The sequence below is a fragment of the Myotis yumanensis genome, unplaced genomic scaffold (genome assembly GCF_028538775.1).
Source record: "Myotis yumanensis isolate MYYU_CA2020_CCGP unplaced genomic scaffold, mMyoYum1.0.hap1 SCAF_18, whole genome shotgun sequence".
Lineage (NCBI taxonomy): Eukaryota > Metazoa > Chordata > Mammalia > Chiroptera > Vespertilionidae > Myotis > Myotis yumanensis.
This window is the reverse complement of record NW_027223769.1, coordinates 28,335,112-28,391,961: the sequence shown is the minus strand read 5'-3', so window position 1 is coordinate 28,391,961 and position 56,850 is coordinate 28,335,112. Positions and strand designations below refer to the sequence as shown.

Below are 56,850 nucleotides of genomic sequence, written 5' to 3'. Positions count from 1 at the left end.
CTCCAGCCCCGGATCTTCAGCCTATCCACACCCCCAGTCCCACACCTGTGCCAAACTGGCATCAGTCAGCTTGCTGCAGGCTGTGAGGTCCAACTCCTGCAGGGCCTGCAGCATGAGCAGGGAGGGGCCCTGTGGCTGGGGAGAAGGGTCCATGGGGCCTGAGGCCTGATGCTCCAGCTCTCCGTGTGGCTGTGGGAAGAGACCCCTGCTTCTCAGTTCCTCCTGAGTTTGGCCCTCAAATACTCCTAGAGAGAGACTCAGGAGGGCAGGCGAGCCCAGGGACCACCCACCCTTCATGACCTTGAGGGTCCCACACCTGGGCTTTCTGTGCTGGCTCCTCACTGGGTTCCCCCAGCCCCAGAAGCCCCCAGTCACGAAGCTCCTTGCACCAGGCCAGGCGCAGGACTGAGAGGGGAGTGAGGTAGGTGCAGATGGCCTGCAGGGTCCGGTTGGTGAGGGCCACACAAGAGGATAAGTCTAGCACTCTGAGACTCGGTCCCAGCGCTGGGATCAGGGAGAGCACTGAGGTGTCCTAGGAGGAAAGTGGAGAAGGGAGAGAGTAATGGAAAGATGGCAAGGGTCACTTAGAAGGTTCTGTCCAAGGTTCTGGCCCGACAGGCAATAAGGAGCTAGCAGAGGGCCCACGGAGGGAGGCGATGATGTCCCTGTGCTGGTAAAGGTTGGAGTGGACATGGGAGCCACGGGGCTAGGACACCAGGAGGAGTTTGCTGGAGGATAGCGCTTGGCTGGGGCAGGAAAGATGCTGGTAGAAATGTCTCAGGTTTCTGCCCTGACTGTGCTCCCAGTCCCTGCTGAAGGGCTGGGCTGAGGCTGCCCTCTGACCACAGCTTATTGGACTAGTGGTGGGCATCTGGCCCAATCAGATATGCTCCCTCTAGATTGTGAAGCAGAACTGTGGGGTCACAGTGGGCACAGGGCTGCTACCTGGCAGAAGCAGTCATGGTGGAGGGAGTGGGAGCTAAGGGCGGAGTAGAATAAACTGGTTTGTAGAGAGATACAGAGACACAAGAATGTGAGGCTCCAGTGTCCAGCTAAGAGACAACAGTGGTAAAAGGAAGATGGAGGGGGGCAGGGGAAGAGAGGTGCTGTGGGGAAAAGGTTAAGAGGCGGTTTTCAGGTTGGGAATACCCTGGTCACATGGATAGATCGAAGGAATAACCCACTAAACAAGGCTGCCATTGCCAAGTCAGGGACGCCACCCAGAGGGACAGGGCTGAGCCCTATTGAAGAGACTGGCTTCGGATAGAAAGTGACTCTGCTGCCCCCACATCACATTACCCCCCTCAGGCCCTGCCTGAGAAGCCTCTTCTGTGTAACCTCGGTGCCCCTCCCCACAGGGCTCAGTTCTGTCACCTCCTCCTCCAGCCTTCCTAGCCTCTGGAACACCTGCTTTTAGTGCCTCCGACTGCAGTGGTCACTGAGCACTTGGCATGCCCAGTGGGTGCCACCTCCTGGGCTGGGCCTCCATTTACCTGAGCCCACAGTGGGAGCTGCCAGGAGGGTGCTGGTGGCCACACAGCCACACTGTCTTGTCTAGGCCCCTTTCCCCTTCCAGAATGTGTTCCAAGTTCAGTTCTAACTACTTGGACACAAACACCGGGCAGTTTCTCCCTCGTGCCACACCTCTGCTTCTCCCAGCCCTGGCCCTGGGGAGGAAGGAAGGGGTGGTGGCTCACCTTGAGTGAGGAGCAGTAGGCCAGGCTGAGAAAGGCCAGTGGCGGTGGAGCTCTGCGCACTGAGCCCAGAGCCTGGGCCAATACCCGCCCGCTCACTAGGCAGCACTCAGCCATGTCCAGGCTCTGCAGCTTCCGCAGGCCCCCAAGGGCTGTGCATCCCGCATCCGTCAGCCGCTGCAGCTTCCTCAGGCTCAGGCGCTGCAGGTGCCGCAGGCCCCGGCTCACAGCCAACAGTGCCCCGTCAGCCAATTCTGAGCAGCCGCTGAGGTCCAGGGAGGTAAGGCCTGGCTGCTGGCGGCAAAGGGCAGCCACAGCCTCTGTGGAGAGGTCCCGGCAGCTGTGCAGGCTCAGCTCCTGCAGCTGTAGCCCAGCCACCTGGCCCAGGGCCTGCAGGGCCTCAGGTGGCAAGCCAGTGCCACTCAGGTCCAGGGCGCGCAGCCTAGCAGCCCGCTCCTTCACGAACCGCAGCAGGTTGAGGAAGGAAAGTTGGGATGGGGAGGAGTCCTGGGGGTTGATGGAGCCCCAGGCTGGGCCTAGCTCGAAGGTGAGGTGACAGTAGGCCAAGGAGAGGCGCTCTAGGCTGGGGGTGCAGCTGCTTAGCCTGTTGAAGCTGAGGTCGGCCAGGTCTCGCAGGCCAGCCAGGTTTAGCTCTCGGAGGCCGCTCAGTGCCTGCCGGACCTGCTGTGCTGTTTCGGGTTGAGCTAGCAGTGTGCCCGATGCAAAGAGGTTGTTGCAGCCACTGAGGTCAAGGCTACGCAGGGCCGGACAGCCCAGGATCAGGGCCACAAAGGAGGCCTCTGTGGGGCTGCCCCCACCGAGGCACAAGCTCTGCAGGTGAGGGCCCAGGTGGTAGGCAATAGACTGCAGCACCTGGTGTGAAGCTGGTGAGCCATCCAGGTTGGTCAGGCCGATGCAGGAGACGCCCCTGAGGCCCAGGCTCTTGATGATTGGGAGAGAGGCCGAGGACACAGGGATATTGTACCGCACATTTCTCTAAAGGGCAGCAGCAGACTTGGTTAGCCCTCTGACCTCAGAGGGTGCTGGGCATCAGATCTGGTGGCAAGTTGCTGGTTAGAGGTTCAGGTCAGGGAAGGACCCTTCTACACAGGGGGCCCACTATGGAATGAAATGTCATGTGTGGTTGAGGGGTGCTGGTGGGAAGTGAGAGCTGGAGGACAAGTCATACTGGGGCCCAAGGGGATTGATGACTAAGGGGAGGACAGGAGATTAGTGATAGATGGGTCTAGATGCCTATGGAGTCCTGTGAGGAGTGGGGAGTTGGCATGCAGGGTACAGGAGGGGTAGGGGATGGCTTGGAGGAGGTCCAGGGAGCAGGAGGACCCCAACCTTTGGGACTTGCAGAAGGTGGCCCTGAGACCCATGGACTCAGCTGCTGGTATTAGCTAATAAGCAACCAGCCTCCGCTACTTTCTTAAGAGCATATAAATGGCCCTCAGATCAGCTGAAGGCGGGAAGAAGCGAGGCAGGTGTCACTCACCACAACCCGCTGTGGCCCAGATGCCAGAGATCTGGGGCAGGCAGTGAGGCTGAGGCCCCCTGGTGGCTTCAGTATCTCAGCCACATGTTTGCAAAAATGGGTTTTGTGTGTAAGTGAAAATGTGTGCATGCATGCATGTGTGTACGTGCACACACTAACTCGTGTGAGCTCCACAGGCTCCAGAGTTTGAGAGTGCTTGTGATTCCCGAGGATCTTCTCTGGAGGGTCCGTCTTATCCAGGTAAGGAAGGAGAGCCTCCATTTCTGGGGGCAGGAACCAAGAGAATGAATCTTTGCCCAGCCGGTGTGGCTCAGTGGTTGAGCATCAACCTATGAATTCCCGGTCAGGGCACATGCCCCGGTTGCCGGCTTGGACCCCAGTGTAGGGCGAGCAGGAGGCAGCCAATCAATGAGTCTTTCTCATCATTGATGTTTCTACCTCCCTCTCCCTCTCCCTTCCTCTCTGAAATGAATGAATGAATCTCAGGGGCGCTGAGGCAGTTGAGCTGGCCCTGCCTTGGAGGAACAGGTGAGCGAGAGTGGGGAGCAGACAGCTGAAGCCGGGGAGGCAGGAGGCCAGCTCAGGGCTAAGTCATTGTGGCCATAAGCTGGCTTGTGTAGGAGCTTGGGGAGCCCCCAGCTAACGAGGTGTTTCACAAAACCTTCCCTGACCTTGTGCCAGAGGGAGCGAAAGTGCAGTGGATACAGATCTTTGTGGAACAGGTCTGTGGCAGAGGGAGAAGGTTTGGCTTCTAAAATCCTGGCTCTGTTCCTCTACCTGAGGATGCCCAGGTTGCGGGCAAGTGGTACTCAGAGAGGCTCTTGTCTTAATGTATCAACAGGATCCTGATGCAGGAAAGCAAGCTCCCTGGAAAACTGCCCTGTCAGCAACTGTAGAACTCACATTCCCTGCGGTGCCCCACAGAACAGCAGAGAGAGCAGAAAGGTAGACATGGCATATAACGTGCACTCCTGTAAGATATCTGTCCACAGGCTCCTCCCAGGAAGACACATGGAACTCAGCCCCAGGTGCGGAGAAACCAGCCTGACTTCTGCCAGAGAGAAGCAGTCATCTATGGCTACCGTGGTGTCATCATGGGGAGGAATGGGTGGTAAGTGATGGGGACCAGCTCCTGGCTGGTCCCACAGGGATTGGGGGGGTCAAACCAGGTTTCCTTTCCACACCCCCTCCCCTGAGCGAGGTACAGCAGGCCTCCCGCCATCTCCGCGCCCTGCGTGCCAGATGAGCCAGTCTGATGATGCATGGAGTGAACTGTGGCTGGGGGAGTGCAGAGCCTGCTGGTTACCCAAGGCAGCACCCGCCCCCTCGGCCACCCCCGCAGGCCCCAGCTCCTTCTGCCTTCAGTTTTCCTTCTTTCCCTTCCGTCCTGAGCCCGGGGCTGTGGGGTGTGTATGTGTGTGTGTGGAGGGGGTGGGGGTGGGGAGGTGTGGAATGTTCTCCTCTCTCCCACTGCCTCCCTATAAACAAGGTAGACAAACAGTGAAGGAAGGCACTGGCAGTCAGCCCGGGGTCCAAGTTCAAGGCTGGTAACAGTGAAAGCCACTGGATAAAGGGGCAGGGCCTGGCCTAAAGGACTTCCAGCTCAACTGCCTCCCTGCTCTCCACCATTTTTCTTGGTGGGGAGGGGGCAGCCTCTAAGTCATCACCTGGTGGTGTAGCCTGGATTCCAAGTGCAGGAGCCCGGGAGCAGCCTTTTAGGGATATGTATCAGCTGTGGGGGGCAGAGCAGCAGGCTCCTAGGTCCCTGTGTTTGGTCCTGGTATAGCAAAGCCCCCTCCCCAGGCCCTAGAGGAAGATGCTTCTAGAGCAGTGGTTCTCAACCTTCCTAATGCCGTGACCCTTTAATACAGTTCCTCATGTTGTGGTGACCCCCAATTTCATTGTTACAAATTGAACATAATTAAAGCATAGTGATTAATCACAAAACAATATGTAATTATATATGTGTTTTCCGATGGTCTTAGGCGACCCCTGTGAAAGGGTTGTTCAACCCCCAAAGGGGTCACGACCCACAGGTTGAGAACCACTGTTCTAGAGGCTCAAGGAAGGACTATAAGGGTACCTACTCCAGATTTAGCCGCCCTATCCACAGAGGGGCCAGCTAGCCCATGGTCTCCTCCTTTCAAAATGCTGGTGTCTTCAGAGTAAATGCAAAGTCCTTTGGGAAATGCCCTACACCTGCTAAAAGTGACACATGTCCTTTGACTGTGAGAGGCCAGGATTTCGTTGTACCTACTGAAGCCCGAGCTGAGGCTCCAGGCCTCTGTGTGCAGACTTGGAGAGCCACCTGATGGAGGAACGGCCCTCTGTCTGCTGGTACAGAAGCCCAAAGCAAACACACCTGTTCTCTAGGAGGCCTTGGGGGAAACAGGCTCTGGAACTCAGGGGTTTTGGTGTTTAGAGAGGAGTTAGATCTCCAGGTGAAGGCAGAGGTGAAGGCAGAGGAGGGCAGAAGCTGAAATGTCCTAAGTTCTTCACAGTGACCAACCCAGCAGCAGGCAACTAGCCTCCAGCCCCCACCCCTGGGAACAGGCAGAGCCTGGGTGTATGTCGGGGCGCTGCTTTGTCTACTTTCTTATTTGAGAAAAATTGGGAGTAAATGGGGCAGGTCAGGGAAAATAAGAAGCCACTGAGTCCAGCATCCTAGCCTGGCCTGGTAAGCCATGGGCCCTACTGTGGCCTTGGGGAGCTGGAACCTTCCATAGCATCTACTAGCTGGGCACTGCCTCCTTATCATCCTGCCCGGAAATCCAACTACCAACTAGATTTTTCCATCCAGATGTCTCAGACTTCAAGTTTTAAACAGGTCCAAATCAAATTCCTTCAGACAGTAAGCTCAATGACACTGGATAGGTAACTCGGCAACAGGCCCTCCACATTTAATATGTGACAAAAGCGGATTCTAATCCAGCAGGGAAGGGGAAGGGAGGATTATACATAAATGGTATTTGGGCTAATTGAAAACTAATCAGTTTAGCTTCTATCTCATAGCATAAATCAAAATAATTTCACTGATAGAAACAATATAAAGATTCACGCTGTAAAACAGAAGAAGCAATTTTGCTGTGAGCAAAAAGAAAGTCTAATAAAAAAACAAGAAAACACGAGTGTATATTTACCAAATCTCTGAAGAGGCAAGGGATCCCTAAGTTTAAAAAGCAATGGAAGAGCCACCGGTGTGGCTCAGTTGGTTGAGCATTGTTCCATGCACCAAAAGGTTGCCGGTTCTATTCCCAGTCAGGGCACATACCCTGGTTGCGGGTTTAACAGGAGGCAACAGATCAATATTTCTCTCTCTCTCTTTTCCTCCTCTCCCTCCCCCTCTCTCTATAAAAATCACTAAAAACATGTTAAAATAAAAAGCAATGGAAGAAATAAAAAAAGGATGTTCAAAATCAACAACATAGAAATTTAATCTCTGTATCTCATAAATATACACATATCTACAAATAAAATTAAAAGGCAAACATACTAGGAATATATTTCAATAAATATGTAAAAGATTAAGCTCTTTAATATATAAAAATTTTATACAAATAGATAAGAAGGATACTGAGACCCCAATAGTTAAATGGATAAAGAACATGAATAAACAAAAGAGGGAAATATAAATGGTCAACTAATGAGAAAACTATTCAACCTCAGTAATAAGTAAAAATTAAAAAAAGGAGTTACCATTGGTTGCCTTTCAAACTCGGACCAATGTCTGCATTCACCTCCACGCTGGGCTGTCTCCCTATTCTCTGCCTCCCCCTCTACAGCCCACTCCGCACTGCAGAATTCTAAGAAACAAATCACCCTGTGTCACTCCCCAGCCTTAACATTCCTTTAAAGGCTCCAGGATGGTAACCAGGAGAAAACCCCAGCAATGCCACCTGGCACATCTACCAGCTTGTAGCCTGACCCCTTTCTAACCTTATCGCCTACCACTTGTCCTACACACATCTACGCTCGTCACTGGGAACTTGTACGGTTGTTTCCAGAACTATTTCACACCTTGGTGCCTTCACCTGTGTTGCTACCAGTCCTTGAAGGCCAACCTTCATCCTCATCCTATTCCTTCAGGAAGCCCTCCCGAAGCTGCTGGTCTCCTTTGGATGTCCTTCCTCATGTTTCCGGTGCACCCTTCATTCCAATGTCACAGCACTGAGCACAGGATGTTATGATCACTTGTCTTTCTCCTCCACTGGACTATGGGCTCCTCGGGGGAGGGGCTATGCCTTATTCATCTGTAGAGTCCCAGAGCCAAGTATGTACGCACATAATGTATGTATGAATATGTAGGATGAATACATGGATGGACGATGTATGAGCAGGGCCATGAGCAAGCTGACGTGAGAGACAACTGAGAAAGGGCCAGGTGAGGGTGGGCACCTTACCTCCCGAAGGGCATTCTGGGCTGCGTAGTACCAAGCCCGACTCACGAGGGAGGCCTCTTTCTGATCTGACAGAGGCAGGAAGCTCAGAATATATGTGAGCATCTGAGGGGAAAAGAGAGGGCATTGGGGCTGTTAGAGCTGGGGGCCTGGGGAACTTTCTCTGGCTGATAGCACAGCAGGGCTGAGGGGACGAGATCACTGGCTTCTACTTTATCTTGAATCCTAAGCTTCACAGAGTCCTCATGTCCCATCTCTACCTCCCAAGTATCTTTGCTGTGAATGAACCTTTACTTTGTCTGGATACAGGATTGTACAGACTGATAAAAATTAAACTTCCTGCTCAGTTCGGTCCTAAGAGCCTGGGCATTGGAACCAGATTAACCTAATTCAAATCCTTACTCTATCAACTGACCTCTCTGAGCCTTGTTGTTCTTATCTGCAAAATGGCAGTGGTATGAGGTTTAATATATATTGTGAGAATTAAATAACATATCTTGCATAGGATCTACAACATAGCAAGTCAGGTGCTCCTCTGATTTCCAGGGAGGTATACGCCTTCCTCCTGCCCTCGTAGATCAGGCTCTGGGAACACACTCTTTCCCTGTCTTCTCCACTGTCAACTTGCCTTCTCAGCTGCTAAGAAATGATCCCAGCAAGACCCAGCTCAGAAGGCTCAGGCCCTCGCTGCGCTTATGCTCTATGAGGCTGGTGGGAGGGGTGGCGGAGGTTGGAAGCCCTATTATAGGGAACTGTAAAGGGAGTCGGCTGTGAGGCCAGGAATGATCTGATGTTAACTCTTCTTGTCTTCTGGAATCTTCCTTCCTTGACTCCTATGACACTCTGTTTTCTAGGCTCCACTCACCACTCCAATTGCCCTGTCTCTGGATCTTCAGTGGTTCCCAGGGCTCAGACCTGGGTCTTTCCATCTGTTTACTTTCTAGTAAACACTTGCATGGCTTTGACAGTTACCTCTATAGGAATAACCCACAATTCAATATCCTCATGTTACCTTGTTCATGACCAGTGTTGCCAACTGTTCACAGAAGCCTTCACCCAAATATTTTTACTATCACCTTCATCTCAACCAGAATTCATATTCTGCCCTCAGTCCAAAGCAGTCCCATCTCCCAACTTTCCAGCACCTGAGCTGGAAATGCCAACCGTGCAACTCCTCTGAAGATCTTGATAATACTTTGTACTTGTCATACTCAGACACAGATGTCAAGCATAGGCTTTAGGCCAGGCTAACTCAGACTCATTTAAACCCCAATTCCACTACTTCCTAGAATGGGGATATTAGAAAACATATGTCATAGTCTGCCCTAGCCGGTTTGGCTCAGTGGGTAGAGTGTCGGCCTGCGGACTGAACGGTCCCAGATTCGATTCTGGTCAAGGGCACATGCCCAAGTTGCGGGCTCGATCCTCAGTGGGGGGGGGGGAGGGGTGCAGGAGGCAGCCAATTGATGATTCTCTCTCATCATTGATGTTTCTATCTCTCTTTCCCTCTCCCTTCCTCTCTGAAATCAATAAAACATATGTCAAGGAAGGGCATTCTTTTCTAGAATGCCCTTCCTTGAGCTTGACCTCATCAGCCCATTCTGATCTCTCATTCCTAGCATACAGAAGGTGCTCAGCCAACATTCACTGGATTGAATTAAGGATGGATAGTCCTCTATGTAAAACATATGTCATAGTCTTTATTTTTTATTTTTTAAAAATATATTTTATTGATTTTTTACAGAGAGGAAGGGAGAGGGATAGAGTTAGAAACATTAATCAGCTGCCTCCTGCATACCCCCTACTGGGGATGTGCCCGCAATCAAGATACATGCCCTTGACAGGAATTGAACCTGGGACCCTTCAGTCCGCAGGCTGACGCTCCATCCACTGAGCCAAACCGGTTAGGGCCATATGTCATAGTCTTATGGGGATTAAGATATAGTTATATTGGATATGATGTGCTTGACACCTAGTAGGTGTTCCATAAATGGTTGCTGGATTGCTGTTACTAATATTTTTACCTTTGAAACTTTACTTAGTAGCCTAGACTTTCATCATTCTAAACCTGGATTCCTTTTACAATCTTCCAACTGACTCTCCTGCCTCCAGGCTCATTCTTGCTAATCATTCTGCACACTACAGCAAGGTTAATTTCCCAAAAAATAGCTTTCGGTCTCAGCACACCCCTGATGAAAACTTCTAGGGTATCCCAGTACCCTCACAACACAATCTCCACTCTTGGGTCAGCACTGCCAGGCCTCCATGCCCAACTAGACCCCTGATCCCAGAGCTTCCCCAACCCAGTCTCCCCACCGTCCTACAAACACAGCTCATCTATTTCCTTAGTCCACGTGAGCCTCTTTCCTAGAATGCCCTTCCTTGAGCTTGACCTCATCAGCCCGTTCCGATCTCCTCTCATTCCTAGGACACAGAAGGTGCTCAGCCAACACTCACTGGATTGAATTAAGGATGGATAGTCCTCTACCTCTATTTTCACCAAATGTTTGCTCAGGGTGGGGTGATAAAGCAGATTAATTATTGAGAGAATGACTGGGGAGGAGGCTAGATGCGGGAAAGAAAACAGTGATGGGGACTGGGAATGACCAAGCCTCCAACCCTCAGAGAAGGCAGATATCTTATCTCCGAGCTGAGATAAGATAGTGGCCATTCCACCTTCTGGGGCTCAGCAGCCAACTCAAGGGTCAATGAATAGTAGAGGGCTAAACCCCCGTCCTCACGGAGGGGATTCTTTGAGCTGGGAAGGGGAGTGGCTTTCCTAGAGACCAGAGCAGGCAGTGATAAGGGTGGATGGCCATCCCAGGAACCCCATCCCAAGAGGCATGACTGGTCATTCCTGGGACCTATGTGGGTGAAATGGATAACCTCTGGGGCCAAAGGGAGACAAGAAGCCACGGCAGGGGGGCTCAGTGGGATGGGAGCAGTCCTATTTTTGCTAAGGGGAAGGAGAGCCATTCCAGGGCTGATGGGAAAAGGTGTCTAGTCTCCCGGAGGCATTGAAAGGGCGGCCAACTCTCAGGGCAAAAAGGACGGAGGAGTCATCCCAGAGTCCCCTGGGGACAAAAGCTGTGACCTGCTCTCGATAATGGCGGCAGAGGGGTCTTGCTTCAGGCTAAGGAGGAGGGGCAAACATCCCTTGGGGCCCAGGAGGTAGGGGCGGCGGCCATCGCTGGAGGCGGAGGGAAGGGGGAGCAGGCCGGTCTTCGGGGACGGAACTCAGCGACCCTGCCCGGAGTTGATGGGGAAGGCAGTCTCCCGCCGCCAGAGGCAGGGGACAGCCATCTCTCCGGGTGGAGGGAATGAGCCGATCATCCCAAGGGACCAATGGAATGAGATCGGTTACCCTTCGGGGACGATGGGATGGAGCAGATACCTTCCAGAACTGAGGGGGAGGGGCGGCCATCTCAAGAGAAGGTGGGCAGGCAGAGGCCCCGTTCTCTCTGAGGTGACAGAACAGCCATCTCCGGGGCAGATGGGGAAGAAGAGGATGTCCCCCAACTAAGGGGACAGAGTAGCCTAACGGTGGGGCCGTTACCCATCGCTTGCAAGTCCTCTCAGCTACCGGACGGGTCATTTCCGCCCGGCTAGCGGGACTCGGCGAGCGGTCTGACAGCCCCTCCCCACAGCCCGGGACCCTGAGGGCGGGGTCTGGCCCGAGCTGGACCTGAGGGCGGCCTCCTCTCACCTCCAGGGGCAGCGACTCCGCCATCGCATCCCCGCCGCCTCCGCCCCCGCGCAAGGCATCTGGGAAGTGTAGTCTCACGGGCTCTGGGGGGCGGGGCTAGGAAAGGAAGTGGCCCACTCACTTCCGTCCCAGTTGTGACGACTTGGGTCTGCACCGGAAGTGCCTGTGCTGCCGATGTGGGACTTGGTGATTGCGGTTTCATTCGCTATTCCTCGTTCCCCCGGCTGGGTGTTTGCGTCGCACCATGGCGGTAAGGAGAGCGGGTAGGGCGGGGTCCGCATCGGCAAAGCGCTCCCAGGGCCTGGGAGACTGAAAGCAGAGGAAGGACATCAAGAGAAGCGGGTCGGCCAGAGGGGGCGCCATTCAGTGGCCGGGCCGTACTAGATGCACGGGGGTGGAAGGGAGCGGCGCTGGACCGTACCAGAACGGGTGCCGGAGTGGGGGTGGGCGTTCGTATCACATAGTAACCGGAATTGGCTAAAGATCTGAGGGGCCAGCAGGGTGTGGGCGTCAGTCGAGATCTTGCCCACTCCAGCGGAGGCCGGAGAGGGGCGCTGTTCAGCGCCACTCAGGAATTCCCCGTGACGGGGTCATCAGCCCAAAGCCTTAGCTTACCAGGGAAGCCAGGCGATATCAGCCTAGTGTTGTATTGTCCGAGGGTGTGCAGGAGGCGATCATTGCTGAGGTTGTTGGAAGGGTGGTTTCCGCCTTAAGCAGGATTGCCTGGAGGAGGGGTAGGCACCCCAAGGATTGTGCCAGGTTTGAGCACCAACGGGAACTGGCTGAGGTGCACCTGGGACTCTGTAGCTAACCAGGCTGGTGGGGAGGGGGAAGAGGACCCTGCTGAGGAGGGCGCTGACAGGCCTCTCACCATTCTTCTGCAGCCCAAGGGCAAAGTGGGGACAAGAGGGAAGAAGCAGATATTCGAAGAGAACAGAGAGACCCTCAAGTTCTACCTGCGGATCATACTGGGGGCCAATGTGAGTGCCTGGCTCTTATTTCTGTGCCCGCCCAAGGTCCCAGAGACCTCAGTTCTGGGTGGTGGGGGCTGCGGCAGTGGTGGTGGTGGTGGTGGTATGTGAGTCAAGGCTTTAGAAGAAAATTCCAGAAATCAATCAATCAGTCAATCGGTCCTGTACAGAGGAAATGTTGAGTAGTCAAAACAAAACAACAAAATGAGATGGACTCGAGAGCCTTTACCACTCCAAATACAGAGGCTTCTTTCCTAGGCTGATGTGTCAGAGGGTAGTCTGGGTACTCAGACCTCTGTTTCCCCCATCCCATAAGAAACAACCTGTCTTCTTCCACAGCCTGGCCAAACTCTTGGTCAGAGTCAAGGGAGGTCCATGGTTTAGGGGTAGCTTTGATCCCAGCCTGATCCTGTGTCTGCTTGCAGGCCATTTACTGTCTTGTGACCTTGGTCTTCTTCTACTCATCTGCCTCATTTTGGGCCTGGGTAAGTGTTCCCCATCCTGGGAAGTGGGTACGCACATAGGGTTAGTGGCTGGCCTTTGATATTCCTACTCTTGTTCTGCAGATGGCCCTGGGCTTTAGTCTGGCAGTATATGGGGCCAGCTACCACTCAATGAGCTCAATGGCACGGGCGGCCTTTTCTGAGGATGGGGCCCTGATGGATGGTGGAATGGACCTCAACATGGAGCAGGGCATGGCAGAGTGAGTGTCCCCCGCCGCCAGCTCAGGTGAGCGGCCCCAGGGCTGTGGTGCTGGGCCCAGATAGCCCAAGACCCACAGCTGCCTGCAGCTTGAAGGGGTGGGAGGTGAATTGGGGCCCATCTACTATTTTTGGCCCCTGCAGTCTCCCTTCTATCCACAGGCACCTGAAGGATGTGATCCTACTGACAGCCATTGTGCAGGTGCTCAGCTGCTTTTCCCTCTACATCTGGTCCTTCTGGCTCCTGGTGCGTGGGTTGTTGGACTCCCAAGAAGGGGCTGGGGCATCTAACCATTCTCTTCTTTCATTTCCTGAACCTGGCTTCAAGTTACCTTTTCTCTCCTAGGCTCCAGGACGGGCCCTTTACCTCTTGTGGGTGAATGTGCTGGGCCCCTGGTTCACGGCAGACAGTGGTGCCCCAGCGCCGGAGCACAATGAGAAAAGGCAGCGCCGGCAGGAACGGCGGCAGATGAAACGATTATAGCCACTAACATTGTGACCACTGGTTGCTGGACCTTAGGTGGCTCTGTCAGGCTGTATGGCCCCATGCTAGGAGTAACGAGGGCCTAGTCCAGGGGCCAAAAGCAGTCTAAGGCATAGGATTGTTGAATAAATGGCTTAGAATGTGGCTAATGGCTGTGTGATGATGAGGCGTGAGGCAGGAAGAACCAATTCTTTGGTATTTCCCTACTGCTATAGACGTTGAAAGCAGGGGTCTATACCTTGAAAGAAAAAGGCTCTTGGATTGGCTAAGAAAACTTTATTATGCTCCACGTGTTCAGGGAGCTCATACATACACACACATACACAACACACACACACACACACACACACACACAACACACAAACACAGATAATACTGCTCAAGGCACTGGCCACTGGGTACAGAGTGACCCCAGGGTTGAGAAGATGCCCAGAATTCTGCTCTGGCCCCTCCTCACTCTATATAGTCTTTTGCCTGCAGGCTATGGCCCAGGTAGATATTCTGGAGGCAGCGGCTTCACACCTCCAGGCCAGGTCCCTTGCTCAGTCCCAGTGCCTGCACCAGGTCTTCTCCAAGTCCGCTCTTCAATGTCCGTCTCACTGCAGGGACAGAGCAGGGTTGGAGGGGATTGCTGGGGATAAAGTGGGCAGCGGGTATGTGGGGAGTACTCACAAGATTTGCGGTTGCCACGGGAACGCTTGCGTTCCCGAGCAGCTAAGGCACGAGGACTGCTCTTGGTCACTGACTGCACCAGCAGGTCCATGATCTCATCTGAAGTGTCACTGGGTGAACTGGAGCCTGGGGATTCTTCTGGGGGTGCATTGGAGGCCCCCACTGCTGTGGGCATTGGGGAGCTGCTCTGGACCAGGCCTGAGAGAGACCAGATAGGGAGGTCAGGCCAAGGTGGTTCCAAAGCAAAATCCGTTCCCCTAGCGGCCACAGGTCCCACCTCTGCTGCGGCGGCTGTGTGTGGCATCTTCAGGCTTACTGGTCAGCAGACTCTTCATGCTGGCGTGACTGTCTGCATCACCCTGGCCTGGCCCACTACCCACAGCCACTGGGACAGACGGGTTGCTGGGGGCTTCCCCAGCCACTCCTGAGAACTTCTCTGTCTGGAGAGGGGAGAATGATGAGCCGGGAGCCAGGGAAGGAAACCATGGGAACGGCAGTCAAAACCTGGAAGGGGCACGCACCTCAGTGATCATGCGTCCCCGGGTCTTGTTGCGCTCACGGTACGTGGCCCGCTTCTGCTGCTGTTGGAGCACCCGGTCTCGGCAAGTCCGGTACTCCAGCGAAAACTCCCGCAACGTGTGGCAGAACTGCATGATGCGCACTTCACGGGCTGCCTGTGCGGTGTACCCCAGGTACAGCAGGAAGGCGTGGAACCTGGCCAGGTCAGGATAGGAAGGGATGGTGAGTCCTACTTGGGGGTGAGGGACAGTGGTGGCGGTCCTGCCTCTCGGGCCCACAATCTCACCTGTTGCAGACGCGGCGGTGCACTACTCGCAGCATGGTAACGCGTCGGGAACAGTGGGCAAGGAACTGGGTGAGGCGGGTACGCAGGGCCGGGGCCAGCTCATGCTTGGCCAAGCTCCGCAGACTCTCCTCAGCTGCATGGCTCCGATGCTCCAGCTGCCCCAGGTTCTCAGCCAGCTGTTCAAAGTCCACCTGGAAAAGCAGGGGGGTACACAGGCTGTCCCCCCACAAGAAGGTACTGCCTGAGGCTGCCTCTGTGCCAGGCCGGTGAGCCAGGCCAGAGGAACACAGAGGAGATCCAACCATTGCCCTCCAAAAGTTCACGGTCTACCACAGGAAACGGACAAGTCCATTTGGTCCAATGGGGAACAGAGAAGGTTTCTTGGGGAAGCGGCAGCTAAACTGAGACCCAAAGACTGAGTAGGGATAGCCAGGCCAATAGAGGGAAGCATTTCTGGCACAAACATCTGTAGCCAAGCCAGCCCTGGCACAGCCGTTGAAATAGGAGGGGAGAAGCCAGCCCCAGGAAGCAGCACTCCCTCATGCCCTGGCCAATTTTATCCAAGCCCCTGACTGGTGCTAACCTTGGCACAGCGGGTCAGGGCGGGGATTTCTGAGTAGAGGTCGGAGGAATCAGGCCGCATCTGGAGCACCAAGGAGCAGAGATGGTGCAGCAGTGACTGCCTGCGCACGGTGTCCTTCACCTCTGACACTTTCTCCAGATAGCTCAGCTCAAAGCCACTGCTCTGAAAGGACTTTGTCTGAGCCTGGGCTGGGCTGGCTCCAGAGCCTGGCTCCTAGCCCTCATGTGCTGTCACTCACCTGGGAGCCATTGAGGAAGTTGCCCACAGCCAGAAGGGTGGCCAGGATGCAGCGGAAGGTGGCATTATGCACCAGCTGTTCCATGCCCACTTTCAGGTCATACAGAGGCTCTGCGATTTCCTGGTGTGGGAGGCCAGGGACTCAGACTACATGGTCACCATACTCATCTGCCCCCACTGCCTGTCCCACCCATGACCCAGGTACCCGTTCCATGCTGTCATAGTCCAGCTTGAAGGCCCAGAGTTGTAGGCGGGCAGCCAGGCCCCCGATGGAGGCAAGAGTCATCAGGAAAGTCTCAGCTGGGGCCAAAGGTATGTCAGGATTGGCCAGCTGGGCCTCCTGGATCTTCTGCCGCTCCTCTTCCGTGGGCATCATGGTCAGTAGTTTCTGAGGACACAACCACCACCCCATACAGGCCAGTAAGTGCTGGCCTGAGGCCTCAGGTGTTGGTCTTGACTCCCCCTAGGCCAGTGGTTCTCAACCTTCTGGCCCTTTAAATACAGTTCCTCATGTTGTGACCCAACCATAAAATTATTTTCGTTGCTACTTCATAACTTCATAATTATTTTTGTTGCTACTGTTATGAATTGTAATGTAAATATCTGATATGCAGGATGGTCTTAGGCGACCCCTGTGAAAGGGTCTTTCGACCTCCAAAGGGGTCTTGACCCACAAGTTGAGAACCGCTGCCCTAGGCTATCTGGGGGAGATCTGGGGGAGCCCCAGGGTCTGGGGACTGCTATGCCAAGCCCCTGCCCACTACTAGAGGGTCAGGAAATGCTCACTGACCAAAGGAGAGGGCTGGACCTCCCACTCCCTTCCACACCCCCAGCTGGCTATCCTACCTCAATGCCGTCCTTGCTGACAGCAAACTCATCGAAGTTGACCAGGGCAGCCTTAATGACATGCACCGGTGGCAGTGTGGTTAGACCAATGTTGATAGCATTGCTGCGCTTGGGGTCCAGCACTGTGGTCATTGTCCGGCGGCCCTCACCAGCTTTCTTTGAGGTTGAGGGAAGGAGAGTGTAAGTTTGGGAAAGGGACTAGCTGGGGCAACAACCTAAGAGGACACTTCAAGGGCCCCCTCCAAATGGTGTGGTCACCCCACAACTGGGGATGGACCTGGGATGTTTAAAGCCTTGGGATGAGCTTAGATACCAGTTAGGCCTCCGCTGATCCCTGTTGGGACCTCAGACAAGTCCCCGCTCCTCTCTTTGCCTCGCTTTCCCCACGTGGGAAATGAGCGGCAGCCCCAGTAGTTAGGACCCTTGAGCTCTGATTCCCTCCCCTCGCCACTGGGGTTACCTTGCAGATGAGGGTGCGTTTACCTTGGAAGGTAATACGTCCTTGGCACGGGACTCAAACAGGTGTTCCAGCCGGGCTGTGTCCACGGAGACAGGCTCCAGGGAGGCCCACAGGGTGGAGCAGGGCCCAAAGCGGCTCCCAGAGCTTCCATGGCCCCCAGCCAGCTTTAGCTCCCGCCAGAAGAGTTTGACTGTCTTCCTCTTGGTGGGGAGGGCTAGGCCATCAGGCGCTGATGGGGGAAGAGGGGCAGCTGGCAGTGGTGGAGGTGGTGGTAAGGGGCCTTTGATGGGTGGGGGAGGTGGGGGTGGAGGAGGTGGGGGGCCTTCGGAGAGCAAGGGCAGTGGGGGTGGTGGGGGCGGGACCCCTTTCCCAGCCTCCACAGTCTCTATGTTCAGTATGTCCTGGTCTTCATCCTCCTTCAGATCTGAGAAGTCCAGGTCCCCAATGCAGAGCTTGGGTACATGGATAGAGAACTTCTGGGTGGGCTCAGCCTTGGGGCTTGGTGGGGCCAGTGGCTCCTTGGGCTCTGGCTCAAGGCTCCTCTGGGACCTGAGCAGGACTCGGCGGGTAGGGCTCTGGGGTGTTTTGGGTGCAGAAATTGGGACCCGTTCAGGGGAACTCCACAGTTCTCGGGCATCTAAAAAAAGAGAAGCAGCTGTCAGTGTCATGCCCTCTGTGGGGCAACAAGGAGACATGGGCAGATTGTGCCCACCCACCGGCTCACCTGGGTGTCCGTCAGCCTCATCGGGCACTGCCCCAGCCAATGCCTCTGCCCGGCCCTGGGCCAGCGCAGCCTGCTTCTCTGTCTCTGCTGCTGCCACATTCTCCAGGAACCGGGCTCTGGGGGTAGGCACTTGTCAGTGAGGGTGTCTGACACACCCCAGCCCAGGGTGGTGCACATGCTGGTCCCCTGGGCACTGCCCCTAATTGCAGGCACACACAGACACACAGGAACAGACCATGCGCCAAGCAGACCCAGGACCCGACCCCCCAAGTCCAGCCCCTGTTCAATCCTCCACATCCTGGGGAGGGTCACTTCCAACCCAGCATTCCCAGGTCAACGTACAGAGAGAAGTTCTACTTAATGTCTAACTTGCAACCTTGCTATTCATGTTAATTGTCCTGATTCTAGACAAGGACCCTTAGAGCAGGGGAAGGGGATAGCTGTGCCAATGGGCACATCCCTCCCTTGGCATGTCTGCAGCTTCTGAGAACTATGACCTATGCCCAGAAAGAGGCCTGGTAGAGACAGGTACTCAGTTTATGCTGAAATAATGAGTGATCCAATGTCTCTTTCTGGACCCCTCTAGCCTGCATTGGCCCTCAGTCCCGGCCCTTATCTTAGCCCTAGGTTGTTCCTCTACCTCCACACTGCACAGCACCCTAATTCCCCTCCCTGCCCTATTCCTGGCCTATGCCTGGGAGAATGGGCTCCAGGTTGGGAGTCCATGTCCTCATCTCTGGTCAAAGCTATCAAGGTATCACTATTGAAGCACAGGATCCACTATGACCTCAGGGAACTAATCCTAATGCTTAGTCCTTAGGTAACCGAGGAGGCAGAAGTCTGGGGGAAAAGGGGTCCGAGAGTCCCCGAGCACTGGCTGCATCAGGCAAGTGGGACCCCGCTGGGAGAAGCAATGCTGAAGCCCTGAGCACATGGCATCCCTGGCAAGCTGGCCTCTACTTACTCCAGCCTGGCCTGCCCAGTAGGAGGCTGGGGGACTGGTGGGCTTTCAGGGGCCCTGGGTGGGGGTGGGGGGGAGATGAGAGAAGAAATAGTAACTGTGGTGTCTGCTCCACCTGGAAGCCCAGTTGCTCACACCTACTCAGACCTGGGCAGTGCTATCAGGGATTCCTTCCCAGCCACAGTGGGAAGAGGAGGGGGTTGGGGAGGACATGACAAGGGGAAACTGTAAGTGGAGGGGAGAGACTGACATGAAGCCGGACAGGGTGCAGCAAGAGACAAAGACAGAGCAGAACAAGAGTCAGAGACAGTGCCAGAGAAACAAAGACAGTAGGGGGTAGGGAGACAGATAACATTGGCCAAGACCAGACGTAATGCCAGAAGGAGATGAAGAGAAGCCCCAGGGGGAGGAGGTCCGGTCAGAGCCGAACCCCACCCCCCAGCAGTCACTTACCAAATAGGAGCAGTTTGGTGAAGTCTGGAAAGAAAGAGAGAGAAAGCACGAGTTTGGGCAGAGGAGGCCGAGGGTCCATGGAGGGGAGCAGAGCAGGAGGGACAGGTGGGGAGAGGATTCCAGGGGGGTAGCCTCTATCTCCCTACTTACTTGTAGATGCTCCTCTCACAGGAGCTGTCAGCTGAGGACGCCACGGAGAGGGCAGGAAAGAGGTTCGCAGAGGTACAGAGGCCAGAGGCAGGGCCCATGGGGCTGGGCACTGGGCTTGTGAGTGGGTCAGGGCCGGAGGAGGAGGAGGAGGAGGAGGAGGAGAGCCCTGTGGGGCTGGAGGCGGGGTCTGTCAGGAGACAGGTTACTCCTGGTGCATCCATCCCTCCTCCCCAAGTGCTGAGGCATGTTCTTACCCAGGCTCCGAGGTGCGCACATGGCAGCCCCCGCCTTCTAGAGATCGGCGGCTTCTCTTGCCTTCCTCTGAAGAGGGCTTTCTACGCTCCCGCCGCCCACCTGCAGCGGCTTCCTCTATGTCTCCATCCTCCATCCGCAGGGCACTCTAGCAGACATGGGTCCAGATGTGAGCAACTGAGGTAGGGTGGGTGCTGGGAAACCGTGCCCCCTCCCTCCCCTCTTCTGGCTCCCTGTTGGGCCCTGGCGGCCCAGCCCAGAGCCCACCTCATAGAGCACAAGCTGTGCACGTAAGTCGATGTCAGTGCCTGCAGCGCCCAAATGCCGCTGGACCAGTGCCTCCATGCCCTGCTGCTCCAGGGCATCCGTCACGTCATAGAAGGAGTCCTGATCTGGGAGCGCTGCCAGCGTCTGGAGGTTGGGGATAGGAGGCTAAGGCTCATGGGAGCCTGAAGGCAGGAGCCTGAGGGGCTCATACCTGGCCTTTGGTTCCCCCTCCACACACACCTTGTTGATGAGGGTGACTGTGTATACCAGCAGCTCAGGGTCTGCACCATTCTTCTCCTCCAGGATGCACACCAGGTTGGCCCATGGCAGAGCACCTGCCACACAGAATGGGGAGCGGTCATGAGGAGGAAGGTAGGAGAAGGCTCTGAGTGGTGGGGAGGGAGGGACAGTCTCTGACCGGTGGTGCTGGCCACAGAGTTGACTGCGTAGATGAACAGCGGTGCATTGCTCTCGGAGTATTCCACAAACACCAGCAGCAGCTTCAGAGCCGTCTTCACCACCAAGCGGGACTAGGGGAGGGATAACCACATAGGAGTGGGGCTTGGGCCAGAGCTGGGCCAGCTCCTGGTGCAGTGGGGGAAGGGCTCCTGGGGCTGGACCCAGACAGGAGAGTCTCAACAAAAAGACCCTGGCTGTAGGCCCAGGCATTGAAGTGCTTTTAGGCTTAGAGGGGCCACAGACTCACTCCATTCTTGCCCATTTTACAGGAGAGAAAATTGAGGCCCAGAGAAGCAGTGGGAAAAGGGTGCATGGCTGGGGGGAGGGCCATTTACCAGGCTGGCACACAACATGTACAGCCACTGCACGGTCTCAGTGTGGGCCACCACTCCCAGCATCCCATCCACAAAAAGCATCACCTGGCCCAGTGCTGAGGACACAGAAACAAGAAGAGATCAGTACGGGGTCATTGAAAGCAAGGGTCCTGGGGGAGGAGTGGGGCTGACCTCGGAGGATGTAGCTCTGGTAGTTGTGGTCAGCAGCAGCACCCACACGGATCAGGCAACTCAGCCCCTCTGAGTGCACAAATTCAGGCACCAGGTCCTTGTCCTCCTGGGGGCACCATGGGGGAGTTTAAGGGGGCTGAGGCTAGGATGCCCACCCCCAGCCCACCTCAGGGCCTCACCTGGAAGATCTGCTTTAGTGAGAAGAGAGAGCGGCGGAGCTCAGGGCCACTGGAGCCGTACAATTTTTCTGTAAGGGGTGGATGGACATAGTAACCTCAAGGGGACATAAGCAACCTTAGAGAATATTCTAGTATTCTTGAACCCCCCCACCTCCTCCTCTACTTATTCCCTGGCTCTGGGCAGCCCCCACTACAGTCTAGCTGCAGCATTAGCCTTGGCCCTAGAAGGAAAGGTCAGGATAGGAATGGGGAGGGGCCACATATTCTATCTCTGATCTGTCCTGTCCACTGTCCAGTACATGCCTGAAAGAAACTGAGCCAGCTGGGCTGGACATTGATGCCCTCACACACTCACCTAAGATGGCATTGACTCTCACGGAGAGCTGGGTCCGCAGGATCAATGTAGGCTTCCGCCCTTTGCTGGAATCAAGCAGCATAGTCAGCACCTCCCAGCTCATTCTGTGGGGTCCCATCCCCCACACCAAGGCAGCCAAAAACCTCCCCACATGCCAACTGAGGCCCAGTTCCTTCCTCCCCAACTGCTCCTCTAAGCCCAAGGGTTGGCCAGACAGAAGGATTTATGCAAATACGGGTATCTCAGATATGTGGGAGAGCCCCCACTCCATCCTGGGTAGCAGGTAACATTGGCCAGGCCTTGGGATTCCCCTGGCACAGTTCCCTGGGGCAGCAGGAGGTGACGTGCATGTGTCCTTGGCTAGAGATCAGGTGTCTTGGCTGCTGACACCTGAGCCAGCCTCTGGTGGGGGCAAGATCGTGGCCAGCCTTATGTTCCTGGTCTCACCAGCTCTGACCTGATCTCTTCATAGAAGCCCTCCAGCATTTCCCGCTGCTCTTCCAGGGACAGCTCAGGGTCCAGGTAGTATCCAGAGGGAGACACTTGCAAAGCACAGTCCTCTAGCTGGGGGCAAAGAGAACAGTTGTCAGGGATGGGGAAGAGGTGGCAGGGGTAGGTACGGAGACCTCATGACCTCCTACCTCCTACTCAGGGTGCTGGCAGAGAGGCACACCACAAGGGCTGCACCGTAGCCAAGCATTCCTTTAGCAATCCTTCATGTGCCTACTATGTGCAAAGCCTTTGTATGTACTATGTCTTCTCCTGGCTAGCACTTACCCGTTCTTTAGGTTTCAGATTACATAAGGCTTTTTTTTAAAAAGACTTCCTGGACTCTTCTGCTATGCAATGCTATGCAACCCACACCATGCCATGTGTGTACCCTACTCTGAGGCCTTCCCCAGGGCAGTAGAATATCCTAGACACTAGCCTTCTTCCCCTTTAACCGTGTGTTCTCTGGGTTCGGGCACCATGTCAGTCTTGCTGCATGCTATATCCTCAGAGCCTAGCCTAGCATTTGGCACATTGTAAGTTCTCACTAAACATGTATTGAGTTAATGAACATAAATGAGGAACGAGAATGGAGAGAAGATGGAAGGAAGTTCCTGCCTTCGAGGAAGTTCACAGCCCCGTGGGGTGATAAGCTGTAGCCACAAGCATTCAAGCCCTGGGAGGAAGTGTTAAGGGAAAAAGAAAAAAGAAAAGAAAAAAAAAAAAAAAGAATGCTGGTGTTATTGGTGGAAGTGGGGTATCCACTGGTGAAAGTGCGGGATCCCTTTACTCACTGGGTGTTGGGGATCGAGTTCTTACGATATCTTGAGAAAAAGAATTTTCTAAGATGTGCATGGGAGAATGAGTGATTTTTACTTGCGTGGAATATATCCCTGGGTTTCAAAAGTCCCATATCCCTTAAACCAGTCCAGGAAAAGGTGCAGCTGGGAATTCAGCAGAGCCAAAAGCAAAGCCAGTATCCACAGTTTCCGTTCCACAGTGGAGTTAAATCCGGCACAGCATCAGGCTAGTCACAGTCCGTTAGTCCATTGTGTGGGGTCCACACGGCTGTGGGCCACGTGGACAAATATAGGGGAGTGTGCCCCTGCAACAACTGGACCAGGAGCCCAGCACGCAAGAGAGGGAACCTGCTTGTTTAGGAGCTTATGTATCTCAGATTTTGCGCCCTTGCAGTGGCCACGCCTATTCTGGCCAATGACCTGGCTCCTGGGTGTGACTGACAGATAATCACCTCTCCTATGTCACCGAGACCTCACTGGGCATGCCTAAATACTCCGCCTTCCCTTTGTTCCTTTCCAGTTAATTAATAATTGGGTTAAATACAACCATATCACTGGGAGGTGCAAACCCAGCTGGGAGGTGTATGTGTGTCCCTGAATTAAGACAGTGAGTAGCAGGGGCTAATACACAGGCTCCCAGTCCCTCCAGGCCTGAGGGTCTTTGCCATGTTCTCACGTGGGCTACAGTGACCATGGTCCTACCTAGATCTCAGAGGTCTCCAAGGGGCCTATTGAAAACCAGATTTTAGGGTCTGACTCAGTCAGTCTATAGTGGGTCCCTGAAACCTGCATCATAACAAGAAGGCACATGCTATCCACGTCTCTCTCCCCACTGAGCCTGGCTCCCCTCCACTACTGGGCAGGACACTTGGCTCCTTGAGAAGTACTTGTAGAAGGGCCTAGTAAGGTGACTGTGGAGAGTCTGATGGCAGCACTGTGCCTCTCCTGGACACTTCCCCCATAGCAAAGTCCCCTTGACTTGAGTGGCTCTCCTCCTTGAGGTGCTATGACCCAGAGAGAGCCCCCTCTGCAGAGTCAGGGTGCCTACGGTCTCCATCTTACTGGGAATAAAAGTCCTGTTGTTCTGTCAGTCCTGCCTTGCTCTGGACCTAGCCCAGGGGCTTCCAGCTGCCCTTGGTCCCTTGAGGGGAAAGGGAGTCCAGCTCCTGCCCCCACCTCTGCCTCTGCGTAGCATCCCTGCTGTGCCTGAGAGCCTGACCCAGCTCCTTCCTGGCAGTTCAGGCCCTTCCTGTGAGGCCCTTGGGTGACCACCTCCCCCCACTGACTGGGACATGGGACATAGAACAAATACTCCAGCCTGTTCTGTCCCACTTCCTGCCTGGCTGCCTGCCCTTCCCTGGGCGCCTTGGGCGGGCCTGGCCTCTCTCTCCTCCGTAGGAGCAGAGTCATCTTCTCCAGGGCCTACTGGGAATAGGCCTGAGCTGGGAAGGGGTAAGGCCCCTGGGCTGGGGTACCTTGTCCAGGGCCAGCTCAGCTGAGGGCAGCCCCACATTCCTCCTGATCCCTCTTCCCACAGATGACTCAGCAGCCTACCCTCCCTACCCCCATCCAGGCACAGCTGCATCTCCTTCTGGGACCCTAGAGAAACATATCTCCCCCAGAGCTGCAACCCCCTTCAGGAATCCCCCAAATCACACACATAGAGAACAGCTCATCCAAACATTCATGAACTGGGCTGGTTTTAGGTTCTGAGGACAGAGCAGAGAACAAGACACTGCCTCTGCCTCCCCTGCTTTCCAGCTAGTCCTGGAGGCAGGCAGGCTTGACTCAGGGAAAGGCCACAAATAAATGTAGAGGCACAATGGCCAAGGGTGCCAAGCAAGGGGAGAGGAGGAGTTATATAGAGATAAACACTGGAGGGGTGATCGATTATATGCAGTAACTGCTTACAAACCCAGGTATATATGGTCAGGTATATATAAGGTGTCCCCCAAAAATGTATACACACTTGGTATATTATAAAGGCAGTGTTTATTAAAATACATTTCATTTTCAAAATGTAATAGAAATTAGCTGTTAAAGTGTGTATACATTTTTGGGGGACACCTGTATATACATGCTCGCTGGCCAGGCACAGGCCCAAGAAGCACACCCACGGAAAGCTCGGGCCCAGCATGCTTTCTTCCTCTCCTGCACACATACTTGCACGCTCTATTCCCAAGTGTGCAGGGTACCTGGGATGCCTGTATCCCTGTGGGGGAGGGGGTCCTCAAGACTAAGTGCTTACCACCCCAGCCTCCTCAGATGAGCAGGTTTAAACCCTGGTGGTTAGTGGCTTCCCTAACCATGTCACCTGTCTAATTCTGCCAGTGCCCCATTTATGGAGAGGAGACTCATGGGTAATTGGCAACCCAAAGCCTATAGGACAATGCCCTCCTCCTCCAGCTGTTTGTCTTGGATGGAGATGGGGGAGGGGGTTCAGGTCAGGCAAGCAGCAAAGAGCAGAGACTTCCTGCCAGCTGAGTGGTGCTTGTCCCACACACCCCTGGCCCCTTCCTGGGGTCACCCTTCTGAGAGCCAAACCTCTGGGCCTTGTTTCTCACACCCTGGGGCTGGGCCAGGCCTGAGTAAGCTCAAACCCTGGCCCCTGCTGACAGTGCTTAGGGTCAGCACATGGTCAGTGTAGGTCTACGTCCGTGACTCCCTCCTGGCTCTTGTCTTCCACACTTCTCTGCTGTCTGTCTTGGGGTGGTGTCCCTCCTCCATTCTTCCCAGGCTCAGCCCCTCACTTCAACCTCCAGACTACATTCCTTTGGATTCTCTGGGCTCAGGTTTTTCTGGAAGCCCTAACTAACTTGTTACATATGATTTTATATGCAGGGCCAAGCTTAGGGGACCCTGGTGTCTACTCCCCAGTATTTTTCATAGCAGTGTAATCAGGTGAGAATGAACATGCCAGGGGCAGGGTACAAAGAAGATGGAGAAGAGGACAGAATTATATGCTGGAGGACTCTTGTTTTAGGAAATAAATTAACTGCCCTTTTCTTTCCTTTTCCTATACACACAAGACCCTGTGAACTCTGAGCCTCTTTTCCTGTTATCTCAGATCTCCAAGGAGACCATGACTTCCTGGTTGACATGACATGGGTGGGCTTTGAGGAGGGAAACCCACTTGTTTTGCCTCCTCTGTGTAATACACTGGGCTGCCTAGTTTGATTCTGATAATCCTTTGACAGGTGAGGAGACCAAGAAATCAGTGGATTTGCACCTGCTGCACAACCAGGAACGGGCCTAGGGCTAACTGACCTAGATCTTAATTACCCAGAAGCTCATTGGAAGTGCGCCAGGGAACCCCGAGGGTAGGTGGAATGAGGGTTGGGGCCTGTAGGGTTGTCAAGTGCTGAAGACAGCCTCTCAGCTGTCTGGACTCTACAAATACCCCAAACTGGTCCTCCCAGTTCCAGCAAGGGAATGCTAATGAACACACACACACCATACATGTTGGGGTAATAGTGCCTACTTCTGCCAGGATCTAGGTCTGAGTCCTTCACGAGGTTACTTAGCCCAGAATGATCAGTGACATGCCAGCCATAGGGAAAGTGGGGAGGCCATGACTCATGCCCACATCCTAATCTTCTACAATCTCCCAAAGAAACCTCCCTATCAGGGGGCTAAAGGACTCAGTTCATCATCAGAGCACCCCTTCTTACCCTTAAGAATCCTCTGGGACCCCTCCAATCGGTCCCTGTCCCAGTATGTCAGTTTAACACTTAGCCTCCTAACCTATCCTGCTTCTGAAGGGTAGACTGAGGCTGGAGCAAGGAGGGGGCAAGGTCAGGACACATTCTAGGACAGTGCCACCACTGTCCTACTCTAATCTTTAGCCACAGCTGGGGAAACAAAGTTGCTGGTAATGGACAGATTTCTAGGGCTATCTCTGCTGCTAGGAGTAGGGGGTTCCTCTAGCCTTTGCATCAGGGTCAGAGCAACACCCAGATCCCTCTGCTCAGAGCCCAGGGAGAAGTCAGTGCTATCCCAGATGTGGCAGGGCCTTTGGGTGTAAGGGAGGGGCTCCTGAGGCACCACCCCAAGAGCAAAGGTAGTAGGGAGGGTAAGGAGGTGAGCGGCAGGGCCAGAAGGCCTGGTTATCCCCGGTGCAGGGGCAGGTTCCTGGACTGGGAGAGGTTCTGGCAATAGAGGGAAGATATTCCTGAGTTTCCCTGGAGACATCAGGCATGGCCGAAGGCACTGCCAGGACCCTGCCTCACCCCCTCTTAGGGCCAGGAGATGAGTCAGAGGCTGTGGCCAGGAGCTTCCTCCTAGACTGAAAGGAAATGAGCAAGGCCCTCTGTGGTGTGAAAGCTCCAAGTCTTTTAAAAAGGAAGAAGCCCTAGGGGAACTCAATGGGGTGTGTGGTGTGGAGCCCCAGAGGGAAAGTGGGCTGGGTCTCTGTACATCCCCAGGGAGGGGGCAGGGTCTGCAGGGATGATGGGGGTCAGTGCCCAGACTGGGAGGGCAGACTTGGCCATGTCCTGTTCCTTTGCTGGACAACTGTACAGAGGATGAAGCAGGGAGTACAAAACCCCTCCCTCATTTCTGCTGTACAGCCCTGCACAGGGACGCCTGGATTTCTGGGTTACCTCTCCCCTCTAGAGACTATCAAGGCAGGCCTGAGTCATGTCTGTGCCCCTGGGGCACCCACTTATAGGACTAGGGAAGGAACCAGTTGTTGACATTTCTTGCAAAAAAGGGCCCTGCTCCCCCTCTCGCAGATCTCTGATGTCCCTGACCCTACCCTATTCTGAGCCCTTCTTCCTCCGGCCTTCTATTCTGGGGCTGTGGTCACAGTTTATATTTGGGATGAGCACATCACAGTGCATCTGACCATTGCTGGCAGAGCTGTCAGCCCCAGGGAGTCCTGCTCTAGGCACTGTGGTAGCCCAATGTGTCCACCCCCATATCCTGCCTGTGGGGGATATGACAGTCCCTCAAGTACACCAGGTGGGAGATCCTGAAAGTGGGGAAACTAGGAAGGACTGAGTTGGCAGAGATGACACATTCTCTGAGTTCAGTAGTGTCCTCAGATAGGGAGCAGAGAACAGAGGGTAAGAGCCTCTTTCCTGTAGCTGTCCTCCCAAATCTGCCCCTAGTTGGAAAGTCCTGTCCTAGAGTAGGGGTGGTGGTGGTGGGTGGAATACTGTGTTCTCTGTAGAGCTCCAGGCGTTTCAGGAACCTGGCCTCAGTTCAGCACCCCTCTCTCCCTATCGCCCAAGCTGAATAGGAGGTGGCCTCCCGCTGGTGGACGCGCTTCTTCCAGGCCCACCTTTCAACAGAGCAGGACGAGGGTGGAGAGGGGGGTAGATGTTGCATCAAAACTCTGGAATGGGCATCGTGCTGACACTTTAAAGTCATGGCCTTGAATACCGGGTTTTTTCAGGGACACGTGCCGTTCCCCAGGCCAATAGTCCCACCACCTCTCCCGCCCATTCTCGGAGGCGGGTCTGGCCCGCAGCGCCAGGAATGCAGGCCGGGGGGCCTGGCGCCCGGGGCACATTCCAAGGGAGACCCCGAGTCCGGGGGGCAAGTTTGCGCAACTCGGCGACCCAGCTAGGAGCAGGGGATTGCACCACCACCAACTCTCTCTCCTCGTCCGCACCACTCGGTGTGGACTGGCTGGCGGGGAGGCCAGGGGGGTGGTAGTGGCCTCCCAAAGTCCTGGCCCGGAAACCCCGCGCGCCAGAAAGGGCTGCCTGCGGGGGGCTGAGCGCGGCGAGCGGGAGGAGAGGTAGGGCCCGCCATCTGGAAAAGGGCCTTCCCCGGTATTGTGCGCGAGTCGGTTCCGGGGCGCAGGCAAACTAGAGCAGGCCGGCAGTTTAAAATTAGCCCGGCCCGCCGCCTCCCTTCCAGCTGCTGGCCCGCGGCGGCGCGAGTACGGGTGGTGGGGGCGGTGACTCAAAGGGCTTTTCCACCAGCGGAGCCTCCCGCGCTCGGCTAGTCCCGGGCTGGGCTGCTTCTGGAGGACTCCCCGCACCCCGTTAAGTCTCTTCTCCTCCCAAGCCACCTCCCCACCCCCACCTGCAGGGGCAACACTCTGCACAGCAGGACCCAATCCAACCTCCAGGAACCGCTCGAAGCCTCTGCCACCTATAGCGGCCCGCCCCGCCTCGTAGTTCCGCCCCCGCTTCAGGTGAGGTGGAGGCTGGTCCACACCCCCCCAGCTCCGCCTCCTGGGTCCGCTACCACTCAAATATCTACCGCCACCCAATCCACAGCAGTTACCCAGGCAGACGGGCAGCTAGGAGCACCCCCTCCCCTCGACCACCTCCCCAGGGGGGCCTCACTTTAAGGGGCAGCCAGGGTGGCGCAAACCACAAGCTCCCTTCTCCCTTCTGCAGCTTCCCCTCAGTCTGAGAGGCGTTCCCGCAAGCAGGGCTGCGCGGACCTTGGTCCTCAGCCCCAAAGTATCCCGGAGGAGCGTACCCACTCCAGCCTCTCCCCGAGGGGCACCTCCCAAAGACGTTCATGGCACCAACCCTGAACCCTCGATCGCCCCCATATCTTCTCCGGGGCCCCTCACCTTGAGCGGCGCCCCCAGCAAGCGGTGCAGCGCGGGTATCTGTGCGCCCAGGGGCAGCGCCCCGTCCAGGCTGCAGGTGGGGGCCCGGCGCGGCTCCGGGAAGTTGGCACATGCAAAGGGATCGGTGTCCTCCAGGTACTGCACCCGCACGGTCACCACTGAGACCGGCTCCCCGTCCGCGCGGTCTTCCCCGCCAGCCATGGCTCTGCCACTGGCTCGCACCGCGCGTCTAGGACCAGGTCCTGGTCCCGCCGCGACAACTAAACTAGATTTGGGAGGGGCAGGACCGGACGCTGCCGAAGAGGGGCGGAGTCACAAGGGGGCGGGGCCTAGGAAGGAGGTGGAGCCAAGATTCGTCCCGGAAAGCGCGGGGGGTGGGGTGGGGCGGGCAACCACTGCCGGAGGCGGGGCTTGCGGCGAGCCACTCAGAGGGCGCGATCTTAATCCCGTTAGTTCTCTGGCGAGGCGGGCGGGAAAGGCCGAGCTCGCGCCCTGCCCTCGAGAGCGCGCCGCGGGCCGGAAGGCTTCTTGGGGCGCGGAGCAGTGAGGCTGCGCTCCTTGGAGGGATTGGGAGGGCCCTTGGGCGGAAATTTCCTCAGATAGTGGCTCGCCTGGTCTCCCTCGGTTTAGGGATGAGGTGGTCCTGACTCTTTCCGTTTGGAGCAAGAAGAGAAAATAAATTCCACTCAGTTTGAAGGAAGCGGTGGGGTCATTTTCCTTTAGTTGCGGGGAGAAGAGGGAGCGGTGCTCCTCAGCTGTGGGGAAAGGGTGGGATGACACATTAAGAGGAAGGTAGAACATGTTTCCCTCAGTTTTGGAGAAGAAGGGGGATGGGTGCCCCTCAGCTTGAATGAGAAGTGGAGACGGCCCTCCTCAGTTTGGGACGAGATAAGCCCAATGCCCCTCAGATTTGGGGGAAAAGTTGGGTGGAGCCCTCTTAGTTTGCGGGGAATTGGTAGTCTGTGTTTTCCATAGTTTCGGGGAAGAAGATGTGTCCTTGTTTTATGGAAAAGGTGAGAAGGGTTCCCTATAGTTCGAAGGAAATGACGAGGAATGGTGGCCTCGGTTTGGCAGATGAGGGGACTGGCCTCCTCCTCAGCCTGGAGGAGCCTGGGGTTTTCTGGGGACGTTGGGGACAGCGCTGCCCATCACGGCTTCCTGGGAGCGCCCAGTGCGCGTGCGCAGCTCTGGTCGGGGCTGGGGACCGGAGGGGTCCCAGGCGGTGCGGAGGGCGGCGGCTCGCTGCCCCCGGCGGTTCGCACACGGCTACGCGGGGGCCGCGGCCTCGGTACCAGGGGGCCAGCTGCTCGCCGCCGGGGGGCACTCGCCTTGGAGACGCGCCCCTTTTGTCTGGTTCTCGCCCCCTGGCAGACCCCTGGCCCCACCGTGGGTGGGACGCGCAGGTGACTCGGAGCGCTGTGGTCGCTCCCAGGGCGAATCCGAGCCCGGAAGGTGTTGGGTAGGCGGATTGCGGGACCCGGGGGAGGGCTGCACTGGAGCCCTTCCAGAGCTGAGGCTGGTTTAGACGGGAGGAGCCGGGGAGCCTGAGTACGGACGGGACGCCCGGGACAGGAACTCTGAGTGCAGACCTGGCTTGGGGGTATCGGATCCGGGATTGGGGGGAGCGCGTCCCACGTGCCTGTGACGCGGGGGCGGCCGGTAGGCGGTGGCGGCGGCGGCGGCGGCGCGGGGCCGGGAAGGCGACGAGGCAGGCGGCAGGATGCTGCGCGCCGCGCTGCCGCTGCTCGGGCTGCCCCTGGCGGGGGCGGCCGCGACCGAAGAGCCCACCCAGGAGCCAGGGTCTCCGGGCGAGCCTCTCCCAGGGCTGGTGCTCTTCCGCTGGCAGTGGCACGAAGTGGAGGCCCCCTACCTGGTCGCCCTGTGGATCCTGGTGGCCAGCCTGGCCAAAATCGGTGAGTGCGTAGGTCCGAGTGCCGGCCGGCAGCGGACCCGCCCCCAGCCCCCCGTTCCCAAACCGGGGCCGGCTTCTTGCACGGGGCTGGGGCTGGGGTTGCGATGCCACAATCCGGGCTCTCACGGAGTTCCTGCGTTGCCTCTGGAGGATTTCCCTCCTTGCGTGGGAGCTCTGAGGATTTGCCTTTTCTAGGGGTTGCCCTAGCTCTCTACGTCCCCATCCCTGGACTCCTTTGCCCTCTCTGCACCCCTCTTTCCCTTGCAGTCAGCCCTCAGGTCTCCCTTCTCCACCAGTCCCCAGCCACCCAGAAACCGCTGGCAGTGGTGAGGACCTGAGGGGACATTGAGGGGGTGGTGTTCTTGGGGGAAACCCAGGCATCCTGGTCCCTGGAGACCAGGTCCAAGTGTCCCACTCTTTCGGGAATCTAAACTGTCACTTTCCCTCTAGTCCCCGAAAGAGGTCTCCTTGTGCCTAGCTGTGGGACCCCTCCCCAGCCCTTCCAGTTCAGGTCTGCAGTCTCTTCCCACTTCAGGGCATAAGAAACTTCCATTTATTGGGGCCTGATTCTGTGCTGCCAGCACTAGCTGCTTCCCTACACCCGACCTCCTTCAGTCTACACAACATTGAAGGTTATGCTTCAGAATCCTTTCCTTGAATAGTGCAGCTTTCCCTAGCCCCTGTCCCCTCCTCCCTACTTCGGAGCAGCCAGTGGTCCCTCCTCCCACCAGAGACCCTCCTCCCTTTCCCTGTTGTTCAGACTGTGCTGTGGGGGTGACTAATTATAGCTGTGTTGCTACTCGCTCCCCATCTATGCTGGCACAGTCTGTACTCCAATCTCACCAGTACATGTAGGAATCACATAGACTAGGATTTGCCCCCTCCTCCCCCAGGGACACTGCTGAGAGGAGGGAGGCTCGGCAGGAACTGAAGAACTCTCCACTCTGCTGTGGCAGCCCATTGATAATGGAAAATGGGGGCCTTAAATGCTGTCAGGGAGCCTAGTTCTGTCAGAGAACAGGCTTCGGTGATGGGTATTGAATTGCTGGGGTTGATGCATGCTCTGGAGATGAGAATGGAATGGGGTTCCTAGAGGAGAAGAGAGGGGGGAACCAAAGGTAGCCTGTGGGAGATCTATGACGGAAGTTCGCTTAGGGCCTGGCAGCAATGAGAGCAAGGTGAGAGGAGCCTCAGATTTGGGAGCCAAGAATGGGGTTTGCTGAGAAGTTTGTGAGCTGTAGGAGAGTTCCTGTCTTACTTAGGCTTATGGCAATGACTGTAGTTTCCCCCATAAATCATAGTGCTTTTCCTAGATTGGATGACACCTCCTCTGGAGGTAGGAGAAGAGAGCCTCCATTGCATCAGTGAAAAAAAAAAAAAAAAAGCGAGGAGGCGAAAGATAAGCAGAATGTTCTGGGATACCCTCCTCCAGCTTCATTGCTAGGAGATCCCCCCACACCCTTTATTCAACAAATCTTTTTTAAAAATGTGCTTTATTGTTGTTGTTTTTTTTTTTGTAAAGAGAGGAAGGGAGAGTGATAGAGAGATAGAAACATCAATGAGAGAGGAACATCATCCATCAGCTGCCTCCTGCATGCCCCCTACTGGGGGTTGAGCTTGCAACCCTAGCGTGTGCCCTGACCAGAATTGAACCAGTGACCTCTTGGTTCCTGGGTTGATGTTCAAAAGCTGAGCCACACCGGCCAGGCTCAACAATCTTTATGTAGATCCCACTATGTGCCAGGAACTGCCCTAGGTCCTTTGGGGGAGGGGCTCCCAAAGGGCACTGTCTTGGCATTGAATCTCACACAGGCTAACATGGAGGCCTACCCCACTACCCACCACCCCAAGAGATTGCATGGGGAGAGGTGTTCACTCATGGCCTCAGGGACCAACAGAAAGCCGAGAGAACTTATTTTAGAGGCAAAGGTAGAAGTGGAACTTCTCAGCAAACCCCATTCTTTTTTTTTTTTTTAAATATATTTTTATTGATTTTTTACAGAGAGGAAGGGAGAGAGATAGAGAGTTAGAAACATCGATGAGAGAGAAACATCGATCAGCTGCCTCCTGCACATCCCCTACTGGGGATGTGCCCGCAACCCAGGTACATGCCCTTGACCGGAATCGAACCTGGGACCATTCAGTCTGCAGGCCGACGCTCTATCCACTGAGCCAAACCGGTTTTGGCAGCAAACCCCGTTCTTGACTCCCATTTCATACCACCTTCTCTTTTCCTAGAGACAGATCTGTTATTATTTTGCCCCAGAGTCATGTTTATTTTTTATTTTTTTAATATATTTTTATTGATTTCAGAGAGGAAGGGAGAGGGAGAGAGAGATAGAAACATCAATGATGAGAGAGAATCATTGATTGGCTGCCTCCTGCACGCCCCCCACTGGGGATCGTGCCCGAAACCTGGGCATATGCCCTGACCGGGAATCGAACCCGTGACCTCTTGGTTCCTGGGGCGACGCTCAACCGCTGAGCTACAGTACCCGGCTGGGCCAGAGTCATACTTAATTAACATTTGAGAACCAGCTGTTTATCCAACATCCTACTAGGCACGTTCCCACTATATCATTTTATCCTCACCCGGTGTAATGAGTATTTCCCCCATATTATAGGAGAAGAAATTGAAGTTCAGATAAATTAAATAATATGCTTGAGATCACACAATTAGAAAGTGATAGAGACAGAAGAATTGGAGATCTTCTGATTGTTAAACCCAATACTTTTTAAACTGCTGAGTCCTTGGTGAGTCTTTTAATGAAAAGCACATTGGACTAGCATAGTGCTCCTAGGAGGTATAATATTCATTATGGTCTAGTTAGGGAGACAGGACACAGTAATGTAATAATAGGTAACATTTATTGAGTGCTTACTATAATGAATATAGTAGATTGTCATATTTTAAAACTCACAACAGTTCTATGAGATCATTACTGTTTTTATTCCCATTTTATTCTTGAGAAAACTGAAAGTCATAGAGGTGAAGTTATTTACTTCACCAAAGTCACAGAACTAGTAAATACAGGAGCCAGGCTTTGGACCCAAGTAGCCTGGCTCCAGAGGCCCTGATTTAAAAATATATATATATTTTATTGATTTTTTACAGAAAGGAAGGGAGAGGGATAGAGAGTTGGAAACATCCATGAGAGAGAAACATCGATCAGCTGCCTCCTGCACACCCCCTACTGGGGATGTGCCTGCAACCAAGGTACATGCCCTTGACCGGAATCGAACCTGGGACTCTTCAGTCCACAGGCCGACGCTCTAGCCCAGGGGTGGGCAAACTTTTTGACTTGAGGGCCACCATGGGTTCTTAAACTGGACTGGAGGGCCGGAACAAAAGCATGGATGGAGTGTTTGTGTGAACTAATATAAATTCAAAGTAAACATCATTACATAAAAGGGTATGGTCTTTTTTTTTTTTTTAGTTTTATTCATTTCAAACGGGCCGGATCCTGATTTTTACATCTATGTTATACATAAAAGTATATTGAGTAGCATTTGCTGAGGTTCAAATAATGATGATGAATAAGGGAAATCAGAGAAAGGTGAGGTCCCCTGAAAATGAAGTGGCAAGGAGGGGGAATTCTGGAAATGGAAAAATCAAGCAATGGTCTAGGTCAGTGGTCGGCAAACTCATTAGTCAACAGAGCCAAATATCAATAGTACAACGATTGAAATTTCTTTTGAGAGCCAACTTTTTTAAACTTAAACTATATAGGTAGGTACATTGTTATTAACTTAATTAGGGTACTCCTAAAGCTTAAGAAGAGCCACACTCAAGGGGCCAAAAAGCCGCATGTGGCTCGAGAGCCGCAGTTTGCTGACCATGGGTCTAGGTTACCATGGTAGGAGCACCAAGAAATAGACAACTTTGTAGCCTGGAAGGTTGGAGATCTAACCTGCATTTCTTTTCTCCTTCCTTGGTCTCAGGGTCAGGGGTCCTGACCTTGGATAACCTAAGACTGGGAGGTTATAGGCCAGTGTGTGTGTGTGTGTGTGTGTGTGTGTGTGTGTGTCCTGTGAGCTGAAACTTCTGGCCCTCTTCTTGCATTGCAGTGTTTCACTTGTCTCGGAAGGTGACGTCCGTGGTCCCTGAGAGCTGCCTGCTGATTTTACTGGGACTGGTGCTTGGAGGCATTGTCTTGGCTGTGGCCAAGAAAGCTGAGTACCAGCTGGAGCCAGGCACCTTCTTCCTTTTCCTTCTGCCTCCTATCGTGCTAGACTCAGGCTATTTCATGCCTAGCCGGCTGCTCTTTGACAACTTAGGTGCCATCCTCACCTATGCCGTGGTGGGCACACTCTGGAATGCCTTCACAACAGGTGCTGCCCTCTGGGGCCTGCAGCAGGCTGGACTTGTGGGTGAGTGACTCTTAAGACCTGAGCTGGCAGAGGGAGGCTTTGCCAGACTCATCACCCAGCTCTTTTCTCCTCCAGCTTTGGAGATCCCATGTTGGCAAGAGCCATACCGGAGAGCTCCATCTTGGGTCCCTCCCACCTGGAGTGTAAGGCATTGCTCCAGATGGGCCCTCAAGCCTTCATTTAGGTCTTTGCCAGTTGAATCTGGGCTCCTACAACATGACAGATAATCAGGGCCCTGACTCCCAGCTGTGTGTGGGCTGCCGTGGATAGGAAGCCTGTGTCACCACTCTGCTGCCTCCTACCCTGTTACCATTCTGCCACTTGCCAGCCCTGTTCCCCGGAGGCACAGTTCACCATTCCTTTGAGGGCTTACCATCCTGACTCATATTATTATTTTTAATAAATACATAGTATACATTCACAAAATGCAAGATACTACACTGGGTGTTCGCTTTACTTATCCCACTGACTCATTATCGCAGCCCTGTTGAGGTATAATTTATCCCATTTAATGGATGAAGAAATAGAGGCCCTTAAACTTATTTGATATCAGGTCTAAGATTAGCAGGAGAGGTCCATTTTACTGAGGCTCTTTGCATTCAGGCTGCTGTGACCTGCTCCCTTCTTCCTCTCCCTTCTTCCTCATTTCCTGCAGCCCCCCGCCGCCCCAATTCATTCAACTCTGAATGTTGGTAATTCAGCCTTCTTCCAAGGTGCAAGGAAAAGTTTGCAATTTTCACTTGAGGACTCCAACCTGGTTTTCCTAATGGGTCAGTGAATTCCCTGAGCTGTAAGGAAGGGAGGACATGAGACCTGATATTAATAATAATCTTAATAATAGGGTACTTTTAATGCATTAGGCACTGGCTAAATGAAGAACTTTGTGGGGAAAATACTGTTATTATTCCCAATAGATACATGAGGAAACTGAGGCTCACAGAGACTTGACATGTTCAAGTCTCACCTGTGGTGCCTTTCATACTATATTCAGCCCTCATAGATGGATAGCCTCTCTCCCTCCTGCTGAGAATTGGGAGGGTCACATCCCTTAGGCTGAGAACCACAGGTGTGGGAGAAAGCACGCTCTTTTGTTCTCCCTAATAAAGCCAGTCAGCAGCCAGTTTCCACCTGCTGGTGGTTATGATTACTGCTGCTGCAGTGTTTATTGTCAGTGCCACTTCAGCTTTTCAGGTTACATAGAGCTTTCTTAGCCGTCTCTTAGGTTGATATTTGCAGCAGTCTTGTGAGGTAGGCACAGGAGGAGGCATGGCTAAGAGGTCATGTGACAATGACAGTGCCAACATCACAGAGCTGGTGAGTGGCAAAACCAGGCCTTAGGCTTAAGTCTCTTGATGAGCAGGCTGATGCTCTCTATCATCCCAGGTCCTCTCTGGGTGTCCTTGTTTTAACACTGGGGTGGAGATTGGGCTTGTCACAGGGAATGCAGCAGGAGACTCCGTACATCACCAATTACTGTCCCCCATCTGTCCCTTGAAAGCCCCTAGAGTGCAGGCAGGCTTGCTGGACTTCCTGCTGTTCGGGAGCCTCATCTCAGCAGTGGACCCCGTGGCTGTGCTGGCTGTCTTTGAGGAGGTGCATGTCAACGAGACTCTCTTCATCATCGTCTTTGGCGAGTCCCTGCTCAATGATGCAGTCACCGTGGTGAGAGTGCTCAGCTGGCTGCCATTCCTGATCCCAGGGCCTCCCGCTCTGACTAGTTGGGTGTATGAGCAGGCTCAGACCCTCCCCCCACCACAGGTCCCCTGGGGAAGACATACAGTCTTAGCGCTCACCTTCTCCCAGCAGTCCTAGTTGCTGCCTTCCCCTCATTCCTAACTCTCCTTTTCTCATTCAGGTGCTGTACAAGGTCTGCAACTCCTTTGTGGAGATGGGGTCCGCCAACGTGCAGGCCACTGACTACTTGAAGGGAGTCGGTCAGTATCTCCCCACTTTCAGCTGGCACTGCAGGTCTGCCTCCCCTGGGTTGCTGCATTCCTGTCCCCACTGCATCAGGGACAGAGGAGGTTTTTCAGGCCGCCTCATTCCCTTCCCTCCTTTAAGGAGAAATGGGCCCTGAGAACCTAAGAAGGAGGGTCTTTCTTGGGATCCTGCTCCCCAGGGAGTGCAGTGGGCATCCTCCTCCACTCCCTGCCAGGCAGAAGTCTTGTCAGCCCGGGTTTGGTCCAGGGGTCTTGCTGACAACCCACTCCTCCCCCAGCCTCCCTGTTTGTGGTCAGTCTGGGCGGGGCAGCCGTGGGCTTAGTCTTTGCCTTCCTCCTGGCCCTGACCACACGCTTCACCAAGCGGGTCCGCATCATCGAGCCACTGCTGGTCTTCCTCCTCGCCTATGCAGCCTACCTCACTGCTGAAATGGCCTCCCTCTCCGCCATTCTTGCGTGAGTCCTGGGGAACTTGCAGGCAGGCAGGTGGGAGGGGGCATTGGAGATGGTTGGCCCTTATATGGACCGATGCAGGGCCCTGAGGAGTCCATTGGTCCCCCTCAGCCCTTGTGGTAGTGGGAGCCTCAAACTCCCCTTGGGAGACAATAAACCTCAGGTAATGTTCCAGGATCCGCCTCCAGAACTTTCCTGGGGACCCCAGAACCCAATCTTCCTCTCCTGAAGTGCTCTTTGGGGTGTAGGCTGAGGTGGAATTGGCTTCAAGGCCTGGTGCCACTGGCTGGGGTGGCCACAGCAGTTCCAAAGGTGCCTCAGAAAGTGTGCTATTCAGAGCATGTTTCTTCTACTTACCCCTTCAAGAGGCACTGAGCAGGAAGCCTGGAGATATGAACCCTTATCCTAGGACCACCTCTAGCTATTCTTGGACGGTCTCCATGCCTCCTGGCCGGGAGAGTGTGACATCCTGTGATGGGCCGCACCCTCTCCTGTAGCATGTTCAGACCCCAGAACTGTGCCTCCTGCGACCCCTTCTCACTTGCCTTGTCTCTCCATTCTTCTCCCAGGGTGACTATGTGTGGCCTGGGCTGTAAGAAGTATGTGGAGGCCAACATCTCCCATAAGTCACGCACAACTGTCAAATACACAATGAAGACTCTAGCCAGCTGCGCTGAGACGGTCATCTTCATGCTGCTTGGCATCTCAGCTGTGGACTCTTCTAAGTGGGCCTGGGACTCCGGGCTGGTGCTGGGCACTCTCTTCTTCATCCTGTTCTTCCGAGCCCTCGGTATTGCTTTCCTACCCTCCTTCCTGCCCCAGCCCCAGCTCATCTCCCAATCTGAGTCCACGTCCTTGTCAATTCCTAAGCCTTCCCTTGTTGCTATCCCCTCCCAGCCCGTCAGACGTTAGCCCAGATACTTGGTGCCATCCACTGCCAGTGTGCTCCACTCCCAATCCCCTGCTCCTACTGGCCTCCCTCCTGCTGTAGGTGTAGTCCTGCAGACGTGGGTGCTGAATCAGTTCCGGCTGGTCCCTCTGGACAAGATTGACCAGGTGGTGATGTCCTATGGGGGCCTGCGGGGGGCTGTGGCCTTCGCTCTCGTCATCCTACTGGACAAGACCAAGGTCCCTGCTAAGGACTACTTTGTGGCCACTACTATTGTGGTGGTCTTCTTCACAGTCATCGTGCAGGTGGGAGAGTCCACAAGATTGGTTGGGAGAGGGTGTGGCAGGTCCTGGGGGAAGCTTGGAGCCTTTGGGATAGGGGCTCTTCTTCCTGTTGGGGGCGGGGTACAAGGGCCTTCCTTCCCAGACCTTGAATGCATTGAGGTCAGGATACAGAAACTGAAGCCTAATTATGGGGAGGGAAACACATCAGGGAACTAGGTAGGGCAGGGCTCACCTGCTGCCTGTCTGTAGGGCCTGACCATCAAGCCACTGGTCAAGTGGCTGAAAGTGAAGAGGAGTGAGCATCACAAACCTACCCTGAACCAGGAGCTGCATGAACACGTGGGTACCAGAACCCCATCCCTCCACCTGTCCCTCTCTCCCTTTTCCTATTTTGAGCAGAGTCCTGATCCAGTCCCCCCTACCCACCCCCCTTCTAGACTTTTGACCACATTCTGGCTGCAGTGGAGGACGTTGTGGGGCACCATGGCTATCACTACTGGAGGGACAGGTGAGGGAGCTGCCCCGAGGCTCCTTCAGCAGCAGCAGCCCCACCAGCCAGGGCAGCATGGGGGATGTGCCACACTCCTGAGAAGGGACACAGCGGGCTCAGGCTGGGTGACCTCTGCCTGAACCCCTTCAGTGGCATCCCAGTACTCTCAGGATAAGACAAGGCCCCCCAGTGAGGCCTGCCTGGCCCTGCATGGTCTGGCACCTACTGGACTTCACCTCATTGTGCTCTGTTCTGTCTTTGACCATCTGCCTGTTAATTACATGGATCCTGGTTCAGAACCTCAGGACCCACCATGCTTCTCCCACCCTGGCCACTGGGACATTTACACATGCAGGTCTCTCTGCTAGAACATTGCCTCGCCTCCCTTTCACCTGCTTAATCTCTGCTCATCCTTCAGATCTCACCACAGCCATCAAGTCCTTGGGGAGGCTGTCCCTGGCCTCCCTGCTAGGACAAATCCCTATCACTCTCAGTAATTATTCTTTGTAGTTCTTGTCACAGTTGCAGTTTTACAGTTATTTGTACTAACTTCAGTTAGTGGCAGGCTTTCCCATAACACAATAACTTCCATAAGAGCAATGACTAGCTTCAAGATTTTTCCTGACTGAGGCCCATACGAAGAGAGCCAGGCCAGCACTGGTAGTGTCCCTGCCCCATTTGAGGAAGGGCCAGCTGGCCGGGCCATGGGAATGGCACTCAGGGCCGGGCCTGGCATCCTCTGTAGGTGGGAGCAGTTTGACAAGAAGTACCTGAGTCAGCTGCTGATGCGGCGGTCAGCCTACCGCATCCGGGACCAGATCTGGGATGTATACTACAGACTCAACATCCGGGATGCCATCAGCTTCGTGGACCAGGTGGGTCTGCAGCCTGTGGTGGGTGAGCAGGTGGCCAGGAGGGCAAGGCGGCAAGGGGTGACTGACAGCAGACAGGCCCTGAGCAGGAAGTCAGGCATTCCTAGCAGACTCAATGGTCTTGTGGAGTGGCAGTTGCAGGAACCAGCCTGGCCTGATGCTGACATTCGGAGTCTGGCCGACAGCAGAGAAAGGTGGGAATCAGCTAAACTCTGGTGACAGTTCAACCCTATCTCATCTCCAATGTGGTTCAATGCTTATCACTAGGCTTGTGACCTTGGGTAAGTCACTTACACTCTCTGAGCCTCAGTTTCCTCAACTGTAAGAAAGTGGAACTAAGAGTGCCCATGCCACAGAGTTTTGAGGATTCATTAGGTAAAGTTGAACCTTGAGCATCAAAAGGACAGAATGTGTTAACTATTGTTATTTTTTTTGTTGCCCTCTGACACGTTCAATCTGATTGCCATCTGACCTTTCTCTTGGTCCCTCCAGGGAGGCCACGTCTTATCCTCCACCGGGCTCACGCTGCCCTCTATGCCCAGCCGAAATTCTGTGGCAGAGACCTCTGTCACCAACCTGCTGTAAGTCCTTGAGCCTGTTTCCCCTTCCTCAAGCTCCTCTCCATTGGGCCCTCTCTCTGAACCACCTCTGGGGAAGTCTGTGAGCACCTAGGCTTCTGCCCTTCCCCTGGCCTGTGCCTCTGGGCCCTTCCCCAGCGTGTGCGTGCCCTGCCTCTTGCAGGAGGGAGAGTGGCAGTGGAGCGTGTCTGGATCTGCAGGTGATTGACACAGTACGTAGTGGCCGGGACCGTGAGGATGCTGTGATGCACCATCTGCTCTGTGGAGGCCTCTACAAGCCGCGCCGAAGGGTGAGAGCAGCCAGGGAGTAAGAGTTCTGAGGGGGTGAGGGTGATCCGAGGAGGCCATGATCGCAGGCTCAAGAGATGGTTGGCACCAGCTGTGGGGAGTTATAGATGCCCAATTGAAGAGTGGGGGCTTCATCTTGTCAGTGATAACTTTCAGCTTTTCTTTTTTGCGTAAGGGTTGGTCTGATACAAGCACTGCTTAAAGATATCTTCTCTGGTAGCAGAATGCAGATCACATAGGAGGGGGTGAGTTGAAAGGCTGTGTGAGCCAGTTGAGAGGCTGAGTGAGTTAGTCAGGAGGCTGGAGTGCAACACTGGATTAGAGCTGGGTGGTGGGAGGGAGAGGAGCATAGGACTGGGTGATTGGCCCTGGAGGGGAGAAAAGGAGATCGAGACCAGAGGGCTTGATGGGGTCAGTCACAGACAGAAGCAGGAGTGCTGAAAAAGCCTACAGGACCAGCTTAGCACGGGGAAGGCAGACATCCATTTTAGGTAATGTGAGTTAGTCCGGTGCAGGTTGTGAAGTTTGGGGGCTAGAAAGGCCCATCCTCATCCTGGAGGGAACCTGTCACAGCCCCAGAAGGGGGCAGCAAGCCATTACCTTGAACTTTCCTGAAATGGGAAGCCAGCTGTTACCATTTCAGGCAGTTTTAACAGTCAAGGCTGTTTCTACCATTGAGACAGAATTGGCCTCCTTTTAACTTGCTCCCACTGGTCCTGATTTAACTCCCCGCAGCGCTACAGAATATATTTTCAAAGGTTTCAAGGCAGTTCCCTTCCACAGGCCTTCTGCCCTGAGGCCAGCATTTCTTCTTCCTGCTGTGTCTTCTCTGGTCATAGAAACAGGCCCACAATGGAAGGTGCAATTCTAGCTGCCATTAGCTGTGGCAGGGCATGGAGCCTCTCTTACCTTTCCAGTTCTAGAACTTGTCATTCTTTTCTGGTAGCCCAGAATCCCTCCAGCTTTGGCTCACCACCCTGCAGCCCCGTATTGTCCTTACAATCAGACAAACCCCAGTGTCTTCTTCAGTGGGTGTTTAACCCTATCTCATCTAATTTATTTTGTTTACTTAAAAAAAATTTTATATATATATATATATATATATATACACACACACATATTGATTTTAGAAAGGAAGGGAGAGGGAGAGACATGGAAACATCAATAAGAGAGAGAATCATTGATTGACTGCCTCTTGCATACCCCTATCTACTGGGGATCAAGCCTTGACCGGGAATCGAACCATGACCTCCGGGTTCATAGGCCAATGCTCAACCACTGAGACATGCCTGCCGGTCTTGTTTACTTTTTTCTAATGGAAAATTTTATTCATCCACAAAACTAGAGAGAATAAAATCACTCATTTATCCATCACCCAGCTCCAGTAATTATCAATGCATTATTTAATCTTATATTCTGGACCCCCACACCCCATCCACACTTTGTCGCAAAGCAAATTCCATAATATCATATCATATCATATCATATCATATATCATCTCTAAATATTTCAGTATGTATCTACGTGCAAGAACTCTTAAAAAACACACAACATACTACCATTATCACTTATAATAGTTAACAATAATTCCTTCTCACATCAAATATCCAGTGTTCCTAAATATCTTTTTCCAGATGGTTTGTTTAAATCAGGATCCAAATAAAGTCCACACATTGCATTTGGTAAATTTGTCTCTTTATTTAAAAAAAAAAATCTATAATATTTCCTTCTTTCTCCTTTTATCCCCTTGTTATTTATTGATTGAAGAAACTAGATACTTTGTCTCAGAGAATTTTCCAGTTTACAGATTTTGCTGATTATATTTCAGTGGTGGTTTTTAATTTGTTCCTTCCTCCTCTATGCTTCCTGGTAATTAAGTCGAGAGGCGTGGTCATATTCCAGGAACATTCAATAAGTATGCTATGTGTTTCTTACCTATCACATCAGGATGTACATAATGATTGGTTGTCTATGGATGTGTGTGTGTGTAAGATTGGTCAGTGGGGTCTGTCCAACCTGTTCTTACGTAATTAAAAAAAAAGAAACTGGAGTAAGATTGTTCTTATCCCTGTTAAATGTCATCTTATTTGATTTAGCCCATCATTCCATCGTTTGGATCCCATGTCTGCCACCAAATATCCGCTCAGATTCACATCTTATGAAAATTTGCTAAGCCTGTTAACTCTGTATTCATCCAAGTCAACATAAAAATGTTGAACAGGATAGAGCTGAGGACAGAGCCCTGTGGCATCCTACTAAAGACTTTCCTCCAAACTGACATGGATCAAGCATTTTTGGGGTATGGTTACTCAACCAGTTCTGAATCCGCTTAGTTATACCATAACATAATACATAATTCCTCGTGTTCTCCACAGAAATATCATCAAGGAGAGACAGGAGTGTCTAGTATGCAGTTAGAAATGTAAGATTATAGTTTAAGAGAGAGATAAGGGCTGCAGATAGATTTGGAAGCAGTCTTTATCACAGGTTTCCTCACCTGGCTACATCAGAATCCCCTGGGGAGCTTGCTGGAATACACATTCCTGACTTCACCTCCTGCAGATTCTGATTCTGTAGTATGAAATGCAATGAAGAAGCTGTGTGTTTAAATTAAAAAAAATATGTATATATACATATTATTGATTTTAGAGAGGAAGGGAGAGAGAAATAGAAACATCAGTGATGAAAATCATTGATTGGCTGCCTCTTGCATACCCCTACTGGGGATTGAGCCCACAATCTGGGCATGTGCCCTGACCAGGAATCGAACCATGACCTCCTGGTTCATAGGTCGAACCTTAATCACTGAGCCATACTGGCCAGGCAAGAATCTCTGTGTTTAATACCTCCCCCTGGTGATTCAAATGCAGCTAGTCTGATGGCTGGTGTTAACCACAGATCTCTTTCCCTGGGCTAACTGAAGCTGAAAGAATGGATACATTTGCTGGGGAGAGTATTTAGAAGGGACGGAGGAAGGCCAAGGACAACACTGTTAGGAATGCACATGGAGGAAAAGAAGGGGGGGGCAGCAAAGGAGGAGAGAGAAGGAGTAGCAGCTGGTGTCCTGGACACCTGGGGCAGAAGTGGGACTGGTTGCTGCACAGAGGTCAGGCCAGCGCTTAACTAGGGGCCATGGCATAGTGACCAGGGAGAAGGTAGCACTGGGGAGCTGCAGACCCTGAAGTTGTATTTCTGGTATTTAAGGGAATAATGGGTATGAGGGAAAGTGTCAATCAAAGTATAAAAGTCTGGCAGCAAATGGGAGGCAGTGGAGTCAATGGAAAAGTTTTTTTCAAGGAGGTAAGGGGGCAGGGGTGAGGGAGGGATTGAAGAAGCAGGAGAGGGAGAAATAGGAGCAGGGAACTGATGGAGGAAGCAAGGAGTGAGCTGAGCAAAGCGGAGGCTGGGTTGGAGAGCAAGGACCCCTCCCTTTACCCCCGAGAGAGGGGCACCTCTGGGTGAGTATGTAGAGGAGGGCAGATGGGAGACTTGCAGGGAGCTCTTAGAATTGGTTCAGGGAAGCAGGAAATGTGAGGTATAGGAAAGGGGACAGACTAGGAATGGGAGGCAAGGCAAGATGATCTGGAACATGGTGGAAGTACTTGGGAGATTACCACTAGAGAATGAAAAGACTCCCAGAGCCAAGGGCAGAGATGGGGGCAGTCTGAGGTGAGTGTGTAGTGGGTTTTTATGAGAAGGAGTTGGAAGGAGCAGTTGATGGGATTAGTCCTGAACTGGGCATTGGACTGAGAGGGTTCGGGGTGTCAGGAGAGAGAGATATGGGAGTTCAAAGTGCTGCCTGAGGTGTCATGGAGGTAGTTGTAGGAATGGCTAGCTGGAGAGTTCCACCTGGAGAGAGAATCCTGTGTAGCCAGAAGGGGGCGTGTGAGCCAGGCAAGTGGACAGGTTCATAACTGGAGGTGCAAAGAAAGAAGTGTCCCCCATGGTCTCACAGGAACCCCCTGCTTCTGGTCACTTTAAATCAGAGAGAATTGGGGAAGGGCAGTAGTGGAGAGGGGAAACCAGATTTGGGGGAATAGGTTCTGGGATAAAGGAAAGTTTTTCCCCAGTGAACTGAAGATACAGACTGGCTGGATTCCTATTATATTTTTTTGTTTTGTTCTTGAAAAACTGGGCTGGCAGGGCCTCTGGTGACCATGGGGCTGTGGCCTGGGATTCCTGTGGGTGGCCAAGGCACCCAGCCTCATGGCAGGGTCGGGCTGTCATTGCCAGTACAAAGCCAGCTGCAGCCGCCACTTCATCCTGGAGGACGCGCAGGAGCGGCAGGACAAGGAGGTCTTCCAGCAGAACATGAAGCGGCGGCTGGAGTCCTTCAAGTCCACCAAGCACAACATCTGCTTCGCCAAGAGCAAGCCACGACCCCGCAAGGCTGGCTGCAAGAAGGCACGTGCTTTCTTTGGGACCTCTGTTTGGGGCTGGAGACTGACGGCATGCAGTTTTGAGCCCCCCAAGTGTTGGAGTCCAGCCCAGGGAGACCCCTAGTTGGATAATACTCAGGGACTTAGTGGCAGCAGCAGTCTGGGTTCCCTTTTGCATCTTCCTGGAACCCCCAAAGGGCAAGGTGAGGCCTTCAGAGGGAGATCAACCTCTTGGCCATGCAGTCACCTGCTGGGAGGCAGCAGGACTTCCTACCAGAAATGAAATGAGCAGGAGAAAGGCAGATTCCTTGGAGGGGGCAACTCCATAAGTCCCTAATTCAGCCCAGACTGGGGTATGGGTTACTCAGACTCCACATGTGCCTGGGGGGACCCAGGGATGGTGGAACCACTGGGACTGACACAGATTCCATCCCCTGCTATGTCAGGAAGACAACAGGGTTGGGGTTGGAGCCAGGACCAGAGGCTTAGGGTTTTTTTTCTTGCTTCTTAGAAGAATGGTGTGGCTAACACTGCAGCTACAAATGGGAAATCTCCTGGAGACCTGGGCTTTCGGGACACAGGCAAGCAGGGAGTGGGGGGAGAGGGAGGCTGAGGATGGGAGGGGTAGGGAAAGGGCAGGGACCCATCAGCTAGAATCCCAGAGGATCTACTCTGTGCTGTATTCAGTGCCATAGCTTCCCTTCAGGCACTAGATGGGCACACTTGATTTTAAAGCTGGATGTGTTCAAAGCAGTTATTAGACTACTAGAAGCCTGGTGCATGGGATTCGTGCACTGGTGGGGTCCGTCGGCCTGGCCTGCGGGGATCAGGCCAAAACCGGCTCCGACATCCCCCGAGGGGTCCCAGATTCTGAGAGGGTGCAGGCCAGGCCAAGGGACCCCACCAGTGCATGATCAGGGCCAGGAAAGGACTGTGGGAGGGCTCCAGGGCATGTCCAGCCCCGGCTTGCCCAGTCCCCAATTGGGGTGATTGGGGCGAACAGGGCAGTCTCGCCCAGTCCTGATCAGGCCAATCTTGGCCAGCAGGCTGGGGAGGGACTGCGGGAGGTTGGCCCTCCAGGAAGGGACCTCGGGAGGGCTCCAGAGCGTGTCCGGCCTGTCTCGCCCAGTCCTGATCGGCCAGACCCCAGCAGCAAGCTAACCTACCAGTCGGAGCGTCTGCCCCCCTGGTGGTCAGTGCGCATCATAGTGACTGGTCGAATGGTTGAATGAACGGTCGGACACTTAGCATATTAGGCTTTCATTATATAGGATTCGTGACGGGGGTGTCTGATAGCTAACCACAGGTTACAGGCCCTGAGGACTTGGAAAAGGTGTCATGGAGAAGGGGAGAGCTTGGTCTGAGCCTTGAAGGATGGGGGGACCCTGTGGCCCAGTGTCCCATCTGCAAAACCAGGATGAGCTGAACATTGATGGCCCTTCCAGCTCTCCAGATGCTCATGTTTTTTTCTTTTAATGTTTTTATTGATTTTTAGATAGAGAGGAAGGGAGAGGGAGAGAAAGATAGGAATCGAACCTGGGACCTCTTGGTACATGGGATGATGCTCAACCCACTAAGTCATACCAGCCGGACCAAATGCTCATGTTTTCAATTGATGGGCTCTGGGGCTGAGAGGAGAAGATGGGAAAGCTAGAAAGTGTGACTTCCCTGATGGCTTCCTCTGAGGACTCTGCTTGCCCAGTTTGCCTCCTTGGGATCTGTAGCTCCACTTCCCTTCCTTGCAAGCACCCACCCCCTAGGCCAGTGCTGAAGCAGCCAGAGGAGAAGCAGGTGCCTCTGCCAGCTGTGGGCTCTGCTTGGGTGGAGAAGGAACTGGCTTGTGCAGTACCAAGAGGCAGGTGCTGGGCTGGCCATCCGACTCAGCTCTTGTCCCTCTCCAGCTGCTGTGATCTTAACCGTGGAGTCTGAGGAGGAGGAGGAGGAGAGCGACAGTTCTGAGACGGAGAAGGACGACGAGGGGATCATCTTTGTGGCTCGGGCCACCAGTGAGGTTCTGCAAGAGGGCAAGGTCTCAGGTAAGGGCATCCTCCCTGCCTCCCTCTCCTCTGGAGCAAGCTGAGCTGTGCAGTTGGCCTCTCCCTTTTCACTCATGGTCTCTACTCCAGACAACTCCCTTTCCCCATTCACTCATTTATTCACCAACCGGCATTTACTGAGCATCGCCTTTATATCAGACACCTGACGGACATGATTTGATTCAACCCTCACAGCGACCAAGATGGGGAAACAGCTCAGAGAACCAGAACTTGGGACTTGTCCAGTATCCCACAGTAGGTCCAGAATTTGACTCCAAAGCCCACAGCCTTTTCACTGCCATGCTGCCTCCCTTTATAGTCTGGGGAGGAACATGAGGTGACAAGCTAATACCTGGCTCTGTTGTGACCCATGCTCAGCACACCTGCCCTCAGGTAGAGCCCCTGTTGAGGGTGGCAGCCTTTCTGGAGGTTGGAGCCTGAATTCATAGAAATGGGATTATTGTGGCTAAAAAACACTATTTTCTTGTTTCCATATGTGGAGAACTAACCCACTCATAAATATCACTGCTAGTTAGCTCAAGCACCCTCAAGTGTCTTTAAAAAAATTTTTATATAGAAAATTTCAAAATATACATTAGATAAAATGGTAAAATGAACCCCTATTGATCTGTTACCCAGCTTCAAGAATTACCTACTTCTAACCAATCTTATTTCATCTATATCATCATTATTCACTGGATTCTTTTAAAAAAATATATGTATTTTTTATTGATTTCATAAAGAGGAAGGGAGAGAGGGAGAGAGATAGAAACATCAATGATGAGAGAGAATCATTGATTGGCTGTCTCCTGCATGCCCCACACTGGGGACCAAGCCTGCAACCCGGGCATGGCCCTGACCAGGAATCGAACTATGACCTCCTGGTTCATGGGTTGACGTTCAACCATTGAGCCATACTGGATGGACTCAATGGGTTCTTTTGAAGCAAATCTCCAATATCATATCACTTCATCAATAAACACTCCAGCATATATCTCTAAAAGATGAGGATTCTTCTTTAAAGATACAACCATAATACAATGATCAAATTTTAAATCGTGGTTATCCAATATCCAGTCAATGTTCAAAATTCCCTGATTGTCTTAATATTTGTTTTTTACAGATTTCTTCAAATAAAAATCCAGACAAGGCCCACATATTGCATTCAGTCGAAAAGCCTTTTTTAACGTTTAGCAGTGGTTCTCAAGGGGGGTGGTGGTGGAGGGATTTTTGCCATTAGAAGACATTTGGTAATGTCTGGAGACATTTTGTGTTGTGACGACTGGAGGGGTGTACTTGCATTGAGTGGGCGGAGGCCAGGGGTGGTGCTAAACATCCTACAATGCACAGGCCAGTCCCCACAACGGAGAAGGATCTGTGCCAACATGTCAATGGTGTCAAGTTTTTATAGGTTCCCCCCAAACCTCTGCCACCTATCTTTTCCCCCCTTGCAATGTATTTATTGAAATAACCTGGTTGTTTTGTTCCATAGTCTTTCCTTGTCGGGATTTTGCTAATTGCATCCCAAAAGTGTCATTTAGTATCTTTCACTGTCCCTTATATTTCCTTTACTTATTTTTATTGGTAAAAATCTTTAAAAACAAAAGGAATTATTTCATTCAATGAGTGGTTCCTGGCCACCCTTTGACCCCTTCTTCCTGTATGTTCTCCCGCAACTTCTCTAACTTTGTGTATCTAGATTCTGTCTCATTTTCTCAGTTATCTTATATTTCCTCTAAACTGGTAATTACATCTAGATCAGATTTCAGTTTTAAATTTTTGGTAAAAATATTTTATAGGTGGTATTGGTGTACTTCCTATTGCAACACATCAGGAACATACCACCCAGTCGTCTTTTTGTCAAGTTAACATTGACCACTGGGTTCAGATGCTGTTACCCTGAACCCTCCATTATCAAGTTCCCTGTCAGCTTTTCATCGACTGGTCTTAGCAGCCACTGATGATCACGACCAGATCCAACATTTCACTGGGGGTTGCACAATGGTGATATGCTACATTTATTTTTTTTTGGGGGGGGGGTCTGTATTATTAAGCAACTTCCTCTCATCAATTACTTAGTTACTTTGCGATATAGTTCATACAGGAAAGGATGGATAAATGCTTGATTTGTTCCCTTTTGTTTATCAGTTTTCAGACCATGAGTTAGTTCCCTGCTGTCCAAAGGTGAACACTGAAAGTTTTTGTTGTTTTAATTTCATTGTGGTTGTTAAAATTTACTATTTCAGGTCTCTCCAGGGAGGCAGTTTTATTTTCAATCACAGCATCAGTACATTTTATAATATACTCAATCTAGTCTAGTTTATTGGGCTGCTCAGGACTTTATCAATGAGCAGACACATATTGATCTGCAAGGCATTGTACTTGACATTGGCCAGAGAGCTTCTCTTTCCCAGGTTTTCTCTTTCAGAACCTCAGACTTCCTGTCCTACAGGGGCTGAGCCTTCCATCCTGGCTGCCAGCATTCTGGGATTTTCAGCTCATGTCCTCTGTGCTCTGGCACTTCCTTTTTGGCACGGCTTTAGTCTGCTATTAGGTTTGTATGAGCTCACACTCCTGGGCTCTGTCCCACCAGAGGGCTGTGGTGGGTGCTCAGACAGGGCTCCCAGCAGCAAAGCCTTTGGCTGGAGCCCTGAGATCTTCCTCACCCTCGCTGCCATCTCACCCTGGGATGGGGCTTGGCAGGAGACTGCAAGTTGGGTGAGAGCTGATTACTGATGGGGCTTTTTTCCTGCCTGGCTCATGCTTTCTCTTGCTTTAGTTACTTTTATTTTTCAAAAGGTATTTGTTGAGCAACTACTATGTGCTCAGCCCTGTGCTAGGTGCTGGGGATACAGTGAAGAGTAAAAACCAGGTGTGGAGCTTCTCTTCAGCAAGGCATTCATCAAATGATCACACAAGTGGATGTAATATGGCAACCGTGGAATGAATTTATTGATGAAAATGTAGAGTTGAGAATTCCATTGTGTTGGTACTGAGTGTGTGTGTATTCTCTGTTCCCAGGGAGCCTTGAGGTGTGTCCGAGTCCACGTATCATCCCCCCGTCTCCAACCTGTGCAGAGAAGGAGCTACCCTGGAAGAGTGGTCAGGGGGACCTGGTGGTCTACGTATCCTCGGAAACCACCAAGATCGTGCCCGTGGACATGCAGAAGGGCTGGAACCAGAGCATCTCATCCCTGGAGAGCCTGGCATCCCCGTCCTGCACCCAGGCCCCAACTGTGACGCGTCTGCCTCCCTGCCCGCTGGCTGCTGAAGAGCCCCAGGCCCCTCTTGACCCGCGCCCTAGCTTCGCCTTTCCCCCGAGCCTGGCCAAGGCTGGCCGCTCTCGCAGTGAGAGCAGCGCTGACCTCCCCCGGCAACAGGAGCTGCAGCCCCTCATGCAACATGAGGACCAGTCGCATCTTAGCCCAGGCACTGCCAGCTCTCACTGGTGCATCCAGTTCAACAGAGGAGGCCGGCTGTAGCCCAGGGACTCGAGGGGGAGCAGGAGGCTGGAGTCCCTGTGGGAAGTCCCCGCACAAAGGGCAGAGGAGCCCACTCAGCCTGACATTTAGAGGGGCCTGGACTGAAGTAGCAACCGGGCTCCTTAAGGGCAGGTCAGAAGGGTCTCCTGGGCTGGTCCTTAAAGGGGCCCTTTTCACCACCACCGCTGCTTCTAACGCCCGCCACCTCCCCTTTTGGTGAGACCCTAACCCTGGCTCAAGACCCAGTCCAGAGCTAGGGACCAGGCCCAGAGTCTTGGATTGCTGATGTCCCTTCCCCAGAGGGTCTTCCTGGGGGCACTTTAGGCAGTTTCCTGCCCCCCAGTGCAAGGGCATCATTCCTCAGCGGACACTGGCCATTCCTGCCCCGATCCCCTCCTTAGCACCAGCTCAAGGACAAGTGGCAGTGAGGTTCCTCAAGGGGCTGGTCCTCAGAGGGCTTGGGTTGGAGGTGGAGCAGGTCTCAACCTCGGGCTTTGCTGCCCTGTTACGTCAGCTACTTATAACCAATTTTTTTTAGGGCATTGGGAATCTGTCTTCACTTCTTGCTTTATCTCCTTCCGTTTGCTGCCAGTTATTGGGGTAATAGCGCCTCCTTTTCCAGGACTAAGGCCACGGAGCTAGGCCAGGCTTCAGGTCAGGGCTGCTGTTTAGCCAGGGTCACTCTGAGGCTCTGCTGCTCTGTGTCCAACTCTGGACCTTTCAGGTCCTTGGGTCTGGTTTTCTAAGGAAGGGAGACACTGACTACTTTGACATTTCCCAAACAGGAATGGAGCCAGGGCCACTGCTCCACTGCTCCACTGCTCTGGGGGCTGACAGGGTGGCAGGTGACTTTCCTGGGGTTAGCACCTGCCCTGTGTTTTATACCTTGAACCGAAGCTACATTAAACGTCCCTCAGATGGATGGGTGTCCCGTGTCCATGTGTCTGGGGATCTAGGGGCATGGGGTGACAACAAGGGCATTTAGTGAGGGAAATGGCAACTTCCTGCCCCAGGGCTTCTGGGCTAGAGATTGGAGGGGGATCCTGGGAAGGACTGTTAGGCCCTCTGGCCTTCCCTCTCTCCTCTCCTGTACCTTCCCAATATTGTCCCCTTTCAGGGGCCTGCAGCAGCAGTCCAAGATCACTATGGGCACAGGGTCACAGAACTGGGAGTCCACAAAATGGTGAAGGCCAGCAGGAGAAGAGACCCCAGAGGTCAGGTGCCATGGTGTCCAAGGATGCAGCCACCACACAACCGATGAGCCTTCCTTGAAAACGTGAAGGCAGGTGCAGGACAAATGAACAGAAGTGCTCTGCACATGGTGGGTGGGAAGGCAATCTCAAGGGAGCTGGCTACTGCGAGTGTTTTTGATGCAAATCGGGTAGTGTGGGCTCCAGAAACATCTAGGGAGAGAAATTCCTGGTAACAGCAGTTCCAGATTCAACTTCCTTAAAGGGGAATTGTGTCTGAAGGACTTTTAAAAATTACATCTATCTTGCTCTGGTCAGTGTGGCTCAATTGGTTCAGTGTTCTGTGCACCAAAAGGTCCCGGTTTGATTCTGGGTCACATACCCAGGTTGCAGGTTCCATTCCCAGTTGGGATGCAGGCAGGAGGCAATTGATTGATGTTTCTCACATTGGTGTTTCTCTCTCTCTCTCTCTCTCTCTCTCTCTCTCTCTCTCTCTCTCCCCCCCCCTCCCCCCTCCTCCTCCGCCTCCTCTTCCTTTCCCCTCTCTCTAAAATTAAAGAACATTAAACAATACATCTGTCTTTACTAAGATATAACATGCATACCTTAAAATTCACCCATTCAGAGGTTTTTAATATATCGAGTTGTGCAACACCACAATCTAAGTTTAGAACATTTTCATCATTCCCAAAAGTTACTCCTTATCCCTGGCTCAGCCCTAGGTAATCACTAACCCATTTTCTGTCTCTAAAGATCTGAAGGACTTGACACACTGCCAAGGTTACAAATAGAGTCACTTTTTCTGTTAGGCATGGGAAAAGTGGGAAGAAAAGAGTGATGCAAGCTTTGCACTCAAGTTGTTTACAGATGGCAGTGATAAGGCCTAGCAGTTAACAGTCCCAGCTGTCATCTTAAGCATGTTACATACTCTCTCTGAGCCTCAGTGTCTTCATCTCTAAAATGGGATAACAATGATATTTATTTCATAAGGTTGCTATCAGGATTCAATGGTAAAATGAGAAGAATCTAGTACAGAGCCTGGCCCACGGGGATCACAAATGTTGGTCATTATTGGTCTTATACTATAAGACAAAGAGCCCTGACAGGAGGAGATCTGAGCAGGCTTTGGGAGTGAGTGTGTGTGTGTGTGTGTGTGTGTGTGTAGAGGCTCAGATAATACAGGCAAAGTTGGGTGGGTGCATTCTAGGTAGAAAGAGCAGCATAAACAAAGGATGCCTAGAGCACACCCAGCAAAAATCAAGAAGCAGTGGGTGATGCGGTTGGGAGAAACCAGCCAGGGACCCAAGGCTTGGGTAGGCAGACTCTGCTGATGTGTTTGGGGTTTTTTTGGGCAGATGGCTACCTGCTGAGTTTTGGGGGTCTTCCAGAGAGAGCTGGCCTGAGAGAATTTGGATCTGGCAGTGGTGTGGGCACTGATGTGCTTTAGGAAGCACAAATGTAGCTGAGCCAGATGGAAGCTGTGTGAAATCCCAGGATGGGTTGGTAGAGGAAAGGCTAGAGGAGACCTGTTGGGAGGCAACTCCGGCAGCCCAGGGACGTGAAGAGACTGGTCCTGGAGAGGAGGCAGCCATTCTCAGACTTTAGTGTCAGCATCATCGAGGAGCTTATCAAACATGCAGAGTCCCGGGCTTACCAAAAAGGTTCTATGGTGTAGGGGAGAGGGTACAAGGGGGTCCTGGACCTGGTGCTGGGTAACTAAGAACTGGGACTGCCAGGCGCATTGGGTTGGTCAGAGGCAAGGGGACTGGGGGAAGAAAGCAGGTGAGCACAGGCCGGGGAGACAGGCATCTGGAATGCAGGAGAGCGAGCAAGTCAAGAGCTCATCTATGGGTTACCACCTGACTGGGCAGAAGGGCAGAAATGGCCTTCGGTGCCACCTGAGCTCCATCCAGGCCTTGAAGGAGGAAGGATTTTGACCTGGGGAGATGGGTGTGGGCATTCCAGGTAGAGAAGAGGTAACTAACTTGTAATTAGATCAGTTTTGCAGGCCAGTATAGGACCTGGACAAGGAAGGCTCGGATGATGCCTCTGGATGGCCTTGAATGCCACACTAAGGAGATTGGAGTTTATTTAGGTGAAAGGTGAGAGAGGCCTAGAAGGTTAGGGGTGTATGTCACCCTCGCTATCTGGGGCAGTATTGAAGAGAGTATGTAAATTTGGGATGGAGTAAGGGTAATGAGTACAGGTCTCTTATCACTAGGTCCACTGAGGCACAGAGCGTTTTATTTTTGATTTATTTATATTGGCAAGGAGTGGGAGGCTGAGGGAAGGCTGGGAAAAGGGCAGGGGAGGGAAGCCCATTCCCATTTTATGATCTCAGTGGAAAAGGCTGCTGTGAGGATATTCTGCTGCCAGGAGAGCCACAGAGATGGGCCCCATGAGTCACTGCTCAGTCCTGCGATCTCAGCCCACAGAGCCTGCTGTGGTCAGCAGCCCAGGCTGGCTCCGGGCCCAGACCCCAGTATTCCTCACTAGGCCTCAGGCTGTCCCCATTTCTATCTGTATCTTCGCCATCCTGGGGCCGCGCACCCTGTAGCTCTCTGCCTCTTTATGTCCCTTTCAGATGAAGCCTCTGAATCTGTCTCCATTTGTGAGTCTGGCTTACATCTGGCTCATGGATGGAGAGCCGCAGGAGGGCAGGGGCAGTGTGACCAGTCTCTGGCATCCCTTAAGCATTTATTATTGCTGGAAGTACAGAGTGGACAGCACATAGTCTCTGTTTTCATGAAGCTTACAAGGCACATTCTATGTGGAATGAATAAACCAAGCCCTGGCCCTGGCCCGAATCTGTTTGCCTGTGCTCAGTGGTGCTGGGTTTAGCTATGGCCTGTGGCTTGGGGCCTCTTATTTACCTCTGGCATTGAAGGGATATGTGTGCCTGCCAGCAGGTCCCCCCCCCCCCCCCCGGCTCTTAGGGCTCCTAGGGGGCCTGGCTAGTGGGTGGGGATGGGCAGACAGTGGGCAGCAGAAGGGGTGGGAGGGAGCAGGAGGCAGTGACTCAGTGGGGCGGCCCTGGGACCGCTGGGGAGGGAGCCAAGGTTGGACCTGATGCGCACTGAAGCTAGAGGAGGGTGGGATGACAGGACCCACTGGGGGCTGGGGATGGAGCAGGACAACTCCAGGCTCCTCTCTTGCAGCCAGATCAGCTCATGAAGGAGGCTCCTCGGTAGCTGAGAGTCTGGCTCTGGGTGCTGATGTGACAGCTGGGAGGAGGGGGGATTGCTGTTCCCACTATGCCTGCTTCTGATGCTCGGCTTCCCTCCTCTGGCCGCCTCCTGAGGCTCATGAGGGAGGTCCCTGCCTTAGAGTCAGGGAAGCCATTGCACCCAGGAACCAAGGGCCTGAGCATGTTGTGGGGCATAGTGCCTGCTTTTGGCCACATAGCCTACCTTCCAACAATCTTCCCACAGATTTTGGGGAGTGTTAGGCTAGGCCCACATGTCTCAAAGGGACCTCATACTTCAGAACGGGGAGGGATCTCACAGGCCAACTATCCAAGTGACTTTCACCAGTTGAGGATCCATGATTGAGGGTGAAGTGAGGGGCAGGGCACCAACACAGGCCAAGTGCTGGCAGCAAGTGGACGTTTGACATATGGGGTCTTCCCTAGTCCTCATGGCAATCCCAAGAGAAAGAAATGACTTTTTTTTTTTTTTTTTAAACAGGTGAGTAAGGTGAGGCTCAAAGAGAACTGAGTTGCTGGAGTTTACCCAGGAGGTAAGTGGAGGAGCAGGCCCGCGGTACTATCTCTCTGCTCTAGGACCAGGCCGCATTCCTAGCCTCCTTGGCTGGACTTTGTGGGGAAGGGGTGTTGGCTGAGGAAGGAGTGTATGTGAAAGAAGTGCCAGGAATGTCAGGGAGTGGAGGGGCTGGTCCTGGCGGATGGGTGGATTTGGCCAGGCCTGGGTCAGCTCCCACCCCAGAGACCTCCCTGCCCCTTCCCTCTTCCCATCATGGGACCATACAACTTGTCTCTTGGTGCCCGGTCCTGGGGCCTGGAGGGAACATGGGGGTTGCAGTGGCGGGGACCTTCCCTCCCACCCTCCATGAAGATACCCTTCTGGCTCCTAGCAGCCCAAGCAGCTGATCTGGGCTTAGGGAGTCTGTCTTTCTAGGGGCCGCCTGACTAGACCCACACTTTTCTTCTCCTGGCTGAGAGAAATTAGCGCTCCTTGTTTTGCTTAGGGAGGCTGGGGCAGGACTCCCCCCACATTTCGTGCATTCCGGAGCAGAAGCCCCCCCTTCCATCCCAAGCCCCCCCCTCCATCCCAAGCCCCACCCCCATCCCCAGCCCTTCCCCCCACCCCCAGGAGCATCCATATGGTCCCTTACTTGCAAACCTACACCCCCTTCCCTAGCGAACCCGCTTTTCACTTTCCGGAGAGTGGGCACAGTGGAATGGCCGTTGGTCTCTGTCCTTAACCAGACTGAGAAGCTGAGTCAAAGTCACTGGGGCCTGGAGGTGCGGGTGGAAT

The 56,850-nt window shown here is 53.4% G+C and overlaps 3 protein-coding genes across 9 annotated transcripts; 2 read left to right on the top strand and 1 right to left on the bottom strand.

Annotated features, from left to right (window-relative positions):
• Positions 1-4,209: 4,209 nt before the first annotated feature.
• Positions 4,210-13,598, top strand: TMEM208 (transmembrane protein 208). 2 transcript variants are annotated; one of them, XM_070399025.1, is made up of 6 exons: positions 4,210-4,306; positions 12,183-12,278; positions 12,695-12,754; positions 12,836-12,972; positions 13,133-13,217; positions 13,317-13,598. In XM_070399025.1, exons 4-6 carry the CDS (start codon positions 12,836-12,838, stop codon positions 13,452-13,454), a joined length of 360 nt encoding a protein of 119 aa, XP_070255126.1. In that variant the 5' UTR covers positions 4,210-4,306; positions 12,183-12,278; positions 12,695-12,754; the 3' UTR covers positions 13,455-13,598. The 2 variants fall into 2 exon arrangements, with proteins under 2 accessions (XP_070255126.1, XP_070255125.1); XM_070399024.1 differs by lacking the exon at positions 4,210-4,306 and adding an exon at positions 11,439-11,548.
• Positions 13,599-13,715: 117 nt separating this feature from the next.
• On the bottom strand, positions 13,716-29,435 carry FHOD1 (formin homology 2 domain containing 1). 3 transcript variants are annotated; one of them, XM_070398949.1, is made up of 24 exons: positions 29,191-29,435; positions 21,821-21,927; positions 21,364-21,428; positions 21,009-21,076; positions 20,830-20,935; positions 20,659-20,753; positions 20,283-20,394; positions 20,105-20,199; positions 19,865-20,008; positions 19,600-19,745; positions 19,346-19,519; positions 19,196-19,219; positions 18,746-18,799; positions 17,782-17,897; positions 17,081-17,694; positions 16,598-16,753; positions 15,957-16,139; positions 15,753-15,872; positions 15,515-15,676; positions 14,932-15,122; positions 14,648-14,840; positions 14,404-14,566; positions 14,127-14,324; positions 13,716-14,053 (listed from the first exon to the last, which is right to left on the bottom strand). In XM_070398949.1, the coding sequence occupies exons 1-24, from the start codon at positions 29,389-29,391 to the stop codon at positions 13,971-13,973; spliced, it is 3,570 nt and encodes a 1,189-aa protein (XP_070255050.1). In that variant the 5' UTR covers positions 29,392-29,435; the 3' UTR covers positions 13,716-13,970. The 3 variants fall into 3 exon arrangements, with proteins under 3 accessions (XP_070255050.1, XP_070255051.1, XP_070255052.1); XM_070398950.1 differs by lacking the exon at positions 19,196-19,219; XM_070398951.1 differs by lacking the exons at positions 18,746-18,799; positions 19,196-19,219.
• A 1,460-nt stretch (positions 29,436-30,895) lies between these two features.
• On the top strand, positions 30,896-52,716 carry SLC9A5 (solute carrier family 9 member A5). 4 transcript variants are annotated; one of them, XM_070398955.1, is made up of 16 exons: positions 30,896-31,103; positions 35,171-35,473; positions 36,972-37,135; positions 37,329-37,407; positions 37,827-37,869; positions 38,436-38,656; positions 38,858-39,060; positions 39,289-39,378; positions 39,477-39,547; positions 40,275-40,404; positions 40,894-40,982; positions 41,143-41,269; positions 45,501-45,671; positions 46,158-46,227; positions 47,548-47,682; positions 50,704-52,716. In XM_070398955.1, exons 1-16 carry the CDS (start codon positions 30,911-30,913, stop codon positions 51,162-51,164), a joined length of 2,550 nt encoding a protein of 849 aa, XP_070255056.1. In that variant the 5' UTR covers positions 30,896-30,910; the 3' UTR covers positions 51,165-52,716. The 4 variants fall into 4 exon arrangements, with proteins under 4 accessions (XP_070255056.1, XP_070255055.1, XP_070255054.1 ...); XM_070398954.1 differs by having other exon boundaries at positions 37,692-37,869; positions 46,161-46,227; XM_070398953.1 differs by having other exon boundaries at positions 37,692-37,869.
• The last annotated feature ends 4,134 nt before the right edge of the window (positions 52,717-56,850 follow it).

Coding starts and splice junctions, on each gene's coding strand:
- SLC9A5 (XM_070398953.1), top strand. CDS start 30,911: ATGCTGCGCGCCGCGCTGCCGCTGCTCGGGCTGCCCCTGGCGGGGGCG. Junction 39,548..40,274: donor TATCACTACTGGAGGGACAG/GTGAGGGAGCTG, acceptor CATCCTCTGTAG/GTGGGAGCAGTTTGACAAGA. Junction 40,405..40,893: donor CCATCAGCTTCGTGGACCAG/GTGGGTCTGCAG, acceptor TGGTCCCTCCAG/GGAGGCCACGTCTTATCCTC.
- TMEM208 (XM_070399024.1), top strand. Junction 12,279..12,694: donor GGATCATACTGGGGGCCAAT/GTGAGTGCCTGG, acceptor GTCTGCTTGCAG/GCCATTTACTGTCTTGTGAC. Junction 12,973..13,132: donor ATGGAGCAGGGCATGGCAGA/GTGAGTGTCCCC, acceptor TTCTATCCACAG/GCACCTGAAGGATGTGATCC.
- FHOD1 (XM_070398949.1), bottom strand. CDS start 29,391: ATGGCTGGCGGGGAAGACCGCGCGGACGGGGAGCCGGTCTCAGTGGTG. Junction 20,200..20,282: donor CTCTGTGGCCAGCACCACCG/GTCAGAGACTGT, acceptor TCTGTGTGGCAG/GTGCTCTGCCATGGGCCAAC. Junction 14,325..14,403: donor ACACAGCCGCCGCAGCAGAG/GTGGGACCTGTG, acceptor GGTCTCTCTCAG/GCCTGGTCCAGAGCAGCTCC.